This window comes from Pteronotus mesoamericanus, unplaced genomic scaffold (assembly GCF_021234165.1).
Source record: "Pteronotus mesoamericanus isolate MK-2021 breed Mesoamerican mustached bat unplaced genomic scaffold, CSHL_Meso_final contig_1207, whole genome shotgun sequence".
Classification (NCBI taxonomy): domain Eukaryota; kingdom Metazoa; phylum Chordata; class Mammalia; order Chiroptera; family Mormoopidae; genus Pteronotus; species Pteronotus mesoamericanus.
In genome coordinates, this window is record NW_026555045.1 from 1 (window position 1) to 52,315 (window position 52,315).

Genomic DNA, 52,315 nt, shown 5'->3' on the forward strand with positions numbered 1-52,315 from the left:
AGTGTTCCATAAATAACCTTGAACATAGAACAATTTGTATTTTGTTGATATATCTCTGAGGTGAAGTCTTATAAATTAGATTGTTGAAACAAAAGATACCTGGATATATATTTTGTTGGCTATTGTGAAGTTCCCTTGCATTGGAATTGTACTGTTTTGAAGTTCTACCAGCAGTATTCGAAATTACCTGTTCCTACACCCTGGATAATGTTGACAAATATTTTTCCAGTCCAATAAGTGAGGGATAATCTCTGTAGGTATTTTTCCCTTCATTGCTGTTTCTTTTCAAGATTTTCCTATTCATTTGTACTCATATGTTTTCCTAAATGAACTGTATAATCAACTTACCTAGCTTCAGAAAACAAGCTTATGCTATTAGAAGATCTTAATATATTTTTCTTTTTAGGAGTTAGTAATTTCATGTACTAATAAACATTTCCATACATATTTTGTGAACTATTTATTCATTTTTAATGTATTTTTTTATTGGCTGTTTGCTTCCTCTCAATTTTTAGTAGCAGTTTTAGAACATAAACAAATCTCAGTTTGTAAAATAATTTTTATTTTATATTGACATAAGATAATTGTATATGGTTTCATTTTTTATGTTTTATCTCTCATCCACTTAGAATTTATTCTAGTGTATAGTGTAAGAAATCCATCCAACTTTGTCTGTTCTCTATGGCTATTTGGTTTCCTTAATACCATTTTTTAAAGTCCATTTTTCCTCCCTGATTGGACATAGACTAAATTTCCACATGCATTCTTCTCTTAGGTTGCATTGTTTCTATCGATACACCAATACCACACTGTTACATAGGTTTTATAATAGATTTTAGAACTTGTACAGGTCACTCCCCTCATTGGTCTTCTTTTTCATGGTTTTCCTGTCTATGCTTGCATGTTTGTTTTCCCTATATGGTCATTATAATAAACCAGTCTAGCTCCAGAAAAATACATCTGATTTTCCTTGTGATTACATTAAACTTATCGATTTACTCAGAAAACAACGGACTCTTTATGATGGTGAGTTTTCTGATCAAGGGTGGTATGTCTTCCCATTTGTTCAAGTTTACTTTTGTGTCTTTCAGAATGATTTGTATTTTTTCTTATTTCTATTTTATTTCCTGTTAAATTTATGTCTAGGTATTTTATTTGTGCCATTTGTAATGGGATCTTCTTATTTTCTAGCTGGTTATTCTTCTAAATTTGAAAACTTTGATTTGTTAGTTTTATTACCTATTACTTTGTTAATATCTTCTGTTGTTTATAGTGGTTTTTCCATTCATTTTTTCCTTCTAATTTTATGTATAGTGCCTCTTTTGTCTATATTGACTCATACCTCTACCTCAATGTTAAATAATAATGAGATATTAAGCATCTTTTTTTGTTTCTGACTTAAGTGATAGAGTCTCTAGTTAGTGTTTTCTTCAGTAAGCAAATTGTGGGCTTTGGGGTTGACATTTGTATATCTGATTAGTTTTTTTAAATTAATTTATTTTTTTCAAATACATTTGTCTCTGCCTTCCCTGATTAGTTAACATAGTTTCTTACTATATTATTTGTGAGAAGTCGCTAAGCACAACACCAAATCCAATTCTGAAAAAATGTGACTGTTCTACAGGCCATGTGCTATTCAATATCTCATGTTAATAAGAATACCTATATGAAAGAGAACAGGTTGGAAAACAGGTATAAAGGGCACATGCTAAGTAATGTTATTACATTCACATTATATTTGATAGCCATTTGGCAATGGAGCTTACTGGACTATTACAGTTAGAATTCCTTTCTTTGGATCATGAAATAATACAACTTAATGACAAGGACTTTTAAGTGACTGTTAAGAGAAAAAAATTAAAATATGCAGAATGAGTTTAATTTGGCTGTAGTAGTTAACATTTTATTCATTATATATTTGCTACTTTTTCTCCAATTTTCAAAGCTTTCTACCATCATTTATTAGTATCAATTTTGCTTCAAGGGTAGTAGTTAAGCACACATTGCTCTGAAATCAGACTGTTTGGTAGATTCAAATTCTGGCACCACAGAAGTACTGGATAAACTTAGCTATTGTTATGTCATCTTGTTTTTATTGCAAGTCAGTTTCTTCGGTATATTTATTTTCTCATGAATGGCATTAAAATGTAACTGTTACTAAAAATAGAAAAACAGATGTGTTATCTATCAGAAGAGTTACTAATAAGAAACTGATTTTTTTTCAAATACATTTGTCTCTGCCTTCCCCCCACCACTTTACCTTGCCCCCTTCCTCAACTCTTTCCCTTTGGTTTTGTCCATGAGTCCTTGCTATATGTTCCTTTGCGTTTCTAGAAGGGGAAAGAAGGACTTTCCCCTTCTCTTCCTTTTCCCCCGCCCCCCTCCCTCCTTCCCTCTTGTCTCTATTGGTTTCTTTTCCTTTCAGTGTTGCTGGTCTTATTTTCCTTGCATCTTTGTATTGTTGGTTAGGTTCCACTTACAGGTGAGATCATATGGTTATTTGTCTTTCGCCCCTTGGCTTATTTCGCTTAGCATAATGCTCTCGAGTTCCATCCATGCTGTCGCGAAGTTTAGTAGTTCTTTTTTTCTTTCTGCTGCATAGTATTCCATTATGTAAATATACCATAATTTTTTGATCCAATCATCTACTGATGGGCATTTAGGTTTTTTTTTTTAAAGCATACAGAAGAAACATATCTAAAATAAATCTAAGAACAGAAGGTTAACAATAATGCATGGATCAATTTTACTGAATTCTCATGTAATATTAATATAAAATATATTTGACTAAATCCTTTTCCAGCATTTCTACTTATTGAACAGCTACTATATGCTCAGTGCTGTACTAGGTACTGAAGTAACAAGAGTAAACAAAACAATAAAAACCCTTGTCTTCTTGGAGCTTACATTCTACTATGAATGTAGAAAAGAAATGGTAAAAAAGTATAATACTGCATATCATAATGATGGTATAAGCGCTACATGTCAAGAACAGTAAAGGGTCCAAGATTTTATCCTATGTACAAGCTAAGAAGTAAGCCTATTCCTGTCTTGTGTATGTTTGCAAATACTTGAAATTCCTTGCTCAGTGGTAGAAGATGTTACTCATAGCAGAATCCAGTAGCCAGAGGTTCATGTTCAACCAAACTCCCAAACCCCCTGAGTCCCACGAAGACTATGAAGGTGCGCTTAGATCCATGCCTGTATGTGCAGTGGGTTGCATTACAGGAGAAGAACACTATGGAGTCTTTTAAAGCAAGCAGAAGCAGCCTGCTCTGACAACCTTGAGAAATGGGCCAGGTAAACAACAGTCAAGTCCTGGAAATTTTGCTATATCCAGCAAGAACGTGCAGAGATGCCCAGGGCTCATGGCAGACTACCCTTCCTAATATTATGAGAAAAATTAAGCAGGGAATGAAGATAATGACTATTTAAACACTGTTCAATTTTCATTATGAATATCGAAATGCTGTTCTAAATTGAAATAAAATTACCTTCTATTTTACTTTGAATATTTTACTTTTACTTTTTATGTTTAATCTTTTGAAAAAGTGTTGATTACGGTACAAAAATGAATGTGTTCCCTTGAATTTGAGCTTTCAAACCACAAGGCATTTATTTATAACAACTTTTAACCATAACCTTAAACTATTATTTAAAGATTGTTTTTTAGCTAATCAATCATACATTAGTTAGTAGTGCCCTTGGCTCAGTTAGATTTATAGGGCTACAATGTAAATTGCCCTTGTACTAACACTTGTTATGTAAAAGAAGGCATTTCTTATGTATAGCATATTCACTTCCATGTAGCAAGGACGTTGTGTAATTCAGTAGAGAAAACAATGTTTACAGCTCAACTTTTAAAATCTAAACCAAGTATTTTTGAGCCCACAATGAAATATGTTAGTTGTATTACCTTTGGCAGGCCAAAATTTATCTCTTACATTGAGTATTATAATAAATAAATTCACCCTTGGATTGGGCACTGGCCTGTGAGCCTAAAGGTTGCTGGTTCGATTCCCAGTCAGGGCACATGGCTGGGTTGGGGGTGTGTCCCCAGTTGGGGGTATGCAAGTGGCAATCAATTGATGTATCTCTTCACATCAATGTTTCTCTCCCATTCTTTCTCTCTCTCTATCCCCTCTAAAAATAAATAAATATTTTTAAATAAAAAGTAAATTCAATAAAATATTTTATATTTCAAACTTGTCCATAATATTAGGAAAGTGTGTTGCTAATTTGCATTTTTATAAAGCACTAGGAAGTGAAGAGTCCTATATTAAGAGTGATTTTATTTTCTTAGTGATTGGTGAACTCAGTATATTGATAAAAGCTGATTCATAGGAGGCCACTGTCATAAATCCAATCTTTACAAATGGAAGAAAACTTATGACGTAATGAACTATTATGTCATCACCTCCCAAACCACAATCCTGGCTAAGTGACTCGAAATTACAAGCTCATGGTGTAAAAAGAATTAATAAAAATAATGAGAATCAAAGCTAATAACTAATGTCATCCTGTTTTTTCAATAATATTTATTCAGTACTATATGCTTAAATATTTCATTATCATTGTTACATATCACCTTCAGAATAATATTAGTAAATAAATACTATCAGCCCTGGCTGGTGTGGTTCAGTGGATTGAGTACTGGCCTCTGAAATGAAAGGTTGCTGGTTCGATTCTCAGTCAGGGCACATGCCTGGGTTGTGGGCCAGGTCCCCATTTGGGGGCATGTGAGAGGTAACCAATTGATGTCTTTCTTTCTCACATCAATGTTTCTCTCTGTCTCCATCTCCCTTCCTTCTCCTTTCTTTAAAAATAAAATCTTTTAACAATTTTTAAATAAAAATTCTATTATAATTCTGTGTTTTTACAAATAAACAACAATAAATTTGTTAAATACAGATTTAAATCAATGGTTATAAATTTAGAAACCTTAATGTCTTTTTTTTCAGTGCTAGGAGATTTCTGATTCACATGAATTAAAATGTGGGAGCATTTTCTCAATCTGTTGAGATACTGCTTCCGAGCAACTATCATTATGTAACAGAAAGCTCTCTGAGTTCTATTGCCTGCTGCTGATTAAAAACAGCTCTGAATACCAATGTCAGAGTCTGGTGAAAAGAAATGAACTATTTATTTAAAAGTTATACAGGTTAAAATAATGGCAGAATTTTGCAATTAAATCCCACTCTCTAAAAAAAAAAAAACACCCATAAATACACATAGTCCTGCCTCTCTTTTGTTAAATCAAGCTAGTTTCAGAATATGCCAAACAGATACCATCTCTTAGGGGGGGAAAAAGAAATCTGCAGCTTAACATTTCCGTAGCTAGGCCCCTCAAGAATCCCCCATTAACCAGGGCTTGGCTGGACAGGTCCTGTAATCCCATCAGCTGTGTTGCTGCATTCTCCAGCCCTCAATCCAAAACCACGTGGCACCTCCTGATGGCAGGCAGGTGGGGGTCCTTCTACACCCTTTCAACCTGCATGGCCAAGAGGTCCAAATGGCCATATGCTTATTTTAAATATTCAACCCAAACTCCCATTTCCCATGGAGCTTTCTGCTTCTCTTGCAGGTGCAGTAAGCTTTCCCATCCCCCTAGCCAGGTTAGTGGGGGGCTTCCTCGTTTTAGGGACCTCTAGCTCAGCACCTTGTTTCAGTTCTCCCCTTTTCAGGTTTAGACCTTTTACATTCTTATAAAGGACAATGGGTGAAGGTCTCATCTCCTTGGAGGTACTTCATGCTGGACATGGCCACTGTCCTACCTACCCTTAGGTCCAGGGATCCCTAAATGAGTGTGGGGGGTTGTGGAGCAGAAGGTGGCTTTCACTCTGCTAATACTTGCAGAGTCCAGGTCCGTTGGCTGTTCCCAGGGAGCAGCATGCTCGACGTCCAAAGGCTGGCACTGCTGGACAGTTGGCAACCTTGTTGTATTCTGGAGGCAACAGATTTGGCAATGGGGTTAGAAGGTAAATTTAAAGTCATAACCACTAAATGTCAGAGGCAGGGACCAATTCTTCCATGTCCCACATTAGGAAAAGAGTGACTTTTCTGGAGGAAGGTGTGCAAGGTGTGTCACACGTGTCCAAAGCCCTTTTGCCCATTATAGTTAGCTTGGGCGGAGGGGAATATTTTTTGATTTTCCCCCCTTTCAGATTTCTGGGCCCTTTCTGTCCAAGCCATTAGGGAACCCAATCAGAAACCAATCTTACCTATAGGAGTTAAATTACCTATACTGTACTTTAATATGTACATGAGTTAAAAATTAGAGTCCTAAAAGATGATTTCATGGAGTGAACAATATTACCTTCTCCTCCTGTAGCTCATAAAGTATACAGCAAATATTCTATCTGTCCAAAATATAGCCCAGGAGAATCATTCTGCAGGGCCCAAGGACATTTCTAACTTCCTTTAGATCCAGATATGGTAATTGGATTTATCCAAATGCCACTACCTCAAGAATAAAAAAAAGTAATAGTTATGATTTTGTATAGGTTGAGGCATTCCCTTGTAGGAGAGCAACAGCTTTAATGGTAGGTAAATTACTTTTTTTAATTAATTCCGAAATTGGGGAATTCCTTCTGAGTTGGTGACTGAGGGACTCCTTTACTAGACAAATAATGCAATCCATTTGTAATATTTGGCCTATTCTACAGTATTTTCATTGTGCCGATCATCCCCAGTTCTCTGGGTTGGTAGAACATACAAAAGATACAATTAAAACACAACTAGGTAAATTTTCAGAAGTTTTTATCTCCCTTGGCCAAAAGCTGCCGTTATAGTTCTCCTCAGCCTGAAATCTATGGTAAACATAGCCTTTCTCCTTTTGGAATAGTCGCCAGTCACCCTATGAATCTAGATGACGGGACGTATGAATCAACTTTACTAAAAGGAGACATGCTGCATTATTATTAAGGGCTCATTAATCAACTTATAGGGACTAATAAATTGGCAACATTTCACAGTGCGCTCCTGAGAAACAAAGACTTCAGAGACCATGATTTACAATCAGGGGATTTTTGTCCATTGGAAAAGGCATTAAAGACTCTCCAGCATGGTTGGAAGGGACATTATCAGGGGCCTAATTGCAAAGGGACATTTGCCCTGTCTCTGACACTGACCTCCATCTACAGCAGAGATCAAGGACTTTTCAAGGATGAGAAGCTGCCAACCCCGAAGGCAGACAGCTATTCTAAGACATCAACAAGGCTTGTATGCCCACAGATTGATGCTATTGATTAAATATAATAGTATTGGTTTTATATTGTTATTATCTTCTTTATGGCTTCCTAATGGAAACAATATCTGTCTCCCCAGGTCCCTTCCTTTATTAGATATGAAAAATTTAACTTAGGTACCTGCTAATCTTTCCCACTTACTAGACGATAGTATTCTAATAATTAGTTATAATACTGAAGTTAATGTTTTGTTGGCCACACATTAGTCTTCTCCTATCAATATAAAAGATTTTTTCCTATCAGTATATCTACTATAAAAGACCCATTTTAAGCAAATCCCTCCAAGAATGCCTCCCTGATAATTCCCCTAGAAGAACCATATATGGACCCAATCTAGATGAGTATTGTATAGCTGTAAGAATGAATGATGAAAAGCTAAGAAAAATACCTGGATGTAATGGGAAAAGTCTTGAAGTGAATTGCCCTATCTGTCACAGTATTTTTTGGTCCTTGAACTCATCACCATGCTCTTGTGGCTGGATGTCCATGAAGCAAGAGAAAAAAAAATCAATGGGTCCCCATTTCAAATACTATTGCAATTACTTGGTTGGTAGGTATGTCTGTAAATACTCCACACTCTTTGTGTCCTGAATGATTGCGGGAAACCCTATGGAATACTCAAACTCTAGTTCCTTTTTGGGTCACCTCTACTTATTTAACTATGGCATGGGAAACTCAACCTTTTTTGGGTCCGTTCAGTATATCCCAACTGCTCCCTGGTCATAGCTACCGAATAGCAACAACATTCTTAGTGTATCTAACAACACTGGCCCTCTAAAAGAAATAAAAGGGAGATACTTGGAGGATTATGAGCTGGCCTTTGTATTCTGGGACAAGCTGAACTTGTAGTTAATGAAGAACATCATTCACTAGAAAAAGACTCCTTATATAAAATAGGTCATATAGAGGGAATGCTGTTTCACAAAGAAGGAAAAGTGCGGGAAACAGCATGGAAAGCCAATAAGGCTTTAGCTTAATGGATAGAACATACTCAACAGACTATAAAATTTCATGCACAAACCCAACAATGGAAACGTGCCTGTACCCTAACTCATTGTCTTTGCTAATGCAAATGGAATCTGAAGTAGCTCTGAAACAGTGACCAACTATAATGGGTGCAGATGCCCAGGCCAGACATTTATGGGACTCATATGGTACCCCTTGATTTTGGAAAACTTTGGATAGGAAATGTGATCTACAATATTGTGTCTTAGAAGCTCAGGCACCCTTGTTAGATCCTAAGCTCAAATTCTTAGTAGTTCCACTGGTTGGCATAGAGACCATCCTCAACAACATCAGAATACTTCCAATGAGAAGTAGATGAGTCATATTTAAAAATAATATACAATGGGAACCCATCTCACTATTTGTGAAAATTGAAAAGGTGAATGGTTATACCCCCAGTCTACATGGAATATTGATTTCACCCAATCCTGGCCTACTGTATCTACCCCAACAAATAACAACATATGGTACATGAGAAAGAGGCATTTTTTAGGGGAAGGGTGATGTTATGGGTGAAACTCCCAGAAACTCGGTTCTTCTTGCCAACTCAGTAAAGAATTACAGGTCAGCAAGCCTATTAGCATGCAAGCAAAGTTTATGAATGCTAAGTTCTAATAGGAAAACAAAAGCAGGGTGGCCTAGAGGGTGGGCGGCCAGCTCCTGGGTAGCCAGAGGCCAGGTGGCTAGAAGCTGAGTGGCCAAAAGAGAGTGGCCAGAGGCTGGCTGTCCAGGATACCCCCACCCCAACCCCATGTGGCAAAAATATTCAAGAAGCCAAGAGATCAACCTCTTTGTTCTGAGGACTTACATAGTTAGTGTAATGGGAGTGATGGAGTTTATACTGACTGACAGGTAAAGGTGGTGCCAGCTTCCCCCTGGGGAGACTTAACTACCTAGACATGGGTATGTATAGGAGTCTGTTGGCCCAAATCCTTATCTTGCTCCAGGCCCTATTTATTCATTTTGTATATGTGATGGGAGGCAGACAGTTAACCACAGTTGTTTTATGGTTTTTTTCCCCTTGGGCACTGTAGTACCCCTCTCCTTCCCCCTTACAGGCCTTGGGATGAATACACAGTCTCAAGGTTTTCCTTTTCCCATCTAGTGAAGATGATACACATAGTCTTTCAAGGGCTCCCTTTCCTTGCACTACCTTGTTGTTTGGAACGCCTTATCGGACCAGACTCAGGAGTACTGGGGGTCAACGTGTGAGCTTTTGCTTTTAGCCTCCTGTATTAAGTTCTTTGTTAGATTGCAATGGCGAGGGCCCTGCCTTTATTTCCCCTCTGACTGCTCATTCCACTATAATAGTTAGGGGATTCTTCTGTTATACTAAGTGAGTTTTATTGTAATAACACCAACTTTATGTTAAATATTACTGGAATATGATATAATACTGAAATTATAGGTAGAAATAACTTTGCCTGAAGTTAATAAAACCTATGATAATGTTGATACTGAAAATTCAAAATATTGGGAAATTGAACTTAATCCTCCCCATGAAATCATTTCTATGGAAACTACCTGGCCATAAGAAAAATTAGAGCTTCTGGATAATGAAATAGTAGGAAGTCTTAATTCATCTGGCCAAACATATCATAAAATACAAATGACAGTGGACAAAGGAGGAAAACATATTATTAGGTTAATTAAAATTGTGACAATACATGTAAAGGGTTTTTGGTTGCTGGGATGATTGTTCCCCTCAGATAACAATGGAATTTATTCTATACATATTTTCCTATGTAGAAGGCAATCAGCACATTGGTTGTTAAGTAAATACATTGTTGTCCAGGTATGTAAGAAGTGCTCACCCAGACAATTCTTGTCTGGTATTAGATGTTTTCTGCTCCTAACTGGTGTTACTGGTTTAATACGATTACTCCTGTTCTTAATGTGTAAATGTCATACTAGATGCAGCAAAACAAAACTTAAGACGAGCAACTAAAAGACTCACATCATGGTAGCTCAAAAATTAGAAATGATCCAGAATATTTTTTAACAAGGACATATAAGATCTGACTGCCTCCCATTCACCTGCCTTGAGTAATAACAATTCAACCTTAAATCCCATCTAAAGTTATGGTCTTGCCCCATTCCCAGCCATGCACCCTGTTCAACAAGACAAATGATGACTCTGAGACTTCCTAGGAATGAACCTTCCTAACAACATGGGACCTGATTATCCAACCAAAACGCTGGTCATCATTGTATTCTTTGGATTGATTTATGACCAAAAAGGGGATGTGTGGAGAAAAGGGAACACATATTAACCTGAGAAACTCAGGAAGCTGCAAGGTAGACTTACAAACTCAAGAGACCAAAAATAACCGCAAAGGATGGTCTAAAAATTAAAACGTATTAACTAAAAGCAGTTCATGGTGGCTGGTCATGTCCTAGGCCAGTATTTTTCCCTAGCAAAGGTCAATCTTTACCTTAATGGAGCCTATCTTTTGCCTTTTTGCATCTACAATAACATACCCTTGGAATGTCAAGGTAACTTCCCTTTTTCCCAAACCCCTTGGGCACAAGCTGAGGCCACGAATTCCCTCATTATTATTGTTATCATGTTAATTGTTCACTGTTAACTATCCCTTATCCACCTATGTAAAAGAAATATGTGTCTATCATTTTACTTTTATCCAGTCCTAGGGGTTTCCCTGCTTTGCTTTCTTCTGCCTCCCTAATCTATCACCAACGGACTTGATGTAACCCCTTTATGGCTCCACCTTTGATTCTAATGTATAAAACAAGGAGTTAAACTGCCATTCTCTGGAGCATTTCTCAATTTGTTGAGATATTGCTTCCCAGCAATTATAATTGATTTGTCTCAAATAAACTCACCAAAAATTCTCAAAAAATTAAAAATTAAAAAAATGTAATGGGCTGACTTGTTTAATTTTACATCTTAGACATTTAAAGTCAGAATGCAAATGAGGGAGTATGAACAGATGCCAGAGAAGAGTTACACTCTTTCTAATTAATAATTTGTATATTTTGCAAAATTGTCAAGGTGAGCACTTTTTACATACCTGGACAACAATGTATTTACTTAACGACCAATGTGCTGATTGCATCCACACAGGAAAATATGTATAGAATAAATTCCATTGTTATCTGCTAGCTACTCACTGGTGTAAAATACTGCATGTATTTAAAATGACCCAAAACACTATGGCCTTTATGACCACTGAATAACACCGTGAATTTCTGTGGAAATCTGATAAGCACAGCTGTGGTCTGAATACTCCTTTAGGTCACATGCTCCAGATTACTATACTAATGTAACAGGGCACAGCCAGGGCTCCTTCCCCAAAGAGTATTTTTAACAGGGTCCAGAAATTGGGGTTCCAAGAAAAATATATTCTCCCCACCCCAAGGCAGGCCACCGTGGGGAATTGGAGACCTGGAGCAGGACCGTTGAGAGTCATTTTGCATGTCAATAACAGCTGTATAGTGTCATTCCTTATATGCAAAGAGGGTTATTTTGCATATCACCAAGGCTAATCAGGAAGATTTGAAAGACTTAATGCAGAATGTAACTGGGAGAGGAAGGAGGAGAGGCAGGAACCTGTGGGAGAGACAAAGGGACTCAGACTCTGGGAACAACGTGAAGACCGCACGAGAAGAAAGAAGGGAGAAAGGACTCTTGCTAGTGGGCCTTAGAAGGTGCCACATGGTTATGGATTAAGAGCTGGAGATCGCGGTGACGCAGCATGGTGCTGAGAACCGCGAGAGGCCTGCCTAGCCGAGCCCCGGACTTCTGTTCTTTTTCTTCTGAAGGACGGTACCCCTGGCAGGCCTGACTGGCCTAACTGGGCAACGGGGGGAAGGCAGGACTGTGTGTGTTGGTGGATGTTTCAAAGGGATTTAAGATTTAAGAGTGACATTTAGCCATTAATCAAATCTGTATAACTGTTGAATAAATAGTTCCTTTCCTTTTTTTCTTTTATAATTTATTTTCTTTTTTAAATTTTTATTTTTTTATTTATAAATCATATTTATTCTATTACAGTTGTCTCAATTTTTAACCCTTTAACCCCTTCCACCCATCCCACCCCACCCCCCCACTCCCACAGTCAATTCCCACTCTGGGTCCATGGGTCATTCGTTCATGTTCTTTGTCTAGTCCCTTCCCTTTCTTTCCACCATTGTCCTCTTTCCTCATCCCTTCTGGTCACTTTCAGTCTGCTCCATGTTTCTGTGCCTGGTTTATTTTGTTTGTTAGTATATCTTGTTGAATAGAATCCACTTATAGGTGAGATCATACGGTATTTGTGTTCCATCAACTGGCTTATTTCACTTAGCTTAATATTCTACAGTGCCATCCATGTTGTTGCAAAAGGTAGGAGTTCCATCTCTCTTTCTTTCTTAAATGCAGATTGATTTTATTTATTGTTTTAGATGTCAAAGTTAATTATAAAATATTTTAAAAATTTAAAACCATTATAAATTATAAGTCTCAGCAATTAAACCACCATGACAGCACAGAAATAATCAAGTTGATCAATGAAATATAATGAACATTCTAGAGACAAACATATATATCTAACAGCATAATATATGATTAAGTTGATATTTCAAATCAAGGGGTAAACTAAGGCTTATTCAACAAATAAGGTGCATGGACCACTACTACTTGAAATAAAACAAATATAGAGCCCTATTTCACATATTATACAAGAAATATTCAGATGACTTAAAAATCAATATGTAGAATCTAAGGAATTTTAGAAGAAAATAGAACTAATATTTTTCATGACCTGAAGTAAAATATTCAACCCCAGAAGCTATAAATATTGACATATGACTATATTAAACATTTAACTATATAGTAATATACATATACAAAAGTTAAAGGACAAGGAATAGAATAGAAAAGTATTTGCAACACATCTAAAACATGGTTAATAGTTTTTTTTAAGGAAAAAAGTTCTACAAACCTTTAATCAATAAATGGATAAAGAATACCAAAAAGTCACTTAAAGCTTTTTAAAAAAATAGAATTGGCAAGAAATATACTAAAACAGGTTTAGTTTCAACAAATAGTAAAGGAACAATGAAAATAACATCATCACACTCAGACTAATGAGTAATAAAAATATTGGTAATATCTAGTATCGACAACTGTGACAGGTATTGATAGAAACTTTCTTCATCTTAAAGCAGTTCCTTTTGCATATTTTGCAATGCTGGTTTGGTGAAGGTGTATTCTTTTAGCCTTCTTTTGTCTGGGAAACTCCTTATTTTGCCTTCCATTTTAGTTGAGAGCCTTGCTGGGTAGAGCAGTCTTGGTTGCAGGCCTTTGCTTTTCATGACTTGGAATATTTCTTGCCAGTCCCTTCTGGCTTACAGGGTTTCTGTTGAGCAGTCAGTTGCTAACCGTATTGAGGCTCCCTTATATGTTATTACCTCTTTCTCCCTTGCTTGCTTTAAGATTCTCTGTCTTTGATATTTGCCATTTTAATGATGTGTCTTGGATTGGGCCTCATTGGGTTCCTCTTGAATGGAACCCTCTGTGCTTCCTGGACTTGTGTGACTTTTTCTCTCCTCCAATGAGGGAAGTTTTCCATCATTACTTTTTCAAACAGGTTCTCTATCCCTTCCTCATCCTCTTCTCCTTCTGGTATCCGTATTATACGGATATTATTATGTTTCAGGTTGTCCTGCCTCTTCATTCCCTCAATGCCTCTTCATTCTTTTTGAGTCTTTTTTCATTTTCTTGCTCTTTCTGGGAGCTTTTTTCTCTCTTATCCTCCAGGTGGTTGATTCAGTCCTCAGCTTCATCAAGACTGCTTTTGATTCCTTCTACTGTGTTCTTCAGTTCAGAAATTGTATTCTTCATTTCCTCTTGTCTCTTATTGATAGTTTCTATGTCCTTTTTCATGTTGATATAATTTGCAGTAAGTTCCTCGTGGTTTCCCTGTAGTTTTTGGTAATTCTCTCTGAGCTCACTGAGCTTCCTTAGAACTGTTGTTTGGAACTCAGTGTCTGATAGTTTACTTGCCTCTGTTTCATTTAGTTCTCTTTCTGGGGATTGCTCCTTTTGCTTCAAATGGGGCATATTTCTTTGTCTTCCCATTATTTGTGAGACTCTTCTCTTTTGCTTCTCATTCTTAAGTTGATCGGCCTTGTCTCCTGACTTTGTGGTGTGAACTTCTATGGTTCGAGACAACTGTTTTTTTCTTTCTGGATCAGCCTCTGGTGATGTCAGATGTTATCCCTGTCTGACCTTACACAGCTTGTTCGAAACTTCCAGGAATCTACTGTCTGTGGCTGTCTCCTTAAGCTGTTAATCTAGTCATTCAGCGGGCTGCCTTAGACTTCTCAGGGCAGGGCGGAGTCCCTCCTGGGGGTGGGGTTGTGTTTACTCAGGCTGCTGCTGTATGGGGGAGCAGTCCGCACTGGGATCCCACCAGCTACTCTCTTCATTCTGTCCCCAAAGCCTCTATCCCTAGTCTCTCCTCAAGTGTCGCTGGGTGACTCTGTGCCCTCTTTAGCCAAGGATCTACTGTCTGTGGCTGCCACTCTGCACTGAGCAGGCAGCTTAGACAGCCCAGGGTGGGGTGGAATCCCGCCTGGGGGCGGGGCTATTGGGTCCTTGGACACTGGCGCCCCCGAGGGGGAGTGGTCTCTGCCTGAGTACAACCGCTGCGGCCGCAAGAGGGATGAGTCTGCACCGAGATCCCACCGGCTACTCTCAATTCTCTCCCTAAAGCTCCTTCCTCAGTCTCTCCTCAGACATCTCTAGCCCACTCTGCTGCTGCCTTTGCCTGAGACCAGGGTAAGTGACCACAAATAAAAATTTATGTATTGGCCCTTTAAACAGTTCTTTGCGTCTCCAGCCGCCTGTCTCTGTCAGAGAGCAACCCTGCTGCTTTTCATAGCTGGCTGTTATCTGTGTATCTTTTGGGCTTTGGTGCTGTGGGCTAGAGATCCCCGCTTTTGGTTTAGACCCCTCTCTTCTCAGGTGGATCCAACTGACTGTTTCAATGTCCTTCTGGTTATGCTACCCGAGAGTGCCCTGCCCGCCTTCTCAGGTCTGTACCGCACTCCTTACCAGTTAGATTGCGCTAAAGCCGATTCTTCTGTCTCTGAGGTTACAAAGCTCCTCTCTCGCTATTGCTCAGTTGTTTGTTCCAGGTGATTTCTCCACAATTTAGTTGTAATTCCAGGTTGGTCCTGGGAGGAGGTCTGTGTGACTAACACTCACCCCTCCGCCATCTTGATTCTCCAAATAGTTCCTTTCCTTTTCACAAAACTGCCATTCAGAGCCATAATTCCAAGGGTGGTGGGCAAGGACCTACAACTGAGGGACCCTGGGGAAGGGAGGGGTCGTTATTTCGGTAATAGCACCTGGGCAATTCCCCCATGGGTCCATTTGTTTGGTAACACTAATGCATGTGGTCTGCCATGGGAGAGATGCAATGTTACAGTGTGATGCTGACTTGCTGTATCCTTCCCCTGGACTCCACACAGGACTAAAGATCCTGACAATAATAAGCTTTAAGAAATCAGCAACTATTGTATTTGAAAAGCTTGCTCTCTTTGACACCCTAATGTTTGAGTATGTCTTCACTAAAGTCTTTCACAATTGGTGGTAAGAAATTATCTTAATTGATGGTTCTTGGTATAATAAAATACTTAGTGCTCAGACACAAGGCTGGAAATTGCTCCTACAATGGGTAGGTTTTCCTTTGTAGTGTCATCATATGATGAATGCTTAGCTGTTTTCCTACATGGAAACTGTGAGACTGTGGTATGAGTTAACATTTTATTCAGGGAGGCTGACTCCCAACTATTCATAAGATCTTTTAATTATTAGTTTACCTTTAATGATCCATTACAATTTTCTAATATCAAGGAGTTTAGTATTATAAACCTTACTAGAAACCCAGTCATGAATTTGAGAAGTTGGAGATTCAGTACTGTTGATATGAGGATTATTTCAAACCAAACATTTGAAATTCAGCAGATGCACAAAGAAGCTTTTTTGTAGCCTCCCTTATCTGATTAGAAACTTCTGATACTGAGAGTGCCATGAACTCCCTATACAAAAGTTTTTCCTGTCGGGGAAAAACAAGACCACTTATACCTACTTAAACATTATTACAAACTATCTTATCTCCCCATTTGTTCCCCTAACAAATTTGTTCATTTGTCTTTTTAGAAGAAATCCATTCATTCTTCCAATAAATTTTTTTTTCTCTCTGCTCCCTTTTCTCTTTTAGTTAGGTATATAAACCTTTCTACTTGCTAAGCAAGCCAATCCTTTTATGAGTTCCCATATGCATATGGATAAACTTAGTCTTTTCTCCTGTTATTTTGTCTATGGTCAGTTAATTCCCATGCCCCCAACCACAGAATCTGAATTTTTAAAGGAAAAGATTTAATCCTGATAGTGTTCTCACACCAAGTGTGAGATTAAATGCTTCCTTTATTCTTACTATTTTATTATTGAATGAAAGTAATGATTCTCAATCCTGAAAATAAAAATGAAAATATTCAAAATTCATTAGTGAATTATACAGGTGTTTTCATCAAATTATATTAAAGTGATTTCATAAATTTATGATTTGCTTACTTCTCTATTGGTAGTTCACATGACCATAAGTGAACTATGTCAAGACACTGTATTTACAGGGTAAGGAGTTTCATTTTTAAACCTGAAATTTAACTATTTTGTACATGAAAATGAAACTGGAAAAGTCAGCATTCATGCTACCCTGTCACTATCAGAACCAAAAACTAGAGACAAGGATTGGTTCTTTATGGGTACTTCATTCAGATGCACAGGAATCTGAGAAGATGGTGGGTAATGTACACTAAAAGACTCTTAACATTTCATCTCAAGCCAGCCTTTTTTATAAGAAGAAAAGTGTAGGTATGTTAAGTAGAAGTTGAGAAGGATGAGGGGTGGAGGGGGTCCATAGTGTTAGGGTGGTTGGTGACACAGGCTATGAAAGAATTCACAAAGACAAGAAACTGTAGAAAACAAAGATTTTATTCAATCTCCAAGAAAGGAGAAGGGCATGGTGACTAGAGAGATACACCAGCATTGAGGGGTAGGGGCTTTGAGCTTTTATTGGATTATAATTGGATTGAAAAAGGGAGGGTTGCTGTTGTATGCCCCCTGAGCTGTTGGGGTGTTGTAACACGAGGCTGCAGCCTGTTCCAATGTTATCTTCTGCCTGTGGCTGTAGGGAGCAGTAAGTCACATTCTGTTCTTGATTTCCAGTAATTTTCAGTTGTGGGGCCATAAGCACAGAAGAGTAAAATGGTAGTCATGTTTAACAAGGTCATATGCCTTCTCAGTAAATGGTGCCACAATAGCAAATGGCACTGATTTTATCTTTTTTTATAAGTTTTTTTAAAATTTTTAAGTATATTTTATTGATTATGTTATTACCATTGTCCCATTTTTTCTCTCCTTTATTCCCATCTACCCGGTACCCTTATTCCCTCCAGCATTGTCCCCTTAGTTCATGTCCATGGGTTGTACATATAAGTTCTTTAGCTTCTCCATTTCCTACACTATTCTTTACCTCCCCTGTCTATTTTGTACCTTCCAATTGTGCTTCTTATTCCCTCTACCTTTTCCTCCATTCTCTCCTCCTCCCCACTGATAACCCTCCATGTGATCTCCATTTCTGTGATTCTGCTCCTGTTCTAATCATTTGCTTAGTTTGTTTTTGTTTTTTTAGGTTCAGTTGTTGATAGTTGTGACTTTGTTGTCATTTTACTGTTCATAGATTTAATCTTCTTTTTCTTAGATAAGTTTCTTTAACATTTCATATAATAAAGACTTGGTGATGATGAACTCCTTTAACTTTATCTTATCTGAGAAGTATTTTATCTTCCTTTCCATTCTAAATGATAGCTTTGCTGGACAGAGTAATATTGGATGTAAGTCATTACTTTTCATGACTTTCAATACTTCTTTCTAGTCCTTTCTTGCCTGCAAGGTTGCTTTTGAGAAATTTGCTGATAGTCTTATGGGAATTCCTTTGTAGGTACTCTCTCCTTTTCTCTTGCTGCTTTTAAGATTCTCTCTTTATCTTTAATCTTTGGCAATTTAATTATGATGTGTCCTGGTGTGCCCCATTGGGTCCAACTTGTTTGGGACTCTCTGAGCTTCCTGGACTTTATGTCTATTTCCTTCACCAGATTGGGGAAGTGTTCCTTCATTATTTTTTCAAATAAGTTTTCAATTTCTTGCTCCTCTTCTTCTCCTTCTGGCACACCTGATTCAGATGTTGGAATGTTTAAAGTTGTCCCAGAGGTTCCTGAGCCTCTCCTCATATTTTGAATTCTTGCTTCTTTAGTCTGTTCCAGTTGAATGCTTATTTCTTCCTTTTGTCCCAAACTGTTGATTTGAGTCCAGGTTTCCTTCCCTTCACTGTTGTTTCCCTGTATATTTTGTTTTATTTCACTTTCTGTAGCCTTCACTTCTTCCTTTATTCTACAGCTGATACAATCATTTCTGTGAGCATCCTGATTACCAGTGTTTTGAACTCTGCATTTGAAAGGTTGGCTATTTCTTCATCACTTAGTTCTTTTTCTGGGGTTTTGATGTGTTCTTTCATTTGGGCCATATTTCTTTGTCTTAGCACATCTGTTACATGTAAGGGGAGGAGCCTTAGGTATTTGCCAGCGTAACCTGCTTCACCATGTTGTGGCTCTGTATGTGGGGGAGGGGTCAGAGAAGGAAAAACATCACTTGCTCGGCTCTTGCCCCTTTCAGTCACTTCCCCGCTTCCTACATGTGACTGACACCCTTCCAGGTACTGCCCTGGTGCTGATTCCCGGATGAGTGGGCTTATGTAGGTTCTAGGACCCGGTGGCCCCCACAAGTGGATTCTCCTGAGAGACTGGCAGTTTCTTCTGCCACTGTGACCCCTACAGATTTTTACAGCCAGAGGTTCTGAGGCTTTATTTTCCCCCCACTGGAACCCTGGGTTTGGCGGTGTGTCTCCCTTGCCAGTTGTTCCTTACCATTTATCCACATGCAAATGTGGGACTATATGGGCCACCAGCCACTGTCTCACCCACCCTGTCTGCCAGGTGTCGGCTTGCCATGCAACCTCTCCACCATGGCTGTCCATCTCCACCCCTCCTACCAGCCTGGATGAATGTTTCTTCTTTAACTCCTTGGTTGTTGGACTTCCATACTTTCGATTGTCTGGTAGTCTGGTTGTTTTTTGTTTTTAAATTGGTTGTTATCATTCTTTTGGTTGTGTAGGGAGGTAAAGTGTACCTACACCTCCATCTTGGCCAGAGATATGTTATTTGATTTTATCTTTTCATTCCCCCTCTGGTTTTAAAATGGATTTATTCTTAATGACCTTGCCCGGTTGTGGTTTTGGGGAGCAGAGACAAAGGTTTCTTCTTCTGTAACTACTTCAGGCTAGCTAGGGACGTAGAGCCGTCCCTGCCGGTGGGTCTGGGTATGGGTTGTTAAGGAGAAGAGGGTGGAATTGGACAGATCAAAAAGTGAGAGCTGTGGCTGGAGGCCGTTTGTGGAGGAAATCTCCCAGAGCCTGGACACTCCATTGAATGAAGGATATGAGATATTTGAGGAGGCATCACCTAAAAACAAGAATAAAGAAAAAGACTGCTATATGCCCTAGGAAGGGACTTAGCCAGGAAAACCAGGGCCAGACATTGGCCTTAAAATTTCAGAAAGGGGGAGGCAGAGTTGTAGGCGAATTCTAGATGGCTGACACTGCAGTAGCAGTTCTCAATATAAAGGAATTTAAAAAATGAAATTTTAGCTTAGAAGAAAATTTGAAGAAACTAGGATTCAATCAGTTTGTGGGTGGCAATTGGACATTGTGATTTCCACTGAAAAACAATTTCCCTTCCTAAAATCACCCTCATTTTATTGAAGAGACTGCATATAAGTCCAGTTTCAAGTTGGCCTGATTATTTGTATGAACACAGGAATAGTAATTGATCATATAGGCTCTTTTAAATCTGCTTTGCTGGATTTTTACAAGGAACCTTCAGATTGAGCTTTAGCCTCTCAGGGCAAAGAAGGCAAGCCACACAGTTGCCATCTGGCTTTGTCTGCAATATCTATAGGTTTGGGTGGAGTCCAAAAGTTCTTGATGTCCCTGAAATGTTTTTACGTTCCTTCCTTGCCATCTTTCAGGAAAGTACCCTTCGTTCCTTACCTGGGAAGATTGCCATGAACCGAGTGACAAAGCAAGGTACCAGGACATTTTTCCAAGGGGCTCTTGTTGGCTTCAAAAGTCAGTCTTAATTCCTTAAACAGGTGTGTCTAACCTGAGGCTTGCAAGGCTGCATGAAGCCCAGGATGGCTATGAATGCGGCCCAACACAAAATTGCAAATTTACTTAAGAACTTTTCTTTTGCTCATCAGTTTTCATTAGTGTTTGTGTATTCAATATGTGGCCGAAGACAACTATTTTTCTTCCAGTGTGGCCCAGAGACACGAAAAGTTGGGATACCCCTGCAAGGTTTTTAGTGACATCCAGAGTCCAGGCATGACTCTTTCAGTCATGACATTCCAGACAAAGACTTGGTTAATAAAATCAAATTTGGAAACTGGTGCTATTGTAAACAGAATAGATTCTTATTGGATTTGTGCAAACAAACATATTGCCATGAAAATAATACTCATTAAGAGTTGCTGAATTCTGGAAGGATTAGATAGGGAGAAAAATAGAATTGTTTCAGTATTGTTTATGAAGATAATACTTACAAATTGTTCTAGAGAAAAATCAAATTTTCTTATATCTGGAAAACAAAGATTTAAAATTAGCAATATTTTGAACAAAGTCATTCAGTCCTACATAACCAATTTTGTTTGCCTTGACTATTTGACAGTATTTCCATTAATCTAGTTATTCTAAGGGTTCTGTAAATCTTGATTTACTTCAAAGATATGACATACTTAGATTCCTGTAATTTAGAGTAAGTCAGAGTCCTTCGTGAACTTTTCCAAAGATACATTTACAAATGCATTAGAGTAAAACAGTGACTGTTTATAAATGACCAAATTTAAAAGAACATGGTTGTAGAATAAAATGCAATTGATAAAGAACTTTGCTTCTTTGTAAAACATATTTCAAGATAAAATTTCTTGATACATAATAATTATTATGAAATGACATAAAAGAACAATATAAAGCCCGTATTTTTAGATTTAACACACAATCTTAATACATATAAAAACCAAACAGTGTTCAAAGTTTTAAAATGCTATACAGGACCTATCAGAAGTGTGCATTGAGGATTGGGAATAATTCATAAATTCCCAATGTGTGGGATACAAATACCCAGAGTACCACTGCTTGATGTCCCCACAGAGAACCATCACTCTTGGTTTGTTCACTGTCATTGACAGGATACCTTGAGAGCTTCCTGTTTGAACTCAATTCTGAATATTTGCAAGTTCCTTCCTAAAGCAAGTTGAAATTTCTAGAAAATCTATTTTGATAAAAATATATGTATACAAATAAAATAGTTATTGTTATTCTGTTTGGCAAAGCTTCTCATGTAATTTCAAGCATATTAAATAGGCCTAATTAGTTCAAGAACTTCTGTAAGGAGAAAGAATAAATCCTTGAGGTATCACAGGGGCCCATTGGAATAACTCAAAGTCATTTCTCACTTCTTAAAATTTAAACTTTGGGAAAGTTGTCAAATGTACTTAACCAAAAGATTATAATATAACCTTTTTGTAAAACAGGACTGTTTTTGGTAATAACCCTAAAAGACATTAACCAAACTTAAAACCAGTTTTAACATCAAACATTTTGTCCAAAACATAAGATCCTGCTTAATTTATATAAGTACTTAATATCTTTAGGCCAATAAAATATTACAACCTAGTTATGCCATCCGGAGACAGAAAAAGCACCACATGTAACACACAGACAAATACATATCACATAAAGACCATATACATGAAGACTGAATACGTAAAGACCATACACATAATTTGAATTATTAATTTTTGTAGAAAAAACAAGACTTTTTAATTTGCTTTTGACAACTTTTAAGAAGACTGGAAAGGGGATGGAAAGTCCTAAATACCAAGCAAGAAGACCTGTTGAGACTCAGTGAAAGCTTCAAAGACTATTGATGAATGATGGAAAGAAAGTCTTGGGCCCAAGGAGTATAGCATCAGGGAAGAACCTGGGCGGGGCTACTTTGTCCCCCTGAAAGGTCAGAAACCTGGTGACAGAAGATACTTTCTGCAGATGGAGGGCTGGGAGTTGTAGTCCACACCAGCAGAGAAGGACAAAGAGATGGGTGTGTTTATCCTGTGTCTGAGTGTGACTTTACCAATGAGGAGAGCATCAGCCAGATATCCTGGGGATGGATTTAACCCACACAGACAGGGGACTCAATAGAAAGCCCATTTGAGAGAGCCACACTGGCAGAAAAAGAGAGAGCATGTTTGGGAGAGAAAGCCAGTTTGACCTGTGGATGTGTTTACCCCATGCTCTGAGGGTGACCTTACCAATAACCAGGACACCAGCTAGATGCCCTAAGAATGGATTTACCCCATCTACAGAGAGACAGATAAGTAGCAAGTCAAGAGTTAGAGGCCTCCCTGTAAGACAAGAAAAAGAAATAAAAGGCACCCAGATTGGAAAGAAGGAAGTAAAATTGTTACTGAATGATGGACCCATTGTAGGAGGAGCCACAGATGCTATTACTGGAACAACACCCTCCCCTTCCCCGGGGTTCCTTGGTTCTAGGTCCTTTGCCTGCCACCCTTAAAAATTATGGCTCTCAATGGCAGAGTTTGGTGAAAAGGAAAAGAACTATTTATTTAAAAGTTACATAAGTTTTGAGTAATGGCTAACTGTCACATTAAAATCTCAAAATCCCTTTGAAATACCCACCAACACACACAGTCCTGCCTTCCTGGCTTTGCCCAGTCAGGCCAGTCAGGGGTACCGTCCTTCAGAAAGAACAGGGACAGAAGTCCTGGGCTCGGCTAGGCAAGCCTTTAGCGGTTCCCAGCACCATCCGCTGTGTCGCCACGATCTCCAGCTCTTAATCCAAAACCATGTAGCACCTTCTCGTGGCCCATTAGCAACAGTCCTTTCTCCCCTTTCCTTCCCAAATGGTCTTCACATTGTTCCCCAGAGTCTGTGTCCCGTTCTGTCTCTCGCAGGCTCTATCCCCTTACCTTAGTAACATCCTGTTTCCTAAGCTTCATGGTCAAAAAGCCTCTAGCATGGATGCCACACCTGCAGATGGAGGACTGGGAGTTGTCCACACCAGCAGAGAAGGACAAAGAGATGGATGTGTTTATCCTGTGTCTGAGTGTGACTCGGACATGGGTCTGATCTGCAAAATGTATAAAGAACTCACACGAATCCACACCAGGAAGACAAACAATCCAATTTAAAAATGGGCAAAGATCCTGAACAGATACTTCTCCAGGGAGGATATATCACTTCACTCTGGTCAGAGTGGCCATCATTAACAAAACAAACAGCACGTGCTGGTGAGGGTGTGAGAAAAGGGAACCCTAGTGCACTGTTGGTGGGAATGCCAACTGGTGTAGCCACTGCAGAAAACAGTTTGTAATTTCCTCAAAAAACTAAAAATGGAACTGGCTTTTGACCTGTCATTTCTACTCCTGGGATTATACCCTAAGAATCCTGAAATACCAATTCGAAAGAACCTATGCACCCCTTTATTCATAGCAGCATTATTTACTATAGCCAAGTGCTGGAAACAACCTAAGTGCCCATCAGTAAATGAGTGGATCAAAAAACAGTGGTACATTTACACAATGGGATACTACACAGCAGAAAGAAAGAAGGAACTCCTACCTTTCATGACAGCATGGATGGAACTGGAGAGCATTATGCTAAGTGAAATAAGGCAGCCATTGAAAGAAAAATACCATATGATCTCACCTATAACAGGAACCTAATCAACAAAAGAAACAAATGAGCAAAAAAGAAGCAGACACATGGAAATAAAGAACAAACTGACAGTGACCAGAGGGGACGGGGGAGGGGGATAACGGGAAAGAAAGAGAAAGGTCAAGTCAAGGCATATGTACAAAGGACCCAAGGACAGGGACAATGGCGTGGGGATTGTCTTTGGGAGCAGGGGTTGGACAGGGTGGGGCAGGGGGGAAATTGGGATAACTGTAACTGAACAAGAATAAAAAAATACATAACAAAAAAAAGAACATGGTCTTAAGGGATTAGACTGCTGCTCAGCCGGAAAACAAATAATGGCGGGGGTGGGGGGGGTAGAGTGAGGCAAATTTGAATGAAAAGGCATAATTAGAAGAAAGAGGCCTAGAATCCTTGCTGAAGGTGAAAATCTAATCTCCCTGTCTTGAGAAGTAAACCTAAGGAGGGGATGGAGAGGGCCACAGTAAAGGTCAAGGTGGAGGACAGTATTACAGTTAAGAGGTCCGTTCATGGGCCAGACCTCCTGGTCACCCAGTTTGTATTGAAGCCAGGCTGTGTTACAATAGACAATCAATTGCTTGGGCTTGAGGTTAGTAAGTCCCAGAGCCTTCAAATTCCTAAGTAAGCATCCCAATGGGCAGTCCTTGGGTGGGATCGATTGAGTATTGCCCATGGTGAGAACTATGGAAAAAGGAAGGATATCTCAGGGACGAGAACAAACAATGTTGGGGGCGGTTTGAGAAGGGCATCCCCAACTCAAATGACCTGGAGATATGTGGCCAGTGCTGAGCATCATTGAGCCTCGGGGTAGACTGAACATGAGGACCTGCCTCAGAGCCAGGCATCATTGGGCCCTGAGGGCAGAGTGAACCATGAAGGTCTGTCTAGAGCCAGATGTCCCTGGGCCCCAAGAGCAGACCAAACGAGCAGGGAGATAGTTGGAGACGTCCCTCCCAGTTGAAACCCTGGGAAAGTGATAGACCCAGCACTGGGGTTTATGGCAATGAAATGAGGGGATAAGCTATCACTTTCAATAGAATGTTTTTGTCCTGAGATTCAGAGAGACTTACTGAACGCTGGCCATGAAGATGGGTGAGGAGGAGGCTGTCCGCAGAGTCTGGAGAGATGGAGAAGGATTAGAATCCTCTCTCCAAACTTAACAGAGACAGGGTAGGGGGTTAGCCCTGGTTGAGCTTCCACTGCCCACTGATCCCTAGTTGAAAGTCTCAGGAGGCCAGAGGAGAGGGAGAAATAGAGAATGTCCCCTTACGGGTCTCCAAAATGTTAAGAGTAGTCAGTGACACAAGCTGAAACAACTCACAAAGAGAAGAAACTGTAGGAAGTAAAGACTTTATTCACTCTCCAAGAAAGGAGAGGGGCATGGTGTGGAGAGATACACCAGTATTAAGGAGTGGGTGTTTTGAGCTTTTATTAGATTATAATCGGATTAAAAAAGAAGAGGTTGCTGTTGTGTGACCCCTGGGCTGCTGGGGCGTTGTAGCGCCAGGCTGCAGTTTGTTTCATTGTTATCTTCTGCCTGGCTATAAGGAGCAGTTAGTCATGTTCTGTTCTTGTTTTCCAGTAATTTGCAGTTCAGGGGACACAAGCTCAAAAAAGTAAAATGGTAGTCGAGTTTAACAAGGTCATAGGCCCACTCTGCGAATGGTGCCATGATAACAAATGGTGTTGACTTTATCCTTTCATATAGTACTTGCAGAAAAAGCTTATAAATAACTTTGATTAACTGTCTCCAGCCATGTATCTGTTTTTACAATGGGTAACGAGGCGACATGGAATCATTGCCCAGCTGGAGGCTGCTGCTGCAATCCCAGAGGAACGCATGGCCCAGCCTTGAGCCCCTACTTGCGGTGGGGAGCCCAGGGGCAGGGGTGCTGCCATCCCCTGAGCCCCCACCTGCCGCCCAACCTCACCTTGCTGACCGAAGCTGACTGAGGAGCTTACGAAAAACCCCGCCACTGCTTTCTCCCCCTACCCCGCAGATCATACACCCTCGCACTGGAAGATGGGGAACTGCCCCAAATCCCCTACTTTGAATGACATCTCCCTGCTTCATGAGTCTCGGTCCAACCAGGCTAGTTTTGGCAAGGAGACAGAGCTAGATCAGGAGCCTCTGCTGCCATATCAGGGGCAAGTGCCAGTTCCAGTCTATCACCCAACACCTAGCCAGGCTCGCCTAGCAACTCAGCTGACTGAAGAGGAACAGATTAGGATAGCTCAAAGAATAGGCCTTATACAATGTCTGCCTAAAGGAGTTTATGAGCCTGGAAGAGATGGATCAGAAAAAAAGATTCGAGAGTGTGTGATCTGTATGATGGACTTCGTTTATGCAGACCCAGTTCGATTTCTGCCGTGCATGCACATCTATCATCCGGACTGTATAGATGACTGGTTGATGAGGTCCTTCACATGCCCCTCCTGCATGGAGCCTGTTGATGCAGCACTGCTTTCATCCTATAAGACAAATTGAGCCAGGATCTCTCATCTGACTTCAAGAGAACCATCATTTTTGGTGGTTTTGATCTTTTATCATTGAGCCCAAAGAGCCAGGGATTAAGAATTAAGATCATGCACAAAAGTTTCCTAAAGATTTCTGAATGGCTGCAGATGTTGGGGAAAAGTATGTCATGTTTTAGAAACTTAGGGGGAAAAGTAGGATGGTATTTTTATGTAAAGCCTTGACCCAGTGTTTAAAAAAATTTAATTGTTTTTAGATCTTGTTATTGCTCCAATACATAGGAATTGTATAAAGTGTTACAGCAGCTGTATATGTTTAAATTGTGTGTGTTGAAGATTAGGAAAAATATAGTGATTGTTTTTCCTAAATGAAATAACTTTCTTCTCTCCTCCTCCCCGACCCAAATTCTTTTCTCAAATTGCTGGCATTTGGGTCAAGGTTTTATCAAAAGCTACATTTTACAACACTGGAACAAAAAAGGTAGTTTAAGCTTGTTTGCACAGTTCTTTTTTTTCCATTGGAAGTGGAATTCATTGCCTTAGGTCTTTTTTTAATAGTGTATTATTAACATCGGGGCTGGCTCTATGCTTGAAAACCAGTTTATTTATAAGCTGTTATGTGCTATATCTGTTTGCAGTTAGGAAATACGGAATTCAAAGTGATCTCCTAGCTTTTAAGCAAAGTGAAATGCACTATCTTTTTTCTATTAAAAAATGAGTTAATGTGTCAAGAAACAACTCTAATTAAGTGGGGTTTAATATTGCCCTTTCTTATGCATTTTATCAAATTATTTTGGTTAATATGGTGATAAAAACCAAGGCAAATTTTAAATATTAAGATTTTTGAGTCATTGAACTTGAATTATACCATGATGCTTATGTAAAAATGAAAGTGGCACCATGGTGAACTGAGAAAAGTTTCTCAGTTTTAACAATTTTGATTTATTCTTTCTTGTGACCTCCCTCCCTGTCTTGAATCATAGCAAAAAGGATACTGCATCTCTTATTATTGTAGTGCTGAGGTTATTGAAGTTTTAAAAACACATCTCAGTCTCTGCCTCTTGGAAAGTACTGCTAGTTGACTGACAAGTCTAGGAGGCAAGAAGAATTAAACATATTTCTCAAATTGCAACATGGATCAATCCTGGGCTTCCTCAAGGCAAAGCTTTATGAAGGGAGCATCTTAGAGGCTGACTGTGATATATTGATCCCTGCTGCCAGTGAGAAGCAGCTGAGCAAGCCCAATGCACCCAGAATTAAAGCCAAGATCATTGCTGAAGGTGCCAATGGACTGACAACTCCAGAAGCTGATAAGATTTTTCTGGAGAGGAACATTATGGTTATTCTAGATCTCTACCTGAATGCTAGAGGAGTGACGGTGTCTTACTTTGAGTGTCTGAAGAAACTAAATCATGTCAGCTATGGCCATTTGACCTTCAAATATGAAAGGGACTCTAACTACCACTTGCTCATGTCTGTTTAAGAGAGTATGGAAAGAAAATTTGGGAAGCATGGTGGAACTATCTTGGTTGTGCCCACAGCAGAATTCCAGGACAGGATGTCAGGGGCATCTGAGAAAGACATTGTACACTCTGATTTAGCTTACACCATGGTGCACTCAGCCTGGCAAATCATGTGCACAAGCACGAAGTATAACCTGGGATTGGACCTGAGAACAGCTGCCTACATCAATGCCATTGAGAAAGTCTTCAGGGTGTACAATGAAGCCGGTGTGACCTTCACATAGATGGATTGTAGCTGACTTCTCCACTGCCCTCTTCACCTCTTCATCTGTAGACTTATCACAAGTTTACGTGTAACCACAGAGATCTCTTTCTCTCTTTACTTATTAGATATTATATACCATTCTCAATAAGTCAATCCAAATCAGCCCCTTAAGAAAAAAGAAATTAACGTTAGAGAATCATGTACAAAGCTGCAAGTACATGCTGGAGAGACATTTGGGCATTTTGCCTTTAAATAAAAAGTCCCTCTATCTGGCTGCACTGCCTTGCTTCACAGCTGCTTCCCCACAGTCAGTGCTTTGGCTGGAAAGCACCTGTTGTCCAAGAGCAGTCAGCTGCATATTGGTTCAGCTCTGAACAAGTCTAAGATGTGCCGTAACTTTGACACGTTTAATAAGCAGATGTGTGGCATTTTCAGAAGGTAGCATGGTCCTCAAGTGAGTTATTGGCATTTTATATCAGCAAAAAAACAAACAAACCCTCAATTCTATAGGTTGCAGACAAAAATAAAAGCTGTTTCTCCATTCTTTTAGAATAAATTAAGTATATACTGTTGTAATAAAATTGCTTTTAATCACTTAATAAGCCTAACCTTGACCCAAGCAGTGAATGCCTATAAACCCAATGAATGAAAAAAGCTTTAATTTTATAACATAAAACAGTATCATTTATAGCTTATCAATAGTATATTGTCCAGCAAAACAAAAAGCCCAGTGGTGAATAAGGTATCTTCATATATAATCATTGAATATTAAATGATGGAGGCTATTTTTGTTAAGACTGTTGGAATTTACTAAACACAATTATGACATATAGTCCAAAGAATGCAGTAACCACTTCATCATGTTAATTAATTGTTCTCTTTTGAAAATCTTTGTTGATTGATTACATAGTAATTCAAATACAATGTCCCTGAAAAAAAAAAAAAACACTTGGGCTCCCTCTTTGGAGTCTAACTGGCAGCTCTGAGCATTGCCCGTAATGGCCCCACTCGTCCCAACTTTGTGTCTTCGTTTTTGGTCCTCATACAGTTTCATTAACAATGGCCTGAAAAGGACATGGGGCTGAGAGCTGTATTTTGCCAGGGCCTTTTGAGTAGTAGTGTCTCAATGAAGTGCTAGATATTATTTATGTAAGAATGAGCTTTTTTTTTTTCTTTAACAATAATACCCTTTCAGAAATTTCTAACTACTTTGTAATTGCATGGTTTACCTGGTGAAAAAGGCAGTTATTAAAAGTCTACTTTCTCAAAAAAAAAGAAATGTATTTCATGTTTTGCACTCAAATGCAGAATTTATATAACCACATGACTTCATAGTTGTGATCTGAAAAAAGAAGGAAATTCTCCTTTATCTTTTTCTTGCAGTTAATGTAAGAACACTGAATCTCTACACTTCTGAAGTGTTAGAGGTAGAGATGGACTAGTAAAGATGTAGTTGTAATGTTTTATCCCCTTAGCATGCATTTATTTTCCCTTATATACTCAAAGGTGACTTATTTGTTCAGCTCAGTGGTACTACAGCTAAAAAAAGAAAAGAAAAGAAATTCATCAGAAAAAGGAGAAGCAATTTCAACCTAAAAAATCAGAAATTTCTTTTTTTCTTAAAAAATGAGTATTTATAGAAGTTCTTATCACGTTTTGTCTTTGACACTTTTCTTTTTTTTAATTTATTTATTTTTTTCAAATACATTTGTCTCTGCCTACCCCCACCACTTTCCCTTGCCCCTTCCCTCCCTCCCTCCCTCAACTCTTTTCCCTTGGTTTTGTCCATGAGTCCTTGCTATATGTTTCTTGACTTTCCCCTTCCCTTCCTTTTCCCCCCGCCCCCCCCTTTCCCTCTTGTCTCTGTTGGTTTCTTTTCCTTTAGTGTTGCTGGTCTTATTTTCCTTGCATCTTTGTATGGTTGGTTAGGTTCCACTTATAGGTGAGATCATATGGTATTTGTCTTTCGCCCCCTGGCTTATTTTGCTTAGCATCATGCTCTCAAGTTCCATCCATGCTGTCACGAAGTATAGTTCTTTTTTACTTTCTGCTGTGTAGTATTCCATTGTGTAAATGTACCATGGTTTTTTGATCCAGTCATCTACTGATGGGCATTTAGGTTGCTTCCAACACTTGGCTATTGTAAATTGTGCTGCTATGAACATTGGGGTGCATAGGTTCTTTTGTATTGGTGTTTTGGGATTCTTAGGGTATAGTCCCAGCAGGGGAATCACGGGATCAAAAGGCAGTTCCATTTTCAGCTTTTTGAGGAAATTCCACACTGCTTTCCACAGTGGCTGCACCAGTCTGCATTCCCACCAACAGTGGACTAGGGTTCCCTTTTCTCCACAGCCTCGCCAGCACCTGTTGTTTGTGGATCTGTTTATGATGGCCATTCTGACTGGTATGAGGTGGTACCTCATGGTGGTTTGGATCTCCATTTCTCTGATGGCTAGTGATGCTGAACATCCTTTCAAATGTCTCTGGGCCCTCTGTATCTCCTCCTTGGAAAAGCGTCTGCCCAGGTCTTTGGCCCATTTTTCATTGGATCATTTGTCTTCTTGGAGTGGAGTCGAGTGACTTCTTTATATATCTTGGAGATCAAACCTCTATCTGATGTATCATTAGCGAATATATTTTCCCATACGGTTGGCTCCCTTTTCATTTTGCTGATGTTTTCTTTAGCCGTGCAGAAGCTTCTTATTTTGATGAGGTCCCACCTGTTTATTCTATCCTTTATGTCCCTTGCTTTAGGAGACTTATCAGTGAAAAAATTGCTGCGTGGGATATCTGAGAGTTTCCTGCCAATGTTCTCCTCTAGGACTTTGATGGTGTTGCGACTTATATTTAAGTCTCTTATCCATCTTGAGTTTATTTTTGTGTATGGTGTCAGCTGATGATCCAATTTCAATTTTTTGCATGTAGCCATCCAGCTCTCCCAATACCATTTGTTGAAGAGGCTATTATTACTCCACTTTATGCTTCTGCCCCCTTTGTCAAATATTAGATGCCCATATAGACCTGGGCTTATGTCTGGGCTTTCTATTCTGTTCCACTGGTCTATGGATCTGTTCTTGTGCCAGTACCAGATGGTTTTGAGTATAGTGGCTTTGTAGTACAGTTTGATGTCCAGTATTGTGATCCCTCCTACCTTGTGTTTCTTTCTCAAAATTGCTTTGGCTATTCGGGGTCGTTTATGGTTCCAGATAAATTTTTGAAATGTCTGTTCTATTTCTGTGAAATATGTCATTGATATCTTAATAAGGATTGCATTGAATCTATAAATTGCTTTGGGTAGTATGGACATTTTGATGATATTAATTCTTCCAATCCATGAGCACGGTATATGCTTCCATTTATTTGTGTCTTCCTTAATTTCTTTCTTCAATGTTGTATACTTTTCTGCATACAGGTCTTTTACCCCTTTGGTTAAATTTATTACTAGGTACTTTACTTTTATTCTTGCTATATCGAATGGTATTTTTTTTCTGATTTCTTCTTCTTCTATTGTATTGCTGGTGTACAAAAATGCCTTTGATTTCTGAATGTTGACTTTGTATCCTGCTGTTTTGCCAAATTCACTTATTAGGTTGAGGAGTTTTTTGGTAGAGTCTACAGGGTTCTCTATGTACACTATCATGCCATCTGCAAACAATGATAGCTTTACTTTCTCCTTTCCTATTTGGATGCCTTTTATTTCTTTTTCTTGTCTGACCGCTGTGGCTAGGACTTCCAATACATTGTAGAAAAGAAGCGGTGAAAGTGGACATTCTTGTCGTGTTCCCGATCTTAGTGGGAAAGATTTCAGTTTTCGCCTGTTGGGTATGATGTTGGCTGTAGGTTTTTCATATATGGCCTTTATTACATTGAGGAATGCCCCATTTATTCTCATTTTGATGAGTGTTTTGATCATAAATGGGTGCTGTACCTTATCAAATGCTTTTTCTGCATCTATTGAGATGATCATGTGGTTTTTGTCTTGTCTTTTATTTATATGATGTATTACGTTTATTGACTTGCGTATATTGAACCATCCCTGCATCCCTGGGATGAATCCCACTTGATCGTGGTGGATAATCTTTTTAATGTATTGCTGGATGCAGTTTGCCAATATTTTGTTGAGGATTTTAGCATCTATGTTCATCAGTGAAATAGGCCTGTAGTTTTCTTTCTTTGTAGGGTCTTTATCTGGTCTTGGGATCAGGGTGATGCTGGCCTCATAGAAAGAGTCTGGGAGTCTTCCTTCCTCTTGGATTTTTTGGAATAGTCTGAGAAGGACAGGGGTTAGCTCTTCCTTAAATGTTTTGTAAAATTCTCCTGTGAAACCGTCCGGCCCTGGGCTTTTGCTGGGAGTTTCTTGATGACTGCTTCAATTTCCCCAGCTGTTATCGGTCTGTTCAAACTTTCTGTTTCTTCTTCCTTCAGTGTTGGAAGATTATACTTTTCTAAAAATTTGTCCATTTCATCCAGGTTTTCAAATTTCTTGGCATATAACTGTTCATAGTAGTTTCTGACAATCCTTTGTATTTCTGTCGTATCAGTTGTTATTTCTCCGCTTTCATTTTTTAAATTAATTATTTATTTCAAATACATTTGGCTCTGCCTTCCCCCCACCACATCCCCCTGGCCCCCTCCCTCCTCTCCCTCCCTCAATCTTTCTCCACGTTGTCTCTTTCATTTCTGATATTATTTATTTGTGTCCTCTCCCTTTTTTTCTTGATGAGTCTGCTTAAAGGCTTGTCGATTTTCTTCATCTTTTCAAAGAACAAGCTCCTGCATTGGTTGATCCTTTGAACTGTTCTTTTCATCTCTATGTCAGTCATTTATGCTCTAATCTTGATTATTTCCTTCCTTCTACTTGCTCTGGGATTTATTTGTTGTTTCTCCAGTTCTTGAAGTTGTAGTGTTAGGTCTTTTGTTAAAATGTTTCTCTCTTTTTTAGGTAAGCCTGTATTGCTATGAACTTCTCTCTCAAGACTGCTTTTGCTGTGTCCCATAGGTTTTGAACTGTTGTTTGTTCATTTTCATTTGTTTTCAGAAACTTTTTTATTTCTTCTCTTATCTCATTATTGACCCAGTCATTGTTTAATAGTCTACTTGTTCAGTCTCCATGAGTTTCCAAGTGTTTGAGGTTTCCCTTTGAGGTTGATTTCTCCTTTCAAGCTCTTATGGTCCTATAAAAAGATTGGTCTTATTTCAATTTTCCTGAATTTGCAGAGGCTTGCTTTGTGTCCTATCATATGGTCTATTTTTGAAAAACTGCCATGAGCATTTGAAAAGAATGTGTATTTTTCTTCTTTGGGATGGAAGGTTCTATACATGTCAGTTAAGTCTATTTGATTCAGTGCATCATTCAGCTCCACAATATCTTTATTAATGTTTTGTTGGAAGACCTGTCCATTTTTGACAGTGGGGTGTTGAAATCCCCTACTATCAGTGTGTTGCTGTCTATATCTTTTTTGAAGTCATCCAACAATTTCCTTATATACTTCGGGGCTCCTATATTGGGAGCATATAAGTTTACAATGTTGATGTCTTCTTGACAGATTCTTCCTTTAAGTATTATAAAGTGCCCCTCTGGGTCTCTCTTTATGGCCTTTCTTTTAAAATCTATTTTTTCTGATACAAGTATGGCAACCCCTGCTTTTTTCTCTTGCCCATTTGCTTGGAATATTTTTTTCCATCCCTTTACTCTCAATCTGTGTAGGTATCTGGCTCTGAGGTGGGTCCCTTGTAGGCAGCATATGTGGGGGTCATGTTTTCTTATCCATTCAGCTATCCTGTGTCTTTTGATTGGGGCATTTCGTCCATTTACATTGAGAGTTATTACTGATAGAAACCTATTCATTTTTTCTCTTTCTACCTGTGTTTTCCTCTTTCTCACTCTTTTCCTTCATCTTCTTAAATCAGTCCCTTTAGCATATCTTGCAGTGCTGGTTTGGTAGAGATGTTTTCTTTTAGCCTTCTCTTGTCTGGGAAACTTCTTATTTCCCCTTCCATTTTAATTGAGAGCCTTGCTGGGTAGAGCAGCCTTGGTTGTAGGCCCTTGCTTTTCATGACTTGGAATATTTGTTACCATTCCCTTCTGGCTTGTAGTGTTTCTGTTGAGAAGTCAGCTCCTAGCCGAATAGGGGCCCCCATGTGTTACTTTCTCCTTCTCCCTTGCTGCCTTGAGGATTCTCTCTTTGTCTTTGATAGCTGCCATTTTAATGATGATGTGTCTTGGTGTGGACCTCCTTGTGTCCCTCTTGAGTGTGGTCCTCTGTGCCTCCTGGATCCGTGAGACCCTTTTTCTCCTCAAATTAGGGAAATTTTCCATCATTACTTTTTCGAGGAGGTTCTCTATCCCTAGCTCCTCTTCTTCTCCTTCTGGTATCCCTATTATATGGATATTATTGCGTTTCAGATTGTCCTGCATTTCCCTAAATGGCTCTTCATTCTTTTTGAGTCTTTTTTCCATTCTTGTTCTTTCTGGGAGCCTTTTTCTACCTTATCCTCCATCTCACTGATTCGATCCTTGGCTTCATCCAGCCTGCTTTGGATTCCTTCTACTGTGTTCTTCACTTCAGAAATGGTATTCTTCATATCCTCTTGTGTCTTCTTGATAGTTTCTATGTCCTTTTCCAGGCTGATATAGTTTGCTGTAAGATCCTGATAGTTTCTCTGCAGTTTCTCATAGTTCTCTTTGAGCTGGCTGAGCTCATTGAGCTTCCTTAGCACCATTGTTTTGCATTCAATATCTGATAGTTCCCTTGCCTCTATTTCATTTAGCTCTCTCTGTGGGGAGTCCCCTTTTCCACTCATTTGGGGGGAACTTCTTTTTCTTCCCATTTTTGTGAGAGTCTGTTAAGTTATTTATTTAGTTATTTATTTATTTATTTTTGCTTCTGCTTCAATTGGGCCATCTAGATTTCCTGACTCTATGGATTAAACTTCTATGGTAGTAGGCAGGTCTTTATTTATTTTTTTATTTATTCCTTTACTTTTCTTTCTGGGCCTGCCTCTGATGATGTTCCGTTGTTGACCGTATATGGCCTTGGGTCGTTTTATTGAGCCTTCCAGGAGTCTACTGTCTGTGTCTGACTCCTGCTTTGGGCAGCTGTGTGACCCCCTTCTGGCCAGGGATCCACTCTTTCTGTGGATCGCTCTGCACTCTCACGCCAGCTTCTTGATCGCGCTCCCCGCCTGGCAGGATCCCCCACCCGCCTGGGCTCGTGCATGTTTTCCCCAGCTCAGGGGGCTTCTGTGCGATCTCGCATACTCCTCTAGCCCCCCAGGCCGGCGGGCACCGTGCACTGGTCCGTTTATTGCCTTGTATTGCGTGCTTTCCCTGCTTTTGGCTCTTTGGATGTGTTGCCTGCCCTCACCAAATGGAGACTATGGACATGGGAGGAAGTCAGGTCCAGGATTCTCCGGTTAATCGGGTCTCCAGTCTCTCCTCCAGGGACTCTGGGCAGTTCTGTGACCCCTTCGGCCCAGGATCCACTATTTCTGAGGCCTGCTCTGCACTCGCGGGCCCGGGTGGGTCGATTTACACCTGTCCTCGCGGATCTGCGCACTCCCTCGCACACCCCATCGGTGCCAACCTGTGGGAGGCCTTGCCAGCCCGCGTGATCTCTCGCCAGCCCGTGCAGGTCCACACACACACTTGCCAACCCTCGCCGGTCACTTGTCGCAAGTGTGCGCGCCTGCACTGGGTGGTTTTGGGCTCTCTATTTTGTGATTTTTGGCTTTTGGCTCTTTGGAGGTGTGTCCTTTTCCCGCACAATGGAGACTAGGGAAAGGAGAAGGAGTCGGGACTCCCTGGTTCCTCCTCCCGTTCTTTCCCCAACGCCTCCGTCTCCAGTCTCTCCTCAAGGCTCTCCCAGCTGCACTTAGCCCCCCAGCTCACACGCCCACAAGCTGTGTGCTGAGCGCACAAAAGGCAGATTAATTCATTCCCTTATGCCTGAGCGAGATGGTAGCTGCAGAGTGGGAGGTGCGTTATCACCCGGGCTCCACCTGTCGCCGTGTCAGTTCTCTTCACAAAGTTTTCCTCACCAATCTTTTCCCAGGCACCAGCCCACCCTGCCGCCGCCACTACCCAGTCAGAAATGTTTCTTATTATTTTATATTGTGTTGAATATTTGACTTTAACACTTTTCTACATACAAAACACAAGTATCTTAAAGGTTCTTCATAACTGCATTAAAGAAGAATTTAGTATGCCATAAGTACTTCTTAAAGATCTGACTTTTGACACTAGTATCCATGTGTTGGTTAGTTTTCTTATGAGACCCATGATGGGAACAGTTCAAGATTAATTTGAGAAAAAGAAAAGAAAGAAATGAGATTGTCAGGTTCTGTTAAATTGTTACATGGATCTTGCTTAAGTTTTTGTTCATTAATTTATATCCACCCAATTACATAAAGCAAATTTGGAGGAAACACTGAAAAAAAGAAGAGGTTGTATGGAGCCAGATAAAAATCTGAGTTAACAAACCTCTACCCATACCTATGCTCAGGAGGTCACATTTTCCCTTGGAAGGGTGTGCACCACCTTCTCCCACCAAACATAATATACAATTCCCTCACCCCATTCCACAAATTATATAAATCCTCAGGACAAAGAGACCATTCCTATGCCTTTCTCACCCACCTGAGCTAGGCCCATTCTCTTCTCTGAGAATGTATTACTAATAAAACCTTGCTTGCATGCTAACCAACTTGCTCATCTTTCTTTACTGCACTGGCAAGCAGAATGAGCATCCCACAACAGGTAAGGAGTTTGTAATTCAGGAAAAAAGTAGGCAAGGGTTTTGGAATTCAGGGAAAAGGTTAATCAGATAAAAGCTGAAGTCTGGGGTTTTTCTAGCATCCTTTCATTTGTTGACCAGTGATTCTTTACCTGTGTCCTGGGCTTGGACATCTCTCCCTGGAGCACAATGGCTCAGATCCCATCTTGATTGCTTGCAGTCTTCCTGGGCACAAAGCTCCAATTGCTTGTGGTCTCCTGGAGTCAAGGTGGGGGTCATACTTTCAGTTCCTGAAACAATAGCTTTTTACATGAATTAATTACTAAACTTATTAACTATAACAAAATTTTCTAACTCTTGAGTTCCCCTATCAAAAATATTGTTTTGTTGATAACAATAGTATGTAAGCACTTTCCTGTTACCAACGTAAGAAACATTTAGTCCTGTAGATAACTTTTTTTAATTTTTTTTGAGACAAACTGATGAACAAATTGCTTGGTAGCAATATCTCATTGAATTGAGAAATATTCCAGGGAATGGCAGTTTAGCACCTTATTTTATACATTAGAATCAAAAGAGGAGCCATCAGGGGGTTATATGAAGTCCATTGGTGATAGATTAGGGGAGAAAGCAAAGTGGGGAAAACACTGGGACTGGATAAAACGTAAACTGTTAGACACATACTACTTTTACACTTTACATTGGGTATAGGATAGTTAACAGTGAACAATTAACACCATAACAATAACAATGAGTGGATTTGTTGTTTCCTCATAGGTGCGGTGGTTGTATATGAGGGGTTCAGAAAAAGGGAAGTTACCTTCACATTCCAGGGGGTATGTTGTCTTAGATGTAAAAAGACAGTAAAAAGCTTCCATTAAGGTAAAGATTGACCTTTGTTAGGGAAAAACACCGGCCTAGAACATGACTACCCTCTGTGAACTCTTTTTAGTTAATAAGATTTAATTTCAGAACATCCTTCCTGGTTACTTTAGGTCTCGGAGTTTGTAAGGCTACCTTGCAGGCCTCCCCTAAGTTTGTCAGGTTAACATGTGACCTCTTTTCTTCCACATCCATGAGTTCTTTTTCTTTTTTGCTTAATTCCCACACCCCTAAACTCCCCACTCCCCTAGAGTATCAGTCTGCTCTCTATCTATGTGTCTGTCTCTATTTTGTTTGTTAGTTCAGTTTGTTTATGATATTCTACATATAAGTGAAATCATATGATATTTGTCTTTCTTTGACTGGTTTATTTCACTTAGCATAACGTTCTCCAGGTCTAGCCATGCTGTCACACAGGGTAAAATTTTCTTCTTTTTTTAGTCAAGCAGTGTTCCATTGTATAAATATGCCATATTATTCATTCACCTATTTGTTAGATAGAAGTTTAGGAGAAGGAGGAGGGGTGGGAGGGGGTCCATAGTACTTGCAGGAAAAGCTCATACATAACTTTGATTAACTGCCTCTGGCCACGTATCTGTTTTTAACAGGATAACTAAAGGTGGTCTCAAGCAGGAAAAAAAATCTGAGTTAACAGACTTCCACCTCTGCCTATGCTGAAGAGGTCAAATCCTCCCGTATTGGAGTATGAACCACCTTCTCCCACCAAGTCCATATATAATTCCCTCACCCCACCCCACAAATTATGTAAGTCCTCAGGACAAAAAGAACAAATGTCTATGACTTTCTCACTGGCTTCAGCTAGGCCTATTCTCTCCCATGAGAACGTATCACTAATAAACTTTGCTTACATATTAATAGGCTTGCTGATCTGTAATTCTTTACTGCATTGGCAAGAGAACCAAGCCTCCCGCAACATAACGATGGACACTTGGGCTGCTTCCATATCTTGGTGATTGTAAATAACACTGCAATGAACATAGGAGTGCTTATGTTCTTTCAAATTGGTGTTTCAGGTTTCTTCAGATAAGTTTCCAGAAGTGAAATTTGAGTCATCAGGCAGCTCCATTTTCACTTTTTAAAAGATTTTTAAAAATGATTTTATTTTTATAGAGATAGGAAGGGAGGGAGAAAGAAATGGAGAGAAACATTAATGCGCAAGAGATACATTGACTAGTTGACTCTCTCATGCCCCTATCTGGGGACCTGGCCTGAAACCCAGGCATGTGCTCTAACTGTGAATCAAACCAGAGACCTTTCAGTTGTCAGGCCAGTGCTCCATCAATCCACTGAGCCACACCAGCCAGGGCCATTTTCAATTTTTTGAGGTATCTCCATAATGCTTTCCACAGTGGCTGCACCAATCTGCACTGCCATCAATGGTACAAGAGGGTTCCCCTTTCTCCACACCCTCGTTACCACTGGTTTGTTTTACTGATGATAGCCATTCTGACTGGTGTGAAGTGATAGCTCACTGTGGTTTTAATTTGCATTTCTCTTATGATTAGTGACGTTGAGCATCTTTTCATATGTCTGTTTGCCATCTGTATTTCCTCCTTGGAGAAGTGTCTATTCAGGTCCTCTGCCCATTTTTTAATCAGATTGTTTGTTTTCTTGGTGTTGGGTTTTATAAGTTCTTTATAGATTTTTTGATATTAAACCCCTTATCAGATGTATCAGTGAAAATGTTCTCCCATTCCATGGGTTGTCTTTAATCCATTTTGAATGTATTCTTGTGTGTGGCTTACGAAGGTAGTCTAGTTTCATTTTTCTGCATGTATCTGTCCAATTTTCCCAAAACCATTTATTGAATAAACTATCTTTAGTATTGTATGTGCTTGCTTTCTCTGTCAAATATTAATTGACTATAAATGTGTGGGTTTATTTCTGGGTTCTCTATTCTGTTCCATTGGTCTATGTGTCTGTTTTTATGCCAGTACCATGCTGTTTTGATTACCATGGCCTTATAGTATAGTTTGATATTAGGCAGCATGACTCCTCCAATTTTGTTGTTCTTTCTCTAGATTGCTGTTGCTATGTGAGGCCTTTTGTGGTTCCCTATACATTTTTGAAATGTTTGGTCTAGTTCTGTGAAATATGTCATTGGTATCTTGATAGAAATTGTGTTGAATCTATAGATTGCTTCTTGGTAGCATGGACATTTTTATGATGTTAACTGTCCCATCCTTGAACTTGGTGTGTGCTTCCATTTATTTGTATCTTTTTTAATTTCTTTCTTCAGTGTCTTATAATTTTCTGAGTACCAGTCTTTTATATCCTTGGTTAGCTTTATTCCTAGGTATTTTATTCTTTTTGAAGCAATTAGGAATGGGATTGTTTTCTTAATTTCCCTTTCTGTTCATTCATTAGTATATAAAATGCAATTGATTTCTGGATATTAATTTTGTATCCTGCTACTTTAGTAAATTAATTTATCAGTTCTAGTAGTTTCTTAGTGGAATCTTTAAGGTTCTCTATACACAGTATCATGTCATCTGCAAATGGAGATAGTTTTACTCTTTCCTTTACAATTTGATACCTTTTATTTCTTCTTCTTGTCTGATTGTTATGTCTAGGACTTCCAGTACTATGTTGAATAAGATAGGTGAAAGCAGACATCCCTGTTTGCTCCCAATCTTAAGCGGAACGCTTTTGGTTTTTGTCCATCAAGTATAATGCCGGCGGTGGGTTTGTCATATATGGCCTTTATTATATTTAGGTATGTTTCTCTAGTCCCACTTTGCTGAGAGTTTTTATCATAAATGGGTGCTGGATTTTATCAAATGCTTTTTCTGCATCTATTAAAATGATTGTGTGATTTTTATCCTTCATTTTTTATATGGTGTATCACATTTATTGATTTGCAAATGTTGTATAAACCTTGCATTCCCAGAATAAATCCCACTTGATCATGGTGTATGATCTTTTTGATGTACTGCTGTGTTGGGGACCACTTTGTGTGATATCAGGAATTGTAGCCCCGCGTGAGCTAGGCCCCACCTATAAACCTCGACTGGAAAGCCAGGAATGCTGGGAGACGCATGAACTGATATTAACACCAAGGGTTCCCTGAGAAATCTGGCCTAAAGAATGCAATATAATTACCGGAAGCTTGCCCTGGCTCACACTGCCCTGATAAGGAAAAACCAGGTGTTTTACTTCCAGTACAGAGATAATTCCTGAGCCCTGAAACTGTGCCTTAATGAGCATCTGGCACCAACTTGTCTGACAGACCTTTATTTAAGACAAACCTCTGTATTTATTCAATTTATTACCTACACCCTTTTTGATATAGATTGATAGACTTTGTATGCATGATGTATACCCCTGCACACATTTTGTTCTCAATAAAAGCCACTTCAAGTGAAGGGCTCGGGGCATTCTCCACTAGAGGGAATTGCTGCCCTCTCTCCTGACAGGCAAATCATGTCTGGTACAATTTAATTCTTCATCTGTGGTGACCAGGAAGACTCTGGCGGACAGAGCCTCACTCATTGCTATATTTGGTTTGCTAATATTTTGTTGAGGATTTTAGCATTTGTGTTCATCAGGGATAATGGCATATAATTTTCTTTTTTTGTAGTATATCCGGTTTTTGGAATTAGGATAGTACTGGCCTTGTAAAATGTGTTTGGGAGCCTTCCTTCCTCTTGAATTTTATGAAATAGTTTGAGAAGGAGAGGTGTTCTTGGAATGGTTGGTAAAATTCACCTGTGAAGCCATCTGGGCCAGAGCTTTTGTTCGTTGGGAGTTTTTTTATTACTGCTTCAATTTCATTAGGTGTAATCTGTCTATTGTGATTCTCTGATTCTTCCTGATTTATTTTTGGAAGATTGTATGTTTCTATGAATTTATTCATTTTGTCCAGGTTGTCCAATTTGTTGGCACATAGTTGTTCATAATATTTTCTTACTATACTTTGTGTTTCTTTGGTGACAGTTGTTATTTCTCCTCTTTCATTTATGAATTTATTTAAGTCCTCTTTTTTTTCTTGATGAGTCTGGTTAAAGATTTGTCAATCTTTTTATCTTTCAAAGAACCAGCTCTTGGATTCATTGATCTTTTGTATTTTTTTAGACTCTATTTCATTTATTTCTCTTCTGACCTTTATAATATCCTTCCTTCTACTCACTTCGGGCTTTGTTTGTTAATCTTTTTTCAAGTTCCTTTAAGTGTAAAGACAGACTGTTTATTTGAGTTTTTGCTTGTTTCTTGAGATAAGCCTGTAATGCTATGAATTTCCCTCTTAGGATTGCTTTTTCTGCTTCCCACAGATTTTGAGTATTCTCGTTTTCATTTGTTTCAAGGTACCTTTTGATTTCTTCCTTGATCTCGTTGTTGATCCATTCATTATTTAATAACATGTTATGTAGTTTCTGTGTTTTTGTGTATTTTTCAGTTTTCTTCTTGTTATTGATTTCTAGTTTCATACTATTATGGTCAGAGAAGATACTTGATACGATTTCAATCTTCTTACATTTATTAAGACTTGTTTTGTGTTCTAATGTTTGGTCTGTCCTGGAAAACATTCCATGTGCACTTGAAAAGAATTAATATTTTCCCATTTTGAAGTGAAATGCTCTGAAGATATCAGTTAAATCCATTTGATCTAATATGTCACTTAAGGCTGCTCTTTCCTTGTTAATTTTCTGTCTGGAATATCTATCCATTGAAGTCAATGGGGTGTTAAAATCTCCTGCTGTGACTGTATTTCTGTTTATCTCTCCCCTATGTCCATCAAGATTTTCTTTACATATTTAGGTGCTCCTATATTTGGTGCATAAATGTTTATTAGGGTTGTATCCACTTGTTGAATTGCTCCCTTTATCGTTATGAAGTGTCCTTCTTTGTCTCTTACTACAGTCTTTGTTTTAAAGTCTGCTTTGTCAAGTATAAGTATTGCTACCCCAGCTTTTTTCCCCTTTCCATTTGCATGAAATGTCTTTTTCTAACCCTTTTCTTTTAGTCTGTGTATCTTTTGTTCTGAGGTAGGCCTCTTAGACACAGCATATATATGGGTCTTGTTTTCTTATCCACTCAGGTACCTTATGTCTTTTGATTGGAGCATTTAAGCCATTTACACTTTAATGTGATTTTGATAGTTACATGTTTATTGCCATTTTATTTTTTAACTATTTTCTTCTATTTTTTCTTCTTGTTCTTAAAGCAAGCCCTTTAACATGTTTTTGCAATACTTATTTGGTGTTAACAAACTCCTTTAGCTTTTTCTGGTCTGGGAAGCTCTTTATCTCTCTTTCAATTTTAAATGATAGCATTTCTAGGTAAAGTAGCTGTGGTTGTAGATCCTTGCTTTTCAACACCTTGAATATTTCACGCCACTCTCTTCTGGCCTGAAATGTTTCTGTTGAGAAATCAGATGACAGTCTAATGGGAGCCCCCTTGTAGATAAGTTTTTTTTTAAACAATTTAAGAAGACATTTCAGTGAGAAATCAACAGCTTAGAAATCAATACAGTAAATGTTTTTGAATTGTATTTAAAACTGCTTAATATGCAAATAAGTGTGACAAAATGGCTTACATATCTGGATGTCAAGCCTCAAACAACCCTTAAGCCTTTTAAAACACAAGTGGGAATCTCAAAAGTGACACTTTCCACTCCCCCAAACAGTGCAAAGATGTCAAAATAATATTCTGCTTTAGGACTACAAACACTCCATAGTGTCTGTTATTTACATAATCAAGCTTTAACATTATAGAGAGATTGCCAAGTTGAAGCAGATAACTGGCCAATTATATGGGATTAGTGTTAGTAGCAGTGAGAATTTATTGCATCAATAATTGTCACCCAATCTTGGTAGATTGTATGTTTTAAAGAATTTATCCATTTTTCTAGGTTATCCAACTTTTTAGCGTATAATTGTTTGCAATAGTCCTTATGATCCTTTTTACTTCTGAGAAGGCCATTGCAATATTTTCTCTTTCATTTCTGATTTTGAGTCTTCTCTTTTTTAGTTGTTTAATCTAGCTAAGTGTTTATTAATTTTATCTTATTAACAAACCAATTCTCGATTTTGTTTTTTTCTGTCATTTTTCTATTCTCTATTTTATTTTTCTACTCTAACCTTTAATATTTATTTATGTGCTTACTTTGGGCTTAGATTATTTTTATTTTTTAACTCCTTAAGGTTTAAATTTAGAGTGTTTATTCGAAATCATTCTGTTTTAAGGAGAGATAAGTCACTATTAACTTCACTTTTAGAATGTGGTTTTGCTGCATCCCATACATTTTGGTAGTTGTATTTTGAAAAGAAATAGAAAGTCTGAACAGACCAATAATAAATAAGGAGACTGAATCAGTAATCACAATCCTCCCAACAATGCTTCAGAGGTGAACTCTATGAAGTATTCAAAGAAGAATTAATACAAATCCTTCTTAACTCATTCTAAAAAACAGAAGGGGGAACATTTCTAAACTCATTTTATAAGGCTGGCATCTCCCTGACACCAAAGCCAGACAGACATCACAGAATAAGGAAACTGCAAGTCAATATCTCTGATGAACATAGATGTAAAAGTCCTCAATAAAATACTACTAGTAAGCAAAATTCAATAGCACAGTAAAAAGATTATATAACATGACCAAACTGGTTTTATTCCTGGCATGCAAGGGTGGCTCAACATATGCAGATCAATCAATGTCATACACCACATTAACAGAATAAAATAAAAAAACCATATGATTATCTCAATAGATGCAGCAAAAAACATTTGACAAAATTCAACATCCATTTATGATAAAAACTCTCAACACAATAAGTGTAAAAGGAATGTACCCCAACACAGTGAAGGCCAGGTATTAAAAATTCACAGCTAACATAATCAATGTGGAAAGACAAAAAGTTTTCCAAGATCTGGTACCAGTTAAAGATGTCCACTTTGATCACTTCTATTCAATGGAGTACTGGAAGTGCTAGCCAGAAGAATTAGACAAGAAAAAAAAAAGAAATTAAAGGCATTTAAATGAAAAAGTTAGAAGTAAAATTATATCTGTGTGCAGAAGACATGATCATAGAAGTAGAAAACCCTAAAGACTAAAAAAAAAAAAAAATCTGTTAAAACTAATAAATAAGTTCAATAAAGTTTCAGGATACAAAATCAATATCTAAAAATCAATGACATTTCTATAAATAAGAATGAAGTATCTAAAAAGGAAACTAAGATATCAATCTTATTTACAATAACAAAAAAACATAAAATGCTTAGGCACAAATTTAACTCAAGTGATAAGACTTGTACACTGAAAATTATAAAACACTAATAAAGGAAATTGAAGAAGACAGATAAATCGAAAGATATACCATGTCTAAGGATTGAAAAAAAAACTATTATTAAACTATCCATATTTTCATAAGTCATCTACAGATTCAATGCTATTCCTATCAAAATCTTAATGGCATTATTTACAGAAATAGGAAAAATGCTAAAATTTGTATGAAGCTCCAAGAGACCCTAAATAACCCAAGCAATGTTGAGCAAGAAGAACAAAGCTGGAGACATTACATTTCCTAATTTAAAGGTATATTACAAAGCTACAAAATTCAAAACAGTATACTACTGGCATAAAAGCAAACACACAGACAGCTAGAACAGAACAGAAATCCATAAAAACAAATCCACAAATTTATAGTCAACCAATCTTCTACAAGAGTGCTAAGAGCACACAGCAGGGAAAGGATAGTCTCTTCATTAAATGATGTTGGGAAAACTGGATATTTGCATATAAAAGAATGAAATTGGACCCTTACCTTATGCCATACACAAAAAATCAACTAAAATGGATTAGAATTAAACATAAGACCTAAAGTCATAATACTTCTAGAAGAAAACATAGGAAGGAAGCTTTTTGACATTGGTCTTGGCAATATTTTTTTTTTAATATAACACCAAAGCCCAGACAACAAAAGCAAAAATAGACAAGTCAAACTGCATCAAACTAAAAATTTTCTGCACATAAAAAGGAGCAATCAACAGAGTGAAAAGGTAACCTACAGGATGGGAGAGAATATTTGCAAACCACATCTCTGACAAGGGATTAATATCCAAAACATAAAGAACTCATACTACTTTATAGCAAATTTTAAAAACTCACAAATAATCTGATTAAAAAGTGGGCAAAGGAAATGAGTAGACATTTCTCAAATAAAGACATACAAATGTCCAACAGGCATATGAAAGGTAATCAACATCGCTAATCATCAGGAATATGTAAATCAAAACCATGATGAGATATCACCTCACACCTGTTAAGATGGCTATTAACAAAAAGACAAGGGATAACAATTGTTGGCAAGGATATGGCGAAAAGGGAACATGAACACTGTTGGTGGGAATGTGAGTAGATACAGCCATTATGAAAAAAAAATACTGAGTTCTCTCAAAAAATTAAAAACAGCCCTAGCTGGCATGGCTCAGTGGATTGAGTGCCAGTCTGCGAACCAAAGGGTCGCTGATTCAATTCCCAGTGTAAGGCGCGTGCCTGGGTTGCAGGTCCCCAGCAGGGGGCACATGAGAGGCAACTGCACATTGATGTTTCTCTCCCTCTCTTCCTCCCTTCTTCCCTTCACTAAAAATAAATAAATAAAAAGTTTTTTAAAAATATGTTTTAAAAAATTAAAAATAGAGAACTATAGGATGTGGCAATCCCATTCCTCAGTATGTATTCAAAGGAAATCAAGTCAGGATCTGAAAGAGGTATTTGCACACCCATGTTCATTGCAGCATTATTCACAAGAGCCATAATACAGAAACAACCTGAATGTCCCTCAACAGAAGAAGAGAAAAAGAAAATGTGATACACACACACATGCACAGAAGAAATATTATTCAGTCTTAAGAAGAAAACGCTGCCATTTAGTACCACATGGATGAATTATGCTATGTGAAATAAGCTAGACAAAGAAAAACAGATACTGCATGTACTTATTTATTTTGTGGGGAAATTTTTTTAACTTTATTTTTATTGTTGACACTATTATGCATGATCTCATTTATATGTAGAGTCTAAAATAGACTGATTGAAGCAGAGAGTAGAATGGTGGTTTCCAGGGATCAGAAGGGAAGATAAGGAAATGGGGAAATGCTGGAAAAAGGGTACAAAGTTTCATTATGCAAGATAAATAAATTTTGATTATCTAATCTGGAGCATGGTGAGTATAGTTAACAATACTGTATTGCATACTTGAAAGTTTCTTAGAGGGTAGACCTGTCATCCCAAACACAGAAAAGGAGGGAGGAGGGAAGAAAATGGTAACTATGTGAGATAATGGATATATTAATAGTGTGATTGTGGTGATCATTTCACAATGCATACATGCATCAAAACATCACCTTGGCCATGTGGCTTGGTTGGTTGGAGTGTTGTCCTGTAAACCAAAAGTTGGCAGGTTTGATTTCTGGTCAGGGCACATACCTACATTGCTGGTTCGATCCCAGTCAGGGGTGAATACGGGAGTCAACCAATCAATATTTCTCTCTCACATCAATGGTTCTCTCCCCCCTTCTTCTCTCTCTAAAATCAAAAAACATACCCTCAGGTGAGGATTAAATTTTTTAAAATCATGCTGTACAGCTTAAGTATATATAATTTCTGCTTGTCAATTATATCTCAATAAAGGTGAAAAAAAGAAGAGCTCTCAGCCAGTGTTGAGGAAACAGAACAGAAAAGACTGAAGTACAAGATTCTGAGGCCACTTTGTGCTAGAAGTAAGCAGCCCTGCATATCTGGAGGGCCCGGAGGAGAGCACATTATTTGTATTCATAATGATGGATCTGAGTCATCAAGTAAACATTAAATATTCATTGATTACTCTCTGCTTAATAAAGGGATGTGAATAATACATATATTTTTTTAATTCAAAATGGTTATAAAATACAGAAAAGAGTTATGGTGTTTAAGAGGGAAATGTGGCCTTATAAAGAAAAATATCATTGTTTGTTAATAGTTCAATATGAGATCATTATTAAACTTTATATTTAGTTGGGATGTATTATCATTATTGTTGTTCTTCCAGTGATTCTCATTTGGAACAATTTTGTTGCATTTTTATGTACTTCTGGACCTAGCAGAACGTCATCAAATTACTAGTGATATAAAAACACACAAGAAAGTGCATGAGAAGAAACCCTGAAGTGAATCTTTTGATAACTTGAAAAATATCACCCTGTTTGTTAGTTTTTTAAAAAAAATCAATATCCACTCAAATGTTTTCCATTCTTCCTGAGATATAATTATTAATCCTTGTAGGTGGCCAATGAAAGTTTTTTCAGGCAATATTCTAAAAAGTATTTGGAATCTAGAATATTGGGTTTGCCAACCCTTAAAGGAAAATTTGAAATCTCTGAAACAACCCAAATTTAATACACAGAGGTGATTATTCAAAATATCTGAATATCCATGTTAGAAATTCCTTTATGTACATGTGGAACTGGTAATACACATCTAAAATATTAGGAAAAATTTCAACACGAATTTTGTAAAGGAATGAGTTGGCCTGTTGTATCCCAGTGGAGACCACTATGGTGAATTGAGGATGCAAACCTTGTTGTCTACATAGGTCAGATATGATTTTTCTGTAAAACATGTGAGTCAAATAAAGTGAATATACCTTTAGGCATTGAGATTGCCTCTCCAGGTACAAGATTACAGCTAGGAGAGAAAAAGGCAAGATGGGGCAATTCAAGTAAAATCAGGAAGATGATATGGAGATTTTCCCCCAATGAAACAGAATCCCCTCTCCAAAAAGCAGAAGCGAGGCTCTCCTCCCACCCCAGGCTTCATTGTTGAGAGTGTGTACTTCTGGTTTGTAGGCAAACTTTCTAAAGATCTACCTTTGAGTTTTCAGCCCAAAGTTTGTATGCACCACAGTTTTACACCTGCCTCTGCTGAAATATGGTATTTACTCCAAGACTATTATCTTCTTAGAAATAACCTCAAATTATAATTATCTGATGAAATGAGTTGATTACATGGTAATGATTGGTGGCTCTTTCAGGTAAAAAATTTGTGACTCTTTTGCAGAGCAAAAAGTCAAGAGAAGCTGGAATCATAAGTTCTGGGTTCTGTGACTTCCAGACTTTAGCATTTCAGCCTAATCCTTTTATCTCTTGTGACTCAGTTTCTGTAATTGTGAAATGCCCTGCATATTCCACACAGCTTAAGTGAGGTTCAAATACAAAATACATGAAAGCACTCGAAAATGTAATATTTTTAGCAAAAAAAAATTAGGTAAAGATTTATTGGGGGAAAAGCAGGGAAATAGCTGCCGTTTCATAAAAAACAGATGCTAATGATTTATATATACATTTTGTTTCTAAAGGTCATTGCATCATTGGTATGATGTCATATTTAATGCTTTATGTTGGCAAACTTCAAGACACCTTCATTTTAATGTCTTCAAGACATCATGTAGCCCCAGCTAGTGTGGCTCAGTTGATTGGGCATCATCCTGCAAACTGAAATGTCGCAGGTTCGATTCCTGGTCAGGACACATGCCTGGGTTCAGGTTCAATCTACGGTTGGGGGCACAAACGAAAAGCAGCCAATCGATGTTTCTCTTTCACATTGATGTTTTTCTCACTCTTTTTCCCCTCCACTCCCTCTCTTTAAAAAAAATCAAAAAAAATTTTTAAAAGACATCATGTTATCAAGCACCGGATCAGGTTCACAAGCTTAGTGACTGACTACTACCCCATGGAGAAGAAGAAAACCAGTTAGGGGAGCCTTTGGCTGAGGGAATTCACCTTGACAGGAGGCCACAGTACTATCAAATGAGCTCATATTTGAATGCAAAACAGAATTCTTGCAGACTTTATTATGTCTACCTCAGTTATAAAGCCCTCAGTAATCATCAACATTTAGGTTCACTTGTATAATCAGAGTGAAAATACAATACGATAATTAGAAACATGACCAGTTAATAAATAAATTTAAATCCTGAAGATTAAAAAGGGAACCACTGTAGTCAAAAGAGTAATCTCTGTGTCTCTGAGAAATCGTTATCAGACATTAGGGGTTTCATTGCTGGAGGATTAGATAAGAATGGAGGACGTGAAGGATTTTACCTGTAGTGAAGGTGTTGCTTACTTTGCTTCAAATTGAAATGTGAGATCATGATTCTGAAAAATTGCATGGCCTATAATTCTTCAAGTGTTGAGTCAAACAATATTAGAAGAAATGATTTCCTTGACATTAATCATTTTTCAAAGAAGGTGTTTATTACAGAACAAAAGAAAATATGAGCTACAGTATACCAATTAGAATATTAAAGGGATAAATGGGATATTCTTTAATTTCTGTTTAATAACAACATCTATCTGATCAGTTCAGAAGGAAAATAAATATTTACATTTGCTTTAGAAGGACTTGTTCCTTGATATTCTGAATTAAAAATTTATTGTTATAAAAAAGTGAACATTAAATATTACTATTTATACAAAACAAAACAGTAGCTAAAACACAGCTGACATGTAAGCCCTGGCTGGTGTAGCTCAGTTGGTTGGAGTGCTGTCTCATAAACCAAAAAGTTGGGGGTTTGATCCCCAGTTAGGGTGCATACTAGACTGCCAGTTCAATCCCCAATCGGGTGCAAATGGGAGGCAACCAATTGATGCTTCTCTCTTACATTGATGTTTCTCTCTCTTTCCCTTTCTCTCTCTCTAAAATCAATAAACATTAAAGAAAACACAGTTGACATGTAATAGAAGTAGTCATTCCACAAAATGGTAGGAAAGATTCTTTAGAATATCAGCCATTTACCTCAAGTACACATTTACCTGTTTGAGGTAGTAAGGGAAGAAAATAAGTATCAACTGCTTGATCACTGAGTACATTGTGTCCTGATTCTTGTCTGTGCATGCTCACATGAAATTATTTAGATTACTCATTATATTATAAATACCAGAACTCTCATGAAAACCTTTAGAGTACTTATTTTTCTACTGTAACTATAGACAAACTTCTCAAATAAGGACCTTCTTTAAACTTTGCATAGTACTTCAGATTTATACACCAACATATGATTTGGCTTAAAACAAAGATCTTTTGAATAATGCAAAATATAGGAATTAAACTGTCCCGTTAATACAAAATTTTGGATAATGGTGCAGGACTCACTTCTTCCTGTGTAAATTACAGTAAGAAAAAGATAATCTGGGAGAGATTCAAGATGGTTGTAGAGTAGGTTGAAGTCACACTCACTTCCTCCCAGAACCAGCCCAGAATTACAATTAATTATAGGACAATCCACCTAAACAACCAACTGAAGGCTAGCTGAACAGAAGTCTTATAACCAAAGATTTACAGAAGAAGTCACATCAAGAATGGAAGGAAGGGTGCTGATGAGAAAAAGGATGGCCCTGCCCCCACAGACGGCTGAGAATTTGAAGGGATATTTCACCTGCAAAGGTCCTCTGTGAGGAGTAGAGGGTCTCAACTCTACACTGGGCTCCCCAGCCCAGAGCACCAAAGATGAGAAGAGCCCACATAACATCCGGCTCTGAAAATTATCACGGATTTTGTTCACCAGCTAAAAAGGGGAGTCTGTTAAAAACTCAGGCGCCCTCTTAAAGGGCCAGTGCACTCTCATTCGCAACCACTAAGCATGGGCTCCAAGGGATGGTGTCTCAGAGTAGACTAGAGTTATATGAGGAGACACTGGGTTGTGTGGCTCCCAGGGAGAGAGCTGAATGGACAGCAGCCAGGGACCTGTGCTGAGTTACTTGCACACACAGAAGATTCCACCTTTATAGGTTGAGCACTTCTCTTCATACAGCATCAGCCTAGGGCAGTGATTTTCAACTGCTGTGCCACAAGAATTTTTAAAATATGCAACACCTGACTATTTAGTCAGGAATACTGACTTCTTTTTTGTTAGATTGTCAAATAAAATACAATGACAGCTAACACAAAATGGCCATCCCATATGAATGAATCAAAATTATACCTATTTTTGTAAGATTGTCAAAAATATATTCTTTGGTGTGCTACAAATTTTAGTAATTAGTTTATGTGTGCCAGGAGATGAAAAAAGTTGAAATATGCAAGCTTATGGAACTAAAATAGCACCGCCCTCTCAACTACCTGACTTCCTGACCTCCAAACCTCATGCTCTGCAGAGGTTTCAGCTGCCTGGGCCCAGAGTTTAGCGGTCTGGGAGAACTCAGGGGGAGACACAGATTGATTGAGTTGTGTGGCTCTAGGGTACTGGCCCTTCTTTCCATCTTCCTGTGACTGCAGAATGAAAGTTAGATTTTTCTTAAACTAACTATGCTATGGTTTTTATACTTA

At 38.4% G+C, this 52,315-nt stretch overlaps 1 protein-coding gene and 1 pseudogene across 1 annotated transcript; both read left to right on the top strand.

Annotated features, from left to right (window-relative positions):
* The first annotated feature begins 26,195 nt into the window (after nucleotides 1–26,195).
* Nucleotides 26,196–26,660, top strand: LOC129080075 (RING finger protein 11-like). The gene has a single exon (XM_054585316.1). The coding sequence runs from the start codon at nucleotides 26,196–26,198 to the stop codon at nucleotides 26,658–26,660; it is 465 nt and encodes a 154-aa protein (XP_054441291.1).
* A 127-nt stretch (nucleotides 26,661–26,787) lies between these two features.
* Nucleotides 26,788–28,502, top strand: LOC129080084 (glutamate dehydrogenase 1, mitochondrial-like; annotated as a pseudogene).
* The last annotated feature ends 23,813 nt before the right edge of the window (nucleotides 28,503–52,315 follow it).

What these genes read in the sequence shown, in the direction of transcription:
- LOC129080075 (XM_054585316.1), top strand. Translation starts at nt 26,196, where the DNA reads ATGGGGAACTGCCCCAAATCCCCTACTTTGAATGACATCTCCCTGCTT.